At 38.9% G+C, this 72,089-nt stretch overlaps 2 protein-coding genes and 2 pseudogenes across 2 annotated transcripts in view; all 4 read left to right on the top strand.

The window, feature by feature from the left end:
• LOC148720975 (melanocyte-stimulating hormone receptor-like) overlaps nt 1-650 on the top strand; it is a 945-nt gene extending 295 nt beyond the window's left edge. Inside the window, exon 1 of the mRNA XM_088737714.1 lies at nt 1-650. This exon is cut by the window's left edge and continues 295 nt beyond it. Coding sequence (XP_088593840.1) covers nt 1-650 — 650 coding nt within the window.
• Nucleotides 651-12,642: 11,992 nt separating this feature from the next.
• Nucleotides 12,643-14,609, top strand: LOC148720974 (melanocyte-stimulating hormone receptor-like; annotated as a pseudogene).
• Nucleotides 14,610-24,046: 9,437 nt separating this feature from the next.
• Nucleotides 24,047-34,554, top strand: LOC148720972 (melanocyte-stimulating hormone receptor-like; annotated as a pseudogene).
• LOC148720973 (adenosine receptor A3-like) lies at nt 28,039-29,124 on the top strand. Its single transcript, XM_088739102.1, has one exon. The coding sequence runs from the start codon at nt 28,174-28,176 to the stop codon at nt 29,122-29,124; it is 951 nt and encodes a 316-aa protein (XP_088595228.1). The 5' UTR covers nt 28,039-28,173.
• Nucleotides 34,555-72,089: the final 37,535 nt, after the last annotated feature.

The following is a 72,089-nucleotide window of genomic DNA, read 5'->3' as shown; positions in this document are numbered from 1 at the left end:
ACAAACACTGGTCTCCTTGTACATACGCAAGGGACGCAACCTTCATATCAGGCTATGCATTATCTGGAGTGTCTTTGTTGACAATGGCGGCCATAAGCGTGGACAGACTTCTCGCCCTGTTGCTGGGGCTGAGATACAGACAAACTGTAACTTTGAAGCGAGCATATATCATTGTAGCTACCTTTTGGGTTTTATCTCTTGTCGCCGGTTTAAGCGCCAGTTTTGATCTCCGTTTAACCTTGTTGTACGGGTACATAAGTATACCACTTTGCCTTTTTATTTCACTGGCCTCGAACTCAAAAATATTTCTCACTCTCAAGCATCATCAGACACAAGTACAGGATCATGTTCAACAACAGACGAGCCAACCAAATACACTGAACATGGCGCGATACCAAAAGGCAGTTTACAGTGCAGTGTGGGTGCAGTTGGCATTTTTTGTTTGTTATTTGCCACATGTTTTGGTGGAAATTGTGATCAGCCAAAGAAAAACATATTCAACACACTTACTCATCATAAGAGGTTTAGCATCTCTCTTAGTTTTGTTTAACTCAACCTTAAATCCTTTCCTTTACTGCTGGAAAATAAATGAAGTGAGACAAGCAGTGAAGCAAACTATCAGAGAAGTATTTAGCTTTCCCTCGAGTTAGTGCCTCCCCAAACATTGCCCTTATTAATACCTTCTAAGCAGAATTATAAAGTCTCGATGATTATTTTAGAACTCTAGCCAGAGATGTGAACGGATGGGAAGACATAGGAAGCTCAATAAAATTGAACATGGTCTGTTTTTGTTTTTGTTTTTGTTTTTTTTTGCACGAAGACAATTGAAGGGAAGGAAACGGAAACACCATCCATATCTTTTTAAAGGAGTATTTTGTGCCACCACGCTTCATCATGAATAGAACAAGTCATCATCGAAGGAAATAGATACATGCATTATACTCTCATGTTTATTCTCCATGTTTATTTTTCACGTTTGTTGCTGGTGCATCTATGAATTAACTCCAAGTTGTTTTGATTCTATTTTTATCATTTCCAAGCGATTTACTGTCCCTAACTTTCATTTGATCTCTTTTAATTCGTTATAAGAAGTCTTTTTAGAGTTTAGAATTGACAACAATACAGAGAGAGTATTTCCGCATTATTCACAACCCTAGAAAATGAAACCAGATCTAAATATACTCCTTTATTAAATTCATTTCACTAAAGTGATAAAAAGGAGTTTTCTTAGGGCCTGATTAAATGAGCCGAGCTGGCCCGGTTAACCGGGCTGATTTCTTTTGTTTTCACGCTTTGGCGAACACCAAAACAAAAGAAATCAGCCCGGCTAACAGGGCCATCCCGGCTCATGTAATCAGGCCCTTACTATATTGTCAAACAATAGTATGGCCGATGTCGTCTTTGTTTGCCAAGGGAAACTTGAATTTCTTCGGCTTAATTGGAAAAATTACCGGCCTTTACTTTGCTTTTAACTCACAAATTGTCTCCGTTTATTTGATAATGTAAATACAAGGCACATCAATGAACGCTGAAAATAATTGGCATGTTTCCCATTTAAAAGGTTTTCGCACCGGAATTTTTAAAGAGTAAACACTAGTAACAAGGGTGATGACCAAAGCAGGGTTCCATCACGTACATCTCAGAAGAAAAACAGACATTTCTTTTGACAGGGTAAGCAGTTCATATAAGGAGTCTTTAAGAAAAGGGAACTCTAATGCGGAAGATTTGTAGGTAAAAGTTTTCTCACTATATTGTCAAACAATAGAATGGCCGATGTCGTTTTTGTTTGCCAGGGAAAAAACTTTCATTGAAGTTAGATTAAATTTTATCTACTGGAATCAATACCTGACTGCGACCAATATGCTATTGTTCAGTTCCAAAGCTGCAGTCTTTTGTTCTGAGAAATTATAAAGTCAATTTCCGGGAGAGAACCCTAATTCAAGAATCATGAAGGGATTTAAGCAGTTTTGTCTGTCAGTCATCCCGGTGTCTGTAACAAAAGCAATGGAGTAAAAATAAAAAAATAAAGTGGCATGCTATGAAAATGATATGAATAATTTAGTTTTTGATGACACTTCAGACTAAAAGCGAAGCCGATAGAGTCTAGCCGAGCTGAATTGTCTTAATTTTTGACAATCTAGATTCTATGATAGGTTCCTGCCTCGGCGTGCGGTTGTAAAGATAGGAAGTACGCGAAAGGTTTGGGGAGCAGAAAGGAAGTGTTGTACAAGCTCAACGCCTAGCCGAGAGTAACTATGGGTTCCCCAGGAGTGTGAGATAGAAAAAAATAAATTGTCAATCAAGTGTTAATAGCCTTTTTCTGACTAGCCTTCATCTCCGATCTCGATTGATGGACTATTTTGCGCCTGCTTGTACTGTTCCCACCTAGCAATATTATTTTTGCCGGCAGCTTTCTTTTTTAAAATAATTTCGTTTGTGGATTTTACGCATCAGCACTTGTGAAATCCATTGGGAGCGTCTTTAAAGGATCCCTTCCAACCACAATACCCTGCGCGCCCAAACAGAAAAAATAATTAAGAAATAACTAGTCAAATAGAAAGAACAATAAATTTGGAACGCGATTGAGGAAATTCAAGACCTCAGTGAGGCAAATGTACTCGGATGAACGAGGATTTCTTTCCACTTCACGACTTGTCCAATACCGGATGGCAGAGAAAATGGCGGATTTCACATATCGCGCTCGCAATGTATTGTGGTTGGAAGGGATCCTTTAAGGTCTTCCATGCGTCCCACATCTGACCCTAAGCCAATTAAATACCATGGTTTTCGTACAAGGTCATGTAGAAACTGGTCGATATTAAGATTCTTGAAAGTGCGAGTTTCAATAGAGCAGTGCGAATCAGCACGTTCATAGCGTATCTTTATCGTCATAAACACAAGTGAATGATCGCTAATGCAACGATGAACGACACAGAATTAAATATTTTTTGGGATTATTACTTATAGAAAGATAAATCAATGTTCGTCATATCGGTGTAATCCTAGTTGGTTCAGAAATCATTTGACTCAATCCGTGAACATCATATATGTTCATTAAATATTATTAAATATTATTATTAAATATTTTTTGGGATTATTACTTATAGAAAGATAAATCAATGTTCGTCATATCGGTGTAATCCTAGTTGGTTCAAAAATCATTTGACTCAATCCGTGAACATCAAATATGTTCATTAAATGCGGCGACGTGTGGTTGTTTGACCGCTCGTGCAACATGTCACAATTCAGGCCACCGAGTAGGTAGAAATCGCTGCGTTCTGAAACAGTTATATCTAAAAGGTTTTCAAATTGATTAATAATTTCTTGTTGGGAACTTGGCGGTCTGTACCATGTACCTATTGAAAAAGGTCTGGAATGCGGTCTGGTGATTTCGATAACAAGACATTCAAGTTGGTCAGCACCAAACTCCTCCAAGACAAAGTAATTTACGTTGTTTCGTAAATAAAAACATACACCGCCACCGCATCTCCCGTTGACGGTACGGTCCCTTCTGACGACGTTAAATCCCGGTAGATATATTTCTGAATCACCGATGGAACTATCAAGCTTGGTCTCATTGATCGCTAATATAGCGAGTTTTTAACTACCTATAAATATCTTAAGCTGGTCAATATGGCCGAGTAAAGTATTTATATTGAGCGATGCCATAACAAAACCACGGCCAAATACATTTTCCGGCTAAAATAAACACTGAGTAGCTTTTTGGTGTCACTGAAAAAAGGCCAAAAGAAACGCCAACCTTCTGGGGGTCTTCGTCTTCAGTTATTTACTTCTTTTTGCGCATTGTTGACAGAAAGGGAAGAGTAGTACGGAATTGCTAGTTTTTAAAAGAATCGTTACCCTCTTTTGGTTCAAAATAAGAAACGATACCCCAGCTAAAACCGCTAAGAGCATTTTTTGACACTTTTACGACACGATTTACAGCTGTATATTCTTGGAGTAGTCAGTGTTGCTGGGAATTCATCATTACAATTTTCCTATAAAGTTTTCATTAGATATAGACATATATATATATATATATATATATAGGAAGTCTGCAAGTCGATTTTCGCGTGGAACAGTGCTCAATACGTTGAAGCAGAGCAGAATAAATATTATGAGAGGAAAATACGTCCTTTTTTTCCTCTCATAATATTTATATATATATATATATATATGAATTTTTATTGTTATGAAATTTTCTTGGTATTTTGATCTTAAGCTTATGGCTTTATATAAGCTTAAATACAGTTCAGTTTAGGTGCTGATCACCACTTAAATATATATATCTTTTATTTTGTAGTCATTTACTCCACCAGGATTTCTCCTCATAATATTAAGTAACACCCGACAACTTTATTTAAGCATATATTTGTACACAGAAGTTAGGATATCCCAGATTTTACGTACGTTTCTTATCATGAAGGTAGCCAGGTTCAGCGAAAAACTTGTAGGCTTTCCTGGTATGCTCGCATCCCGACGCCTTCTGAGCAAAACTTTCAACTTCTGCGAAAGAAATATCAGGGAACTTCCTTAAATCTCTCGACTCCACACCTGTGAATATAAGAAAAATGATTCGAGTTCACCCTGAACAACGAGAATGCAATCAAATATGCTGGCATTTTTGTTGTGAGCAAGAAGCCTCCCTCCAACAGAAACTCACCTTCGCGTTCGGTCGAAAGAGCTTGGCTACCAGCAGTCGCCATATGATGCAAGGCTATTCTCCCTGAAATTCAAACCAAACTATCACTCAATATTTTCATTCTAAAGGCTTAAATATCCATGTAAGACAGCAATAAAGTCGAATGAATTACGGCGATTTTTCGGTAACGTTGCTGCCATCGCTATCGCTCCAAAGAGACTGACCATGCGAAAACTTCACGAGTCTGAAACTCGGCCTTTAGAGACTGATTTCAGTCCGAGACTAGTTCAGTTGTATGTAAAAATTTCAAGGAGAAATTGTCCTGTTGTTTTCTTGTGACATCATAACAAACAAACGCCTTAAAAAACCTTTAACCTTACCTTTGTATCCCCTCCGCGAACTCGCCCTTTGTTGGTTGTCAAGGAAAGACTAAATGGCTTGCCCTCCAGTATGGCGTTGCCAAGGGAAAATCGGTCACGTGACAGTTTGTTGCAAAAGGCCTATTGCTGTCTTTGTGATGCACATTTTCTTCTCAGTCGCCGCATTTCTTGGCAACGGCCTTATCCTTGTTACCCTTCACAAGGAATCTTCCCTTCATCTACCGTCCAAACTCTTGTATCGTATTCTGGCCATAACTGACCTGTTGATTTGTCTTGTTAGTCTGTTTGCAACTTATTGGATATCCTTGGTTCACGAACACTGGAGTCTTTGTCGATACGCAAGGGACGCAGCCTACATAACAAGCTCTGCATTATCTGGAGCGTCTATAATGACGATGATGGCCATCGGGGTGGACAGACTTCTCGCCCTGTTGTTGGGGCTAAGATGCAGACAAATTGCAACTTTGAAGAGCACATATATCATTGTAGCTTCCATTTGGGTTTTATCTCTATTCGTCTCTTTTTCCCCCAGTATTGATATTCGTATAGCCTTTGTGACTGCTACATGGTTATACCATTTTTCCTGGTCATTTTGCTTGACTCCTACACAAAAATTATTCGCACTCTCAGAAATCATTATAACGGGGCGGACGCTGACTTCAATCGATTCTTTCGGTCTGTGAATTTCTTAACAGCGCCGCATCGGAGAATGTTTTTTAAGTGACGGAACCTTCAAGCATCTATCTTTTTCAATGGATTTATTGGACTTGAAAGCTTGTAAGAACTGAAACACAACGAGCCGAATAGAGCTATTACTATTAATCTACGCTAATCGAAATGTTTTAACTCGAGCACGTGGAGCGCACATATATATAATTCTAAACAACACAAGTATTCTTAAACGTAACAAATCTGCTTTCGGTTAAATGGTGTACATTTCGGGGTCTAGATAAAGGGAACGAACAATATAACATACCTTTCTCCGTTCTATTACAATGATATATTCGACGATCCTTCAATCAATTTCCACTACATGCGCTTGTCACTTACACGTGTGTCGAATCAAAGGTAATGCCGATAGCTAAATCGATATGTCACATTAAACAAGGGGGTATTGACGGTCACGCAATCACAACAATGAACGGTATTCGTTACAATCATCAAGCTGAAGTGCAAGATCAGCTTCAACAACAGCCGATCAAAATAAACGCTTTCAACATGGCGCGATACCAAAAGGCGGTGTACAGTGACTGTAGGTACAGTTGGCGTTAGTTTTTTGCTATGCACCAATATTTATAATGGCAGTTGTGATCGCTTAAAGTAAAATGTAATCATCATACGTATTCGTCGTTCGGGAAGTAGAAGTTGTCCTCAAGGTCTTTAACTCGACATTAAACCCGTTTCTTTACTGCTGGAGGATTAGCGAGGAAAGGCAAGTAGTAAAGTAGTCTTTCATACCAGCCATAGTTAGTAGAGGGGACAAAGCTCAAACAATTTTTAAGAGAATAGAACATAATTTTAGGATTCTGATCTCAGGAAGTCTCCAGCTGAAGATTGACAATGCTAAGATAGAATCCAAATCAGCTTGTGATGTTCATTTGGTCTCAGCATATAATACCATGTTGTTGGACTCAGACATAGTGGTAGATAACAGCATTGCAAAAGATGTATTGGACAGCATTATTCATTTCTATGTTACTGTACGGTGTTTTTCACTGGCCAAAGATGTTATACAGCAACACAAAATTCAATGTAAACAAATGAAGACAAAAACAATACGAATGGAAAGAGCCAGCAAAGAACAAGAAAGGCAGATATAGTTAGAATTAAGAGCCTGCAACAATTTGTCAATAAGTAATTTATTACAAAAGATTAATTTGGTAGCTACAACCTGCAACATATTAAATATTGCTCATTAATGATTTTAAAGACAAAAATGAGTATAAAGGCTATATGGTTAAAGTATCTAACATAGAGTAACTTATTTATTTTCAGCCAGTCTTCTCGCCACTTCTTGTATTCTGCGTTTCGCGGCGCCGGTAGCTTCCAGATTCCAATTCCTTTACTTCTCCTACACGTTCCACAGCCAAATACTCAACAATTTTCACCTGGACTTATGTCCACTGACTTGATTAATGTTTTTAGCTATATTTTGAAGGTAAGGTTTCGCTCGATCGCGGAGAAAATGCACAAACTTAAACGCTACGTGACTGTCGAAACAAGCCCGCGGCGCCATTTTGGAATTATGTGTGCAGGATCATTGTCACGTGACCTCGATTAAATCGAAATATAACTTATCCGACTGAAGTTTGCCGCGTTTCCTAACCAGTCCCCTCTACTAACTATGGACAAGCACTTTTCTGTCCATGGAGTTAGATCCTCTCCTAGCTATACTTATATCAATATGCTTCGAGGCTGAGTCACGATTATTATTTGAGAACGCTCGTTGGATACGGTTATTGTTGCTCGAGGTTTACCGATAGTAAATACGACAAGTCCTTAAACGGGTTTACAATTTGAGCTGCACTTCATTGTTACTACTGGTTCTGTGTTAGGTAAAGCGATAACATCTTAAAGTTAATTTCCGGGGCGAGATTCTGTAATAAAAACTTCCATTAAGGGTAATTATCGCGGAACCTTTTAATAGTTCATGGTGTACGGTATTAAGGAATTAAATGAACATCTTTGTAGCTATTTTCGGGCCTTTTGGAGCAGAAAGCAAATAATAAATTTCCCAAAGAATCGCATAGCTTAAAGTAAACACGCGCTCTGATTGGTCAATACGTCAACCGGAAGAGAGGGTATTTAGCGTGGAATCGCCCTAACGCATAAAGCGATATAGCTGACGTGAGTCGCGAGCAAAAATTATTGTTACGAACGTAAATACAACTAGTGCTACGAAAATATGAACAAATATGAAGAAATTTATAGAAAACGAATGTCTCCCAAATTTTGAATTGAAATTGAAATTTTTAGAAAATTGGAGGAAACCACTCACGCTCAAAAGTACGAGAAAACGCATAGCAAAAAATCAAACTGCCAGAGACGAGGGAAGAAAGCCAAACGACAGTTCTCGCCGAGGAAAACCAAACAAGCGTTACGAAAGAAAACCAAAACAGGTATCAATGCCGAAAAGGGTCAAGCATCTTTTCCCGAAATCCGAACCATTGTAGCCTATACAGACGACGAACTGGCCTCTTTTAGATACAACGTGGTTTCAAAAAACACTAGACGGCAAATTCACGAATTCGAGTGGTCGCAAAACTGTCATCCAAGCGCTCAGTGATGATTTCGATCCAGTGGAGATATCAGAGCTCACTGGCCACTCCAATCCGGAATCCATATCCAGATACAGCGATAATCCTCTGGAAAAACAGCGGCGAATGTCGAATAAGTTGGCCGGTTTCAACCCACGCCAAGCACGACAACTACCAACGGCTATTCAAGTCATGCTTTACGGGAGATTGTTCTCAATAGCTCAGCCACGCCAAGCAACACAGCAGCTACTAGTGACCTTGACAGCAATGCCAGTCGTTCTAGTTACCTGATGGCAGGAGCAGTTGGCGGAATGTTTACTGGAGTAACTTTTAATAATTCTCCAGTAAATATTTCCATAAACTTTCAGTACAGCATTGACACCAACGAGCGACTCCCTGCGATGAAAGAAAAACAGTTAAAGTTGTGACTTTTAACTGAACTGTTTTTCGCCAGAGTTTACCGAGAAATTCCAGTCTTAATCATTATATTTTGAATACACTTTTTTTACAACTGTAAAGCACTTACCGGTTTTTGTAGATCTTGCTTTGATACCGGAACGCTTGAAATTTTCATTTCGCTTGAGGATTTGACCATTCAGTTGTTGATTGTCGGCGCCACATTCTGCCAAGGGGAGTGGTAGCAGGCAAATCTCTGTCTTAAATAACTCCGTATTGTGTACTTTAAGTTTTTTTACTGAAGATTGTAAAATGTGAGGCACCGCTTTCTCCACGAGTTTGAAATAAAAGTGGTTTTCATTCTAAAAATATCTTGTTCCCTCTATTCGCTAGATATTGACACCTGACTTTGAAAGGGTTTCCATTGTTTGCGCACTGGCGTGGCGCACAAAAATACAAAACATCTGGTTTCGCCAAGTGATTTGGTGGCTTTAGCTATGTGATGCAAGAAAAATTCTCGAGGTACAATTAAAATTGTCGACGGTTCAAACGTGAGCGACTTACCTTGCTTTCCATTCCCTTAACAATGACAGCTCTGACAGTTGACTTTAAAATGGCTTTCTTAAGGGCGCGCGTACGGAATAAAAACAAACAATAACATTGCCGTTTTAATTTCTTGTTTTCTTATTTTTATTCTGTTATGCGATTCAAGAAAAATTCACTACCTGACTCGTGAATTCCACGTTAAATTTCACTTGAAAAATCGATATCGCACTCATCGCTTCGCGATTCGTGCGATATCGGTTTTTCGCGTGAAATTTAACGTGGAATTCACTCGTCAGGCAGTGAATTTTTCTATAGAATCGTTCGTAATAGCGAAAAAAAAAGATGTACTAACTGACTCCAATGAGAAAAAAATTTTGACATCTTTTAGACAAACAGATGACAGTTACATTGTTAGATGAGTTAATCCAGTTTGGAGATTTTTAAGGAAATTTTGCAAAGAAAAAGTCATTTCAAGTACTGATGGTGCTGCAAGTTCAGGTGAGACAACATATGTCTTGCCTGAATCAAAGCCGAAAAACTGGAGATGGCTCTTCATTGGACTGGATTGTCAGAAGAACGTGACCAAAATCTAACACGAGGTGGAACGCAGCATATATTTTATGACCAGTCACGTTCCCCTTCGCTAATTGATGGATTACAACAGTAATCAATTAGTTTTGTTTGTCTGCAGTCAACATTCACCTCTCCCTCATAGCTTTTCTTGGCAGCTCTCTTATCCTAAGTGCCGTTCGCAAGGAATCTTCCTTTTATTGTTTGCACGTTAGGGGGGAAGATAGTTTGCACAAACTCACAAAGCGAAGCGTACCTGGAGGATCATAATAGGTTTTTCTTAGTGTACCACTGCCTTACTGATGAACTGATAAATTATGGTGACCAGTAATATAACAGAAGGTGAGAGTGAATTTGGTTAAAGTTATTTATTGAGGACGTTGTTCCTTATATCTTTTAAAGAAAGCGAACGGAAACACTAGAACCACGTCTTAAAATGTTTTTCAAGCGACGGCACTCGCCATAAATACAACAGTACATAAAAGAAACGAAGCTATGCATTCATGCATGGTAAAGGAAAGCTAACCATACTTTTAGTTGGGTTTTGCCCTCTTGTCTAACTTTCTTGTTAACGTTAATAAAGTCTGGTCTTAAGGTTGTGGTGAAGGAGATCTTATTGAATAATTTGTTTCTTGACGGTAAAACAATTTTGATTCCTTCTTTCTAAAATAAAGCACTTGACGTTACCGTCATATTGCGATACGAGCCTGTCAAAACTAATGAGGAAGTAAGAAAGTAAGAAACTTGAGCTTGTTCAGCTTAATTGGAAAAATTACCGGCCTTTACTTTGCTTTTAACTCACAAATTGTCTCCGTTTATTTGATAATGTAAATACAAGGCACATCAATGAACGCTGAAAATAATTGGCATGTTTCCCATTTAAAAGGTTTTCGCGCCGGAATTTTTAAAGACTAAACGCTAGTGACAAGGGTGATGACCAAAACAGGGTTCCATCACGTACATCTCAGAAGAAAAACAGACATTTCTTTTGACAGGGTAAGCAGTTCATATAAGGAGTCTTTAAGAAAAGGGAACTCTACTGAGGAAGATTTTTAGGTAAAATAGTAGCCAATTTATTTGTCTACTGTCAACATTCGCCACTCCCTCACAGCTTTTACCGACGTTAGGTCTCCTAAATATGGATGGCTTTTCCATTATTTTGTAAAATGATAATGAAAGCAAAATTTAATAATCCTATCTCCTTGTGCAAATTCATTTCGAGATTGAACAAATTAACAATTGGTTCATGCTTTAGCGTGCACTATCGAGTTGTGGAGCACGCGGGAAGTTTGGAGAGCACTCAAGAAGCGTAAGAGTTGCCTGAGGCGATAGCCGAGGGAAACTCTAGCTTCTTGAGTGCTCTCCAAACTTCCCAGATGCTCCATAACTCGATAGTGCACAGCTGAAAGCATGAACCAATTGTTTTAGAACATAGCCGGTGGAATGGTGCATCAAATCCGACGCGAAAAACGGACAACAATAGCAATTGAAGCGAATCGTGACGGCGCTAATGCCGAGTCTCCTTTTCCTTTGATTTGCTCTCTTTCTGCCTCATTTAAGAACTCTAGCCCAAGGGGAAAGGTCGAAACATTGTCTTCGTTCTCGGACTAGTAGGCCGAGTTTCTGTTTGTATCCATTATCGTCGCGAAATATATTATTTTTCCCCGCGCTTACAAAGGCCGTTTGCACGAAAAAAAAAATTCTGGCGAAGTCGGATTTTCTGACGCTATCAGCTTGCACTATCGGGATTTTGAGCACGCTCACGTATGATGAATTTGATTGCGCGACTCTGCTAGCTATGTTCTAACACTTAGTAGTGACGCACAACAATTTTAGTTAATAAACATCCCCGCTTCACTTGATTTTTTAAATATAAGTTGCAGGAATACGAAGTAGGAAACTCTTGCGAAAGAATGAGCTTTACTTAATACTTGAGTGAACGTTATTAAGGAAGTTTCTGTGTAAATGTTTTTAACAAAGTGAAGTTTACGAGATTTTGGCTTGGCAGGTCAAGACATATTATCTTTTGCTACATACAACGTCAAACAAACTTTAAGAAATAAGGAACAACTGTTTATTAAGACACGAAATGCGATAGATTAATTTCTAGCATAAATAATATCTCTCGCTTTCGAGAAGTGAAATTTTCCCAGAAAAAAGGTTCAATGACAATCTACAATGTTGCAAAATATGTCTTTTTTTCAATTTTCGGGGCGTTGCAACGGTCTCTATGGACTGAAGAAATAATTCTGGCCCCCAATGTAGTCAGAAAATTATTTCGAGTCAAACCAAATCTAATTTAGTTCTTTCCTAAGTAAAGTTTTTCAGTTGACAGTGTCTCAGGTAAAAATTACTCTTGACGCGATATTGACCCGGTGGAAATAAGAGAGACGGCCGCTTATGACCTATATTAAACACATCTGTTTCAAATTAGAACTTCCTGTTTTTTTGTTCCTTTTTGATTAACTTGAAATAAGGCAAGTTACTGAAAAGATTTTCCGGTGTGTGATGTGTTCGTAATCTTTCAAACAGACGAAAAAAAAAAAAAGAAGGTTTAGGTCGCACGATTTAAGGCTTAAAATTACTCAGTTGATACACTCACGGTTTTGTTGATTTTTTTTTTTTCCATTTCTATTGTTTTTTTTTTTAGGGAAACTTGTTTGCCCTTCGCAAGAAATCTTCCCTTCACCCGCCGACGAAACTCTTGTATTGTTGTCTGGCAACTCCACAAAAATGATATGATATGACTAGCGCTAGCATCCAGTCAGTGAAGGTTTCATGACAGATGTCTCCACATTTGCATTATATCGTTATTTCTTAACTGACGTACCGCGCAGGTGCTGGTAATTTTTTGATACAACAGAGAGTTTTCTGACGAATTTTAAATGCTTAAACGCAGGTGAAGGATTCTGATTGTGGAAATTCTCTAGAAAATAGGGTTTCATTGATCGTTGGTGGGCGTGTCCCGTCCGAGCCTCATTTCTCGTTACAATCACAGAAAACCTCCTAGAAAAAGGAAGCGAAGATAGAACAATGTCCACAGCAAATTTCACGAAAGGTGGCACACAGGCGAAAGCATTTGAATAACTGCTATGCTCCCCTCCTATAGCGGGTGGACTTCAACAAGAATCAGTTTCTTTCGCAGTACTTCACATTCTCCTCTCCATCACAGCATCTCTTGGAAATTCTCTCATCCTTGTTGCTCTTCACAAAGAATCTTCCCTTCATCCACCATCCAAACTCTTGTATCGTTGTCTGGCTACAACTGATCTGTTGGTTGGTCTTGTCTCCCATCCTTGCCGTGCAACGTTTTGGATGTCCATGGTCCACGAACACTGGAATCTTTGTCGATACGCATTTGAGTCCTCCAACACCACACCCTATGTATTATGTGGAGCGTCTTTGATGACCATAACGGCCATAAGCGTGGACAGACTTCTCGCCCTGTTGTTGGGGCTGAGATACAAACAAATTGTAACTTTGAAGCGCACATACATCATTGTAGCTACCTTTTGGATTGTATCTATTGTTGCTGCTTTATGCTATACATTAGATTTCCGTATACTTATTTGGTCTGTCCCTATAATTATACCATCTTGTTTTGTTATTTCAGTCGCCTCCCATATAAAAATTTTTCGGGGTCTCAGTTATCATCAGGCTCAGGTACAAGATCATGTCCAACAACAGCCGAGCCAACCAAATGCACTGAATATGGCGCGATACAAAAAGGCAGTGTACAGTGCACTGTGGGTGCAGTTAGCATTGGTAGTTTGCTATTCCCCATATTTCATAGTGGCAGCTGTAATCACTAACCTGAGCACTGAAACGTTTCCGTCAAACTTAGCAGTCATAAGGGAAGTAGCAGGTGTCTTAATTTGCTTTAATTCGACGTTAAATCCATCTCTTTACTGCTGGAAGATTAGTGAAGTAAGAAAAACTGTGAAGCAGACAATCCGACAAGCACTTTGCTGTCCATGGAGTTAGATTCCTCATGAGTTATACTTGTATTGAAGACTTTCAAAGGTGACCATAAAGTCGCGTTTATTGTCAGACAATACTTATCTTTGTTATAAGATGGGACGAGACAGCTCAAAGAAATTTTTGCTCGAAGTTCGCAGGTAAACTGCGGAGAGAAAAGCAATGGAAACAGGAGCTATATTTCTTATAACTGTTTTTCGTGCTACTAATTCAAACTTTATCATAATTATATCTAATCATAATCGAAGAAATATATGCATGCATTTTACTGTCATATTTATTCTTCTTCAAAGACATTTTGAGGTATTTGTTTGTGACGATTAAAACATATCAATTTTTTTATTTCTCGCTAATCAGTGAAAAGCGCTTAATGTTGGCGCCATATATCCAACCGAGCTGGTCTAGTTTTAGTCCTCAATTTTTTTTGGCTAGTAGAAAAATATTCGTGATATTTATAAATATGTGAAGATGATTTTTCACCCGCACATGTCAACTGGGTTTGGCAAAGGATTTGAAATAAAATTTACCATCATCAGTTGCAACAGAGTTCTCTTTCAGATCGATCGAGACTAAGTGCGTAGCCTGTAGTATTTGGTAAAAGCGACTGGTACTGGCGTCCAGATTCGAACTAAGATCTAGAATTCGCCGTCAAACCAAAATTTGTCATACTTTGGCTAAAAACGAATTTTCTCTCTATTTTTTCCAAGTACAATTAACAAATGGTAAACACCACGGCGTGCACTATTGAGTTATGGATGCACGCGGGAGGTTGCTAAGCACGAAAGAAGCGTAAGAGTCGCTCAAGGCGATAGCCGAGAGGGAATCTAACTTCTTGAGTGCTCAGCAAACCTCCCGCGTGCATCGATAACTCAGTAGTGTATGCTGTGGTGTTTACCATTTGTTTTATATAGATAGATAGATACTTTATTGGTAAATACTTCGCACCATGAACTGAATTGCGTAGTCACAGATATAAGATAGAAACTACTATTTACATGTATTCATCTCATTATTAAAAAATACGTAGTTCGTCGTAAGGGGGAACTTGTACATTGTTTGAGGCTGTTGACTATTCTGGCCGAAGCAATAAAAAAACTGTTTTTAAGTCTGTCTTGAAAAGTGGCAAAGCAAAGGTACGCTAGTGCCTTAACCTATGAGAGCTTACATAGCGGGGTGGTAAAAGTTTGCTTAATTTGTGCTGGGGATCGTTCATTATGTTGCGAAATGTTGCTGTACACATATTTTCATGATGGTCTTTCACAGTTGGAAGATTCATAATAGCTAAGGCCTGTTCGTATTGCATACCAGGACAAATGATTCTCATGGATCTTTCCTGAATACGTTCTAGTTCCTGGTGGAGTTATTCTGGGAGAGAGTAATGAAAAACTTGTGCTGCATAATTGATTAGGGATCGTAGACATGCCGTGTAAAATAGGCAAGGTCTTTTGGTGGAACGTGAGCTCTTTTTAGCTGAACAAGGAAATAGGTTCTCTTTGCTGCTTTCTTGGTAATCTCAGGTATGTATAACATAACATTGATACATTGTAGCTAAAAAGTTCCCTTTTATTCAACAAATCTTACGTGACCAGAAAAAACAAGCGCTTGCGGAAAAATAGTCTTTACATTTGCTCACGTCAGCAGCGTACACCCATGGGCAAATGGGGGACGCTAAATCGACCAATCAGAGCGCGCGCTTTACTTTGGTCTTGTTATATAAAAACATTTACAATCACCTCGAATCATAATTTTGGAAGCTGTCTTTCGATTCGTTGTCTTACTTCTCAGCACATTATCCGGTTTTGTCCATTTTTACCGCGAATTTTTTTAGTTTGCCCATTATTGTGTTAATCTCCTCAACGCTTCAATGAGCGATCGAGATACAACTTAAACGTGTCTGCAATGCGTTACTTTTCCTGGGAAAGCAAATAAAAGTAATTAAATTACATCACGAAAAGGAAACACGAGGTTCATCCTATAACATTTCCAAGAAAGAATTAATAAGTAAAACATAAAAAAAAAGTTTATACATTGATTATTGCCTATCGCTATTTACATATTCACATATTTAAAAATACTTTAACCTCGCTTTAAACAGATTAAAAGATTTGGCTTCAACCAAACACTGCGGTAAATTATTCTATTCTTTCACTGTGCGAAAAAAAAAGTGAATGTTTATTTTTCACACCTAATTTAAAAAAAGTGGTTAGCTCGTGTCCTTTTTTTCTCGAGTGAGTTCGAAAAGATCCCCGAACTTTGGGTAATTTAGGCCAAAAATAATTTTTCAACATTCTATAAAAGAAATGAAGAGTCTCCGCTTCTCTAAAGTGGGCCAGTTCAAAAATTTGATGCGTTCCTCATATTCCATTTGTCCATGCATTTCATGGTCCAAGCGCAAGACAAGATGCCCTCCTTTGGACCTTTTCAAGTGTTAGTATATGTTTTGCTAAGTATGGACGCCACATTGGGGCTGCGTATTCAAGAATAGGTCTTACTAAAGTAATATACTTACTTACTTTACTTACTGCCCATCATGCCTTTGTGGCACATGGGGCAGCAACGAAATCCTTCCATCCCTGCCTATCTTTAGCCAGTTTTTCAATGGTGCTCCAGCTTTAATGGAGCTCCCGTAGTCCCTTCTCTACAGTCCTGCGCCAAGTTGTTTTCGGGCGCCCTCTGCTTTGTTTGCCTTCAGGTGTCCAGTACATTGCAATTCTGGCTATTTCGTGACTGGGCTTCCGCATCACACGTCCAATCCACCTCCATCTTTCCCCGGCGACAAGTGTACGAATATCCTCCTGCTTGGTTTTTCTCAGTAGCTGGTCGTTTGATATTTTAGAAGGTCAGAAGATTCTCAGAATCTTCCTGAGGCTAGCTGTGTGGAAGGATGCTAGTCTTGAGAGGTCTTGTTCTGTCATTCTCCAGCATTCCGAGCCGTAAAGCCACAGCACGAAACCGCAAATTTACGTCTTAAACGCGACTTAAATGCAGCGTAAACTGATTTCAACTCCCATAATATACGAAGGAGACGAGCTGTCGCGGTTACGGGTAATGCTCGGTCAGCTGGCTACGCGCCGGTGATTACTAACCTTTGTCTTGCGAATAATAGAAACCCTTTCCTTCGAACAATAGATAAGGACATATAAGGAGCGAAAGCTTGACTTATTCTCGGGCCAAAATCCTAACCAAAAGTTTGATACGCACTAGTTGGGTTTGTCTCTCCGCTATTTCCGCGTTGGTGAATAAAAGAATAGATTAGTATAGGTAGTCGCATGGGGCCTCGTAAAATTAAGGATTAATATCACTTGTGTTTTCGGAAGTTGCTGAAATTGCCCGAGTCGCTGCACGACTCGGGCAATTTCTGCAACTTCCGAAAACACAAGTGATATTAATCCTTAATTTTACGAGGAACCATGTCATTACTTGGATATAATACAAGGGGCAAAATGTTTTCTTACTGATCTCGCGCAAAACGGGACGCCATTGTTACAAAACAAACAGAAATTTCTCTACCTTGGCAGCCGTTGCTAAGCGATTTTCAGCCAATCATTTTCAAGTAATTTTGCCCGGGGCAATTACAAAAATTATGAAAAAATCCCCTCTGTCTTGACCAATCACAATTCAGTAATTTTGCCCCTTATATGATAAAAAGTTGAAATGAATGTAGAGTCGAAAGAAAAGTAGTTTGTATGTAACAAATATGAAATTAATTATTTGGTACTTGATAAAAACCTCGTACTCAAAACAAAACCGAGTGTATCGTGGCTAGGTCAGTATGTGCTCATTAAAATATGAAGCACGCAGGAAGTCTGGAGAAAGAGAAAGGTGCACAAGAGTTGCCAAAGACGTAACCAAGAGCCATCATAGTTTTATAAATGATAAACTTATCCCCTCCTTCATTTTCATTCTCGATCGATAGAATATCATGTTCCCTTCAGCACTGTCATAAAGTTTTCATCATCGGAGGACAATTGCTAATCGCTCGAGGGAATTAGAACATAAAGAATTAAGTCACCTGCCGGAAAAATAAAAGCTTGTCTGATAACGTAACATTTACTTAGAATTTGTTGGTGAAAGGAGGAGAACAAATTAAGAATGTAAAAGAAGCGACAGTAAACTGCTTTTTCTCCTAATATTTTGCTCTTCTCTTATTTTGTTCTACTCTCGGAGAAGAAACGGAGGTAAAAGAGCCCCAAAATGTTGCTAATCACGCGGTTGAATTCGAATATTTTAAAATAAGGTTGCATCAGTGGCCAGACATCAATTTTAATCTATATATTTATTCGAATTCTTTGATTGATTGACATAGGTTTGACATCCCTAGCTTAGACCCTCTATATTTTAATGTTACTGAGGTTGATAATGAGCCAAAAATTAACTTTACATAAATGATATGGACATTTGATTGACACTCTATCGATGGAGCAAGGTCAGCTTGCGAGCTGGGTCCTCGTTAACAGCACTGCGGGAAGCTGCTCCTTCGCTCACCAGTTGTGTTGCTCGAGGCCTCAAACTTATTCACCAGCAAGGTACAAAAAAACTCATACTGAAGCGTTTATAATGAGTGCCTTCCCGTCGGCTAAGTAAGGAGGGATTGTTTATCTCACAGAGAAAACAATATTAATGTTACAGGTGTTTTTATATATTTGACAAATTAAAGTGATGATTTCTCTGAAGTTTTCCAAACGATTAAACAATGATGAGGAAGTCTCTATATGATCGTTAAGTGGGAAGTAAGGTTTTAATGATCGTCATCGTTGTGAAGCTGTTTAGATGAGATATTTCTCGTTGCAATCACAGATAACTTCAATCTAAGAAAAAAGGAAACTAATACAGAATAATGTCGACAACAAATTTCACTGGAGGTGGAACACAGACCAAGATATTTCAAGATCTGTACTGTTCCCCCCCCCCCCCCCCCCCCTCTGGTTGGTGGGCTTCCGCAAAAAATTAAAATTTCTTTTCTACCAATCTACATTCTCCTCTCCATCACAGCATTTCTTGGCAATTCTCTTATCCTCGTTGCCCTTCACATAGAATCTTCCCTGCATCCTCCGTCCAAACTCTTGTATCGCTGTTTGGCAACAACTGATCTGTTGGTTGGTCTTGTTTGCCGGCCTCTCAGTGCTACTTATTGGATGTCCGTGGCTGACGAGCAATGGAATCTTTGTCGATACGTATTTGTCGCCGCTTTCCTTACAGACGTTGCATTATGTGGAGTATCATTGCTGACGATGACGGCCATAAGCGTGGACAGACTTCTCGCCCTGTTTTTGGGGTTAAGATACAGACAAATTGTAACTTTGAAGCGTACATACATCACTGTAGCCACCTTTTGGATTGTATCTAGTGTCGCTGCTTTACGCTACATATTAATTTACCGTATACTCATTTTATATGAAAGTATAATTAGACCACCTCGCTTTGTTATTTCAGTCGCCTCGTATATGAAAATTTTTCGGTTTCTCAGTCATCATCAGGCTCAAGTACAAGATCATCTCCAACAACAGCCGGGCCAACCAAATGCGCCGGACATGGCGCGGTACATAAAGGCAGTGAACAGTGCACTGTGGGTGCAGTTAGCGTTAGTAGTTTGTTATGCACCATCCTTCATAGTAACAATTGTAATCGCTGACAGTAAAACATATTCATCACACTTAGTAGTATTAAGGAAAGTAGTAGCTGTCTTAGTTTACTTTAACTCGACGTTAAACCCGTTTTCTTTACTGCTGGAAGATTGCTGAAGTAAGACAAGCAGTAAAGCAAACCATCAGAAAAGCACTTTGCTGTCCATGGAGCTAGATCCTCATCAGATTGATACTTATATTATTTTTAATAATATACATGAAAAAATTTCTCAGTTCTGATTGGTTAAGATGAATGCATATTTCAGTTAATTCAGTGCAGAAGAGAGTTAATTCAGTGCAAAGAAAGAAACAAACCAGACATTCTGATTGGTCAGAATGATTGGTCAATGTCAATGTCAAGGTCAACGTCAAGGTCGATGTCACTTGCAGGGTTTGAATAAATTATTTTTGCACGTGATGCGCGCGCTCTTCTTCTGCGTAGTTATGAGAAGCTACCTCGTATTTTCTCATGTATATTATTAATACATAATCACATGATTTTCTCGTGCAATTTGGAATAAAAAAGCACTTGTAAATGTTTTCAAAGACCACAAATTGCACTCGCCCTACGGGCTCATGCAATTTTGTTAGTCTTTGAAAAAATTTACTCGTGCTTATTTATTCCAAATTGCACTCGAAATCATGTCATTACCTATACAAATTTCAAAGCTGAGTCATTAAGTCACGATTTTTATTTGAGAACGTTCGTAAGATCTGTCATTGGATTAGCAAGAAATAAGAACTTCAGCAAAGTGTAAGGGAAAACTGGACTGTCTGATTTATGAAATGTTATTCATAACAAAGAAAAGGCCATGCTTGAACACACAATCAGACTCCATACGCGCAAAACTATTTATTTAATTTTATTGAAATTTGTCACTTTTTACATGCATATTTTACGTTTTATCGCCTTGCACGGTCTATATTAAGTTGTCAAATTTTATTCTCTTCTCACTTGAAAATGATGACATGGTGTCATCGAAACGTAGTGTAAAACTTCTTTCACTTATTTTTATCATTAGATCATGTTCGATTAAATCTAATCCTATTCGAATTCTAGCTTTGTCATGAAAACAGAGTTATATATATATGAATTTTACTCTCATGTTTAATTTCTTTAACAAAATGTGACGGCATTGGGTTAAACTTTAAAGAGTAATTACAGCGGAGAATTCTCGACATATTTTTATCTTAAGTTAAACAATTTCCACCTTTGTTTGCTTCCCTAGGGAAATTGCTTGATTTTGACGCTTTATTGCTCAACGCACTGGTTAATATTTACTCTCGTCGTCTTCAGGTAAATGAAATTCAATCATCGTGTGGCGCTTTAACAATTCGTAATTCAAACCGTCGTGATCAAAGGAGAATTTAGAGAAATGCACCATTAAAATATTATAAACGACGTTCATTTTGAATATTCTAACCAAGATTGTAATTGCAAAAAGTATATGGTTTGGGAGGTTAACATCCTGTCACGGTTTTGTTTGAGATTTTAGTCAGGGGATACAAAAAGGAGAAAAATAGGCTCCAAAACTTTGTTCATTGCAAATTTAATTCAAAGTTGACATCTGTGACAAAAATTTGAATTTCAGTTATTTGATGCACTCGGAGATTGTCACGAAATTAATGTTTCCTCAGACGATCTCTTCCTTTGACCAAGTAAAGTACCCAGCTTGAACTTTTTATTTTCAGTTCGCTGAGGCTGATTATGTGTCACGTCTGAACTTCACACAGATCTTTAGTTTAGTATTGAATGCAATAAAGGAAGAACATCTCCACTTAATAATCGGCCCTTAAATGACAATTTATCCTAATGTACCACTTAATTCATCTCTTATAAAGGGTGACAAGAAAGAGTTTCCTTATGGTATTGTCAAACAGAAATATAGCCGATGTCTTTGTTTTTGCCAACGATAATTATTTTTAGCTAAACTCTACTAATTGAGAAGAAAAAACTGGTCTCGGTCCACTCGAGACTGTTTAGAAGTTCAGCTGCAGTTGCTATTCGGTATAATCAAAGAGAATTTAAAAGAAGTAAAAATTTCCTGGATAAACTCCTAAACCGTATTGAAGAATTGCATGATATACTGCATCTTTTAAGCAACAGATTCACGCACTCGTTTGGTTTGTCCATCAGCTAGTTCCCCGTCGATTAATATAATAACAGATTTAAAGTAAAAAAAAAATTATAGGCTTGAAAGAAAAGTAACTATAGAACGATTACAAAATGAATAATTTGGTATTCGATAAAGCCTAGACTCAAAACGAGGTCGGGTCTGTCATGACTAACTGATGTCTCCTAAATTTTGAGTTTTAACAATTATTCATTGGTCTGTGTGCGATATGAAGCATGCGGTAATTTTAGAGTCGAGCTTGAAAGACTGGTAAGAGTTGGTAATAGGCGGAGCAGTGCGCAACTTAATATTCACAAGTGATGATAAAATTAAAAAAACTAGAATGAAAAGAATTGTTCATCGAGTCTTGATAGGTTATCACCACCCATCCCTTCATTTCCATCTCTATAAATAAGTTATCATGTTTAATTCAATATTGGATAACAACTTTCACGGCGAAAAGAGAATTGCCAATCGCTCAAGAGAATCGCAACAAGACTTCAATCTCTTGCCACAAAAAAGAAAGCTTGCTTCATACCAAAATATTCGCTTCAAATTATCCGGATGAAATGATCCAGGTAAAGAGGGACTCTGGGGAGAATACTTTCAAAAGTAATTGGTGTCATCCTCTTAAAATAAAGGTTATTATTATTATTATTATTATTATTATTATTATTATTTTTATCTGTTCAGTGCACTGTAAAAACTGAAGCAGGTGTCTATAATCTCCTTTTATTGCTATTTCATACGTGAGGCACTTCATGGGTTCCGGAAAAAATTAATCCGTTTTTGAAAGAACAGAAAATTTCCGAACACATTTTGAATAAATAAAGGCTGGTGAGGTGGTCTTTATGTGGCTAAATTTAAAGAAGTGAGGTTTAAGCGATCGCGGCTTGGTGTCTGCAGTTTACACAAATATTTCTCCTTACAATCACAAATACACGACAAGAAAAAGAAAACAGATAATGTTGACAACGAATTTCACTAGGGGTGGAAAGTAGACGAAAACAACACAAGAACTCCTATGCTGCCCCCACCCACCCCACCCACCTTTAGAAGCTGGACTTAAACAAGAATCAGTTTTTATCACAGCAGTTAACATTCTCCTCTTCCCAACAGCATTTCTTGGAAATTCTTTTATCATTGTTGCCATTCACAAGGTATCTTCCCTCCATGAGCCGTCCAAACTCTTAGCGACGAGACAGTAGTTAGAACGTACCGGTTCTAGGACAATAGCGTATCCACACTTGAAAATTAGAAGGAAATGTATGGGAAAATGTGCAAAACTGTGTTCACTAGAAATTGAAATGAAGTATTTTAGATATAAGCTGGCATCTCTGATTACAATTTCAATTTCAATAGTTCGATGCTTTCGAGTTTCCAGTTTTTTTCTTAGACCAAGTGAAATCTTCAGCTTTTATTTTTCTTTATTTCTAGTTTACCGAGGTTGACAATGAACAGTCAAGTTTAAAGTTCATGCAGATGATATGGACATTTCAAAAGCACCCTATCAAATTAAGAGAGATGGTTTGTGGCTCTTCTAAAAATGATACGATAGATGTCTCTATATCTGGCTTGCCTTTTATTGCTAATTCTTACCATTTAGGGTATGAAAAAAGTAACTTTTTTAACACGGTAGACAGTTTCCGGAGACATTTTAAATCCCAATTTTACAATTGAGCTCGAAAGAAAAAAAAAATGATGATAAACTAGTAGAAAATAAATTGTTCATCGAGTCAGCGATACGATTGGAAAACGCATCCCTTTATTTTCCATCTCTATCAATTAATTGTCATGTTTACCTCCATATTGGGAAATAACTGTCAGCATTACCCAGTGAGAATCACTGATCGCTGAAGGCAATCACAGGAAGAAAAGTTCAGTAAATTTCCTTTTGCACGGAGGTTCACCTGATACGAAAGTATTTTCTTGGTCTTACATATTGTGTTCAAGACATTGGAACTGAGAAAACAAATTTGATCTAGGGTCTAGTTGGCTACCTTAGGCTTGTCATTATCAGGGATACTCACTATGAGTTCGCTGGCAAAAGGAGGAGAATAAACAAAGAATGACAAAATAATTGTAGAAAATGGTTTGCTGGCGTAATACTTTGCTTTTGTGGCAATTTCGTCTAAGGTACTGGTCGGATACGTAAAGATAACTGAAAAGCTGCAAAGCACAATTAACTACACGGGTAAATTCGAATATTTTGAATAAATTCGCAGCTGCGACCAAAATTTGAATTAAAACATTTTGATCCGTTTGTCAAACTCAGTTTATTCTAATGAATAAAGGCTGATAGTTTCGAAAGAAACTTTTTGGGGCTGCGTCGGTGGGAGTAACGAAATAATTTGGATATATCAACAAAGTTGAAATGGTAAATTGGCCACCGTAATGACTACAAAAGCTGACGTTTCGAGCGTTAGCCCTTCGTCGGAGCGAATAGAGGAATTGTGGGTTGTGTGTGCTTTTAAAGGCAGAAAATGGAGCTACGTTATTGGTGGGTGCATGGCAACGAGAAAAACATGAATAAATTAGTGGAATGAAAAGCGTTCATTGATCCCTGTGGGATTTAGACTGCCGGTTTGAAAGATGAGCTTTTGTTCAAGATTTTTACGGCTTTCCGTGCCACCTAAGTGCAAGGAAAGACCGCAGATTGCCATATGTTGCTTAGAATGATTAGGTAAATTAAAATGTCTAGCGACTGGTTTCGATGTGTCCTTGTCATTCCTTTCCACGTCTCGAAGGTGTTCTCGGAATCGGTCACCTAGTCTTCTGCCTGTTTCGCCGATGTATATCTTTTTGCAATAAGTGCAAGTTATGCAATAGATTACATTAGCGGAGGTGCACGTGAAGTGATCGGTGATCTTAATGGATCGTTTAGGTCCCGATATTTTATCAGTGTTGTGAATGAAAGGACACGTTTTGCATCGTGCACAAGCGCATTTAAAAGTGCCTGGTCGCTCATTAGTCTGAAAAGAACTTCTGACCAAAAAATTGCCTAGGTTTTTGTCGCGTTTGAATGAAATGAGCGGAGGCTGCGAAAAGATAGTGCCTGTCTCTGGATCGTTTTGAAGTAATTTAAAGTTTTTAAGAATGATGGATTTAACTGAGTGGTTGTGAGGGTGAAACGTGAGAGTGAATGGAATGCGGTCGGAATCTTCCTTATGCGACGTTTGTAGTGCTGAATGTCGATCAATAAGTTGAGCGCGGTGGTAACCCGCTTGAACGACGGAAACAGGGTAACCACGTTTATCGAAGAACTGGCACATTGACTTTGATTTGTGGTGAAAATCAGAGTCATTACTACATAAACGACGAAGTCTTAGAAACTGAGAAAAAGGAATGGAATTCTTAACGTGAGATGGATGAGAAGACGAATATAACAAGTAATTATGCGAGTCTGTAGGTTTGTAATACACACTAGTGCATAAACCGTTACCTTCAATTGAAACTTTGACGTCTAAGAAGGATAAAGAATTGTCAGAAATTTCCCAAGTATATTTCAGAGCCGGGTGAAAAGAATTGACTGCAGTTATGAATTGAGTGAGCTCCTCTCTGGTAGAGGAGGTAGAGTAGCAGCTGTCTTGCTTTACTTTAACTCGACGTTAAACCCGTTCCTTTACTGCTGGAAGATAAGTGAAGTAAGACAAGCAGTGAAAAAGACAATCAGACAAGCGCTTTGCTGTCCATGGTTTTAGAGTTAGATCCCCGGTTTCTTAGGGTACACTCCAATGGACAGTTTTCATAGCTTAGTAAAAACGTCATGATTAGTACCAGCCAGAGAGAACGCTCGTCAGATATGTTGTATGTTGGAGAGGAAGAAATAAGAAACTTACGAAAAAATTGTTGGTGGAAGTCTGTGCATAGTCCATAACGCTTATGAATTTTAGAGATGTATAATATTGCTTGACTAATGTTAGCAATTTGTAAGTGAGCATATGGAATAAAATGGAAACTCCAAAAAACAAAAGGAATTGTCAAGTATGTTACTTAAAAGAAATTTCGTAGACGCATTCTTAAAGAGTAAACGCATCTGAGGAAGTCCTGAGATAAATGCTGCTGACGAAGTTAGAATCAGATAAGCCTTCGGCTTTTTTTGGAATTTCGAACGCAGTTGATAAATTTTTGTTCACAAAAGCATTAGGATGTAACTGCTCAAGAGAGAATGGGTAATCACACCAGAGAATCCAACAATTCCCTGGCTAAAGGAGGAGAATAAACAAAGAATAAAAAAAAATGTAGAAAACGGTTTGCTGGCGTAATTTTTAACGATGAGAGAAAAACTGCAAAGCGCAATTAACTACTAAGGTAAACTTAAATATTTTCAAATATGTTCGCAGCTGTAATCAAAATTTGAATTTGAATAGTTTGATGAGTTCGGAGATTGTCAAAAATTTCTTTATTTATCTAAGACCGAGTAAAATCTCCAGTTTACATTATTTATTGAGCTTGCTGAGGCTGATAATGACATGAACTCTTGATTAGCATCCTGGAGGTGAAAGTTTAATGGCAGATGTCTCCATATTTGCCTTTTAGTGTCTTTTTCTTAACTGAGGTACCTCGCAGGTTGCGGGCATTTTTTGACACAACATAGAGTTTTCTGATGCATTTGAAATGCTTAAACGCTGGTGAGGAATTCTGATTGTGGACTTTCTTTAGGAAGTATTTTTCGTGCTACTAACTCTAACTTTATCATAATTATATCTAGTCATAATCGAAGAGAGATATGCATACATTTTACTCTCATGTTAATTCTTCTTTAAACCATATTAAGGCAACGATTAAAAAAACTCAGCCATACTACACAACGAAACGTCTAATAAGAGATTTATTATCCAACGCGCCAAATTGTTATTTCAGTACGGGCGAATTTCGTGGATATTTTCTAACCGGTTCTCTGGAGTACAAATACCGAGAGATATTTGTACTCGTTTTGGGCGTTATTTGTACTCTACGAAGCACAGTTGGATAATAATACTAGTCACAATTTGTAAGTGTGTATATGATAAAATTTACAATCCCCGCTTTTTGTACAGTTATTTCAAAATCTCTCCATTTTCCGAAATTAAATGCAGTACTTTATCCTCTTCGCTCAGCTATGAATGATTTTCTGCCTGTGGAGACGGAGTTCAAATAAGATGTAAAACAACAATACAATCATAGATGTCTGTAAGTTTGACTGTAGATGCTAATTTATTCCTAATTAACAATTGGTTCATGCTTTAGCGTGCACTATCGAGTTATGGAGCACGCGGGAAGTTTGGAGAGCACGAACGAAGCGCAAGAGTTGCCCGAGGCGATAGCCGAGGGCGACTCTAGCTTCTTGAGTGCTCTCCAAACTTCCCACGTGCTCCATAACTCGATAGTGCACAGCTGAAAGCATGAACCAATTGTTTTAGAACATAGCCGGTGGAATTGTGCATCAAAATCCGACGCGAAAAACGGACAACAATATCAGTTGAAGCGAATCGTGACGGCCCTGATGCAGAGTCTCCTTTTCCTTTGTTTTTCTCTGTTTCTGCCTCATTTAAGAGCTCTAGCCCGAGGGAAAAGGTCGAAACATTGTCTTCGTTTTCGGACTCGTAGGCCGAGTTTCTGTTTGTATCCATTATTGTCGCGAAATGTATTATTTTTCCCCGCGCTAGCAATGGCCGCTCGCGCGAAAAAAAAATTTTCTGGCGAGGTCGGATTTGCTGACGCTATCAACGTACACTATCGGGATTTTGAGCACGCTTACGTACAATGAATTTGATTGCGCGACTCTGCTAGCTATGTTCTAAATTAAACTTAACCGATTAGACAAACACGTAATTGTGGCGCAAAATAGACTGCCGCCTTTATTATGAGACATTTAAAAAATAAACCAGAATAAGGTGTTACAAAATTATTTTTAGTCACGAGTTGTCTTCTCTTATCATAAATGAGGAACGTAAGGTAAATTATGAACTGTAAAACAGAAAAGGGATCGCCATCATTGTCATTTGAAAGCCATGTCGTGGGCGCATTTTTAAAGAGTCAACGCATTAGAGAAAGTCTTGAGGTGAATGTTGTTGATGAAATGTAGAACCAGCTAATCCATCCTTTGATTTCTTCCTGGGAATGATAAATTGTATTTCACTTCAGTAGTAGTATGTCGTAATATAAGGAAAATTTATTAATGGTCCAGATAATGACAACGACAAGATTGAATAGCGTGCAGCTTGCTTTATAATAGACCATTTTATGTTAGCTGCAAAACTGTGTTCATTAGAAATTTAAAAGAAATATTTTAATGTAAGCTGGCATCTCTGATTAAAATTTCAATTTCAATAGTTTAATGCTTTCGGAGACTGTACGAGTCCAGATTTTTCATAGATCAAGTAAAATCGTCAGCTTTTCTTTTTTTTTTTTTTTTTTTCTAGTTTACCGAGTTTGATAATATTCAAGTTTGAACTTCAAGCAGATGACATGGAAATTTGAAAAGCACCCTATCAAATAGAGAGGGATTGTTTGCCCTCTAACAAGAAAAATTCAATAACTTTCCTTTTACATGAAAGTTACCTGATATAAAAGTATATTTCTCTTCTTATTGTGAACAAGACATTGGAAGAAAACAAATTGGATCAGATTAGGGTCTAGTACGCTACTTTTACCTTGTCATTGTCAGGAAACAAGCACAGAACAATGTCCACAACAAATTACAGAGGTAGCACACAGGCAAAAACAATTCGAGAACTGCTATGCTCCCCTTCTATGGCGGGTGAACCTCGACAAGAATCAGTTTCTTTTGCAGCAGTTAACATTCTCCTCTCCATCACAGCGTTTCTTGGCAATTTTCTTATCCTTGTTGCTCTCTACAAAGAATCTTCCCTTCATCCGCCGTCCAAACTCTTGTATCGATGTCTGGCAACAACTGATCTGTTGGTTGGTCTTGTTACCCAGCCTCTGGCTGCTACGACCTGGATTTTCGTGGTCCACGAACAATGGAATCTTTGTCGATACGCATGTGACGCCGCCTTCCTCACATCCGTAGCATTATGTGCAGTGTCGTTAATGACGATAACGGCCATAAGCGTGGATAGACTATTCGCCTTATTGTTGGGGCTGAGATACAGACAAATTGTAACTTTGAAGCGCACATACATCATCTTAGCTACCTTTTGGATTGTATCTAGCGTCGCTGCTTTATGTGTCATATTAGATTACCGTATAACCATTTGGTTTACCTATATAACTATACCATCTTGCCATGTTATTTCATTCCTCTCGTATATAAACATTTTTCGGGGTCTCAGTCATTATCAGGCTCAAGTACAAGATCATGGCCCACAACAGCCGAGCCAACCAAATGCACTGAACATGGCGCGATACAAAAAGGCAGTGTACAATGCTCTGTGGGTGCAGTTAGCACTAGTAGTTTGCTACGCACCATACTTAATCACGAAGGCAGTAGTAATCGGTGACGATAAAACATACTCGTTAGACTCAGTAGTCATAAAGGGAGTAGTAGGTGTCTTAGTTCACTTTAACTCGACGTTAAACCCGTTCCTTTACTGCTGGAAGATAAGTGAAGTAAGACAAGCAGTGAAAAAGACAATCAGACAAGCGCTTTGCTGTCCATGTTTTCAGAGTTAGATCCCCGGTTTCTTAGGGTACACTCCAATGGACAGTTTTCATAGCTTAGTAAAAACGTCACGATTAGTACCAGCCAGAGAGAACGCTCGTCAGATATGTTGTATGTTGGATATATAGGAAGAAATTATAAACTTATCAAAAAATTTGAAGTCTGTACATAGTGTATAATGCTTATGAATTTTAGAGATGTATAATATTGCTTGACTAATGCTAGCAATGTGTAAATTAGCATATGGAATAAAATGGAAGTTACTGGTTCTTAAAGAGTTCTTTTCACCGGATTTTTCTTTTTTTTCCCCACACTGATGATATTCATTAATCCTCCTTACTCAGCTCTGAATGAATTTCTACATAAGAAGACTGAGCTTTTAATAAGTTGTGGAATAACAATACTATCACATTTGTCCATGTGTTTGACTTTTGATACTAATTCATTCCTAGATTAAGGTGGCTGAACATAGTTTTTGATACCTATGTTTCTTTTACCATTTTCTCTAAAACCCTTGATCTCTCGGTCACCAAAATTGGCAGTAAGCAAGTTAACAACACAAACTTTGTTTTTTCGATCAAATTTATCCCAATTCGTTCATTTTACTTCTCGATCAATGGATTATCATGTTAACTTTAGCATTATGATAAAAACTTCATTATCAGAGGACAATTGCTAATATAATCGCTTGAGAGAATTACGACATGAAGAATTCAGTGACCTTATACGTCAAAGCTTGTTTGATACCAAAATAATTTAGTTGTCTTTTCGCGAACAAGACGTTGGAAGCGAAGAAATTGTATAACTACGATATAATAGACAAACTTTGGCTTATTAATATCCAGGAAAATCACTAAGAATGTTAATTTGTTGGCGAAAGGAGGAAAACAAAGAGAGAATGCAAACGAAAGCGGCAGAAAATTGTATGTTCGGGGCTTTTTTTTAGCTCATCTTTTGCTTTGTTCTAGTTTTGTTGGAGACGAAACGGAGGTAAAAGAGCCACAAAATGTTACTAATTACACTGTTGAATTCGAATATGTTAAAGTAAATTTGCATGTGTGGCTATACATCAATTTCAATTCGTTAGAGGAATATGAATTTCCTTGACTGATTGATATGGGTTGGAAATCCTTAACTTGAATCTTCTTTTTTTTTAGCCTGCTTAGGCTGATAATGATTTAAGCCTCAACTTTACACAAATGATATGGACATTTGATTGACACCCCTTCAATGAAACTAGGTCAGCTTGCGAGTAGGTCCTTGTTATTAGTTTTGCGTCGCTCTTTTGTCCACGAGTCGTGTTGCTCAAGGCCTCAAACTTATCATTCACGAGCGAAATAACTCGTACTGAAGCGTCGATAATAGGCCCGTAGGCTAATTTAAGAGGGATTTTAGGTCGTACAGAGAAAACAGTAATTATGTTACAGGTGTTTTTATGTATTTGCTTCCTTTTCCAATTTTATACGGGGTGTACCTGACAAGTTAAAGCGACAATGTCTCTGACATTTCTCAAACGAATAAGCAATGATGGGGAAGTTATATGACTCAGTACGTAGGGAGCTCTACTTTTAGTGATCGTCGTCGTTGTGTAGCTGTTTAGATCGAATATTTCTCAAAAAAGGAAAAAAAGAGAGGAATACAGAATAATGTCGACGACAAATTTTACTGGGGTGGAACACAGACCAAGACATTTCAAGAAGTGTATTGTTCCCCCTCTCTGGTTGGTGGGCTTCAACAAGAGTTTTTTTAAATTCTTTCTTGACAGTCAACATTCTCCTCTCCATCACAGCATTTCTTGGCGATTCTCTTATTCTTGTTGCCCTTCACAAAGAATCTCCCTTTCATCCGCCGTCCAAACTCTTGTATCGTTATCTAGCAACAACTGATCTGTTGGTTGGTCTTGTTACCCAGCCTAGTTGTCGTTGCTAGTTTTTGGCTTTCTGTGACTCACGAACAATGGAATCTTTGTCGATATGCATCTGAAGCCTCCTTCCTCACAGGCTATACATTATTGTAACTTTGAAACGCACATACATCATTGCAGCTGGCGTTTGGATTTTATCTAGTGTCGCTGCTTTATGCTACACGTTGGATTATCGTATACCCATTCTGTATTTTTCTATATTAACACCATCTTGCCTTGTTATTTCAGTCACCTACTATATAAAAAATTTTCGGGGTCTCAGTCGTCATCAGGCCTAAGTACAAGATCATGTCCAACAACAGCCGAGCCAACCAAATGCATTTAACACGGCGCGATACAAAAAGGCAGTGTACAGTGCACTGTGGGTACAGTTAGCATTAGTAGTTTGTTGGGCACCATACTTTAAAGTGACAATTGTAGTCGCTTGTAGTAAAACGTATTCATCACACTTTGTAGTCCTAAGGGGAATAGCAAGTGTCTTACTTTACTTTAACTCGACGTTAAACCTCCTTCCTTTACGAGGGGGGCACTGGGGCCTCTGGGAAACCGCAAAACCGGAGAAAGAACCTCCAAAACCGAAAAACCGACGAAAAAAGGCAGCAAAACCGAAAACCGCATGCAAACCTGACAAAACCGCTACATTTTCACCTTTAAAGGAGTCAAAAAGGAAAAACCGAAAACCGCATCAGAGTTTTCGTGGAAACCGGAAACCGAATGCAAAAACACGTAAACTCCGCAAACCGCTCTGAACATCAAAACCGAAAACCCGAACCTTTTTGGCCCAAAAACCGAAAAACCGATCCAGAAAACAGTCAAAACCGCAAAACCGAAAACCCCAAGGCCCCCCTCCTTTACTGCTAGAAGACAACTGAAGTAAGACGAGCAGTGAAGCAAACAATCAGACAAGCACTTTGCTGTCCATGGAGTTAGGTCCTCCTCGAGTTATATATAGTACTTTTAAAGCTGAAAATGATTACACAATTATTGTATAAAAACGCCCGTCAAATATGTTATTAGATAGGAAGAAATCAAAAGCTCAAATAATATTTTTGTTCGAGGTCTGTACGCAGTCTGTTGTGGATAGCGTATCTGTTGATCTATGTTCTTTTATGTTGTGAATATTTTCCCCCCTAATTTATGTTTTTTATGTTGATTAATGTCAATCATTGAACAATACTATTGATTTCTGTAACGCAAGGCCCTGTAGGGCTCCCACTTTTAATCGAGTATTCATTAAAACAAAATGGCTTGTTGTGTGCACTAAATAGCTTTTTTTTTACAGAAATAGCTGAAAGAAATGCAATGAAACACCAACCATATCTCTTCAAGAGTATTTTTAGTGCTAGCTAGCTACCAATGTTCATGAATACGGCAAGGTATAATCGAAAAAAGATATGCGTGCATTTTACTTTCACGTTTAATCTTTTTTTTTTTTTAGCAATAGAAAATTGTTGGATAAAACTTCAAAGAGAAGTTTAAAAGAGTTTTTTAAATTCAACGTTTTTTCTGAACTCAAAGAAAGAGGCTTGTTATCGACGCCATATTGCCAACCGAGTTGCATTTGTCGATGTTTAGTCTCGAATTTGTTTAGTCGTCCCAGAAAAATTTCCTTAATGCTTATGAATATGTAAAGATGGTTACGTTGCTTGTGTATGTTAACAAACTTTAATAATGCGTGTGAAATAAAATTCACCATAACCGGTTGTTTCAGTTTCTTTATTTCTAGGTTGCTGATGCTGATAACGATTCAAGCCTCAACTTTACGCAAATGATATGGACATTTGATTGACACCCTGTCAATAAAGAAGGTAAGCTTACGAGCTAGTCCTCGTTATTAGCATAGCGGCACGTCACTCCTTTACCCACGAGTCGTGTTGCTCAAGGGTTAAACTCATTCACGAGCAAAGTAACTCGTACTGAACCGTTGATAATGAGTGACTTCCCGTGGGCGAAGTAAGGAGGAATTTTTTGTCGCACAGAGAAAACAATGATAATGTTCCATGTGTTTTAATACATTTTCCTCTTATTCCAATTTCATACGGGGTGTACCTGACAAGTTAAAGCGACAAAAATAAGCTTTTTGCCATAATAGACAATTTTCTGAGTCTTTGTCGATTCGCAGAGTGACGCAGCCACCATCACAGCCTATATATTAAGTGGAGTGTCTTTGATGACGATAACAGCCATAAGCGTGGACAGACTTCTCGCCCTGCTGGTTGGGGCTGAGATAGAGACAAATCGTAACTTTGAAGCGCACATACATCATCGTAGCTACCTTTTGGATTGTATCTAATGTCATTCTTTTATGCTACACATTAGATAACCATATAGCCAGTTGGTATGGCCATATAGTTCAAAGTTCAAGGAAAAAAAAACATTCTCTTTACGTTGACAAAATAGACAATATCCCGATGCATTGTAAGTAAATAAACGCTGGTAGAGAAGTCTTATTTGATAATTATCAAGGACGTCATTAAGGTCTCAGTGATCGTCGCTCAGCATGTGCTGTTCAAAAAAAATATATTAGTGCAATCACAGACAACCTATAAAAAGAAGGTAATAAATACCGAATAATGTCCAAAAAAATTTCAGTGGGGGTGGAACGCAGACGAAAACACTGGAAGAACTGACGTGCTCCCCCTCTTTGGTGAGTGGGCTTCATAAACAGTCAATTTCCCTCTCAACAGTTAACATTCTCCTCTCCATCACGGCAATTGTTGGAAATTCTCTCATCCTTGTTGCCCTTCACAAGGAGTCTTCCCTTCATCCGCCGTCCAAACTCTTGTATCGTTGTCCGGCAACAACTGATCTGTTGGTTGGACTTGTAGCCCAGCCTCTCATGGCTTCTTGTTGGATGTTTATAGCTCACAAACACTGGTCTCCTTGTACATACGCAAGGGACGCAACCTTCATATCAGGCTATGCATTATCTGGAGTGTCTTTGTTGACAATGGCGGCCATAAGCGTGGACAGACTTCTCGCCCTGTTGCTGGGGCTGAGATACAGACAAACTGTAACTTTGAAGCGAGCATATATCATTGTAGCTACCTTTTGGGTTTTACCTCTTGTCGCCGGTTTAAGCGCCAGTTTTGATCTCCGTTTAACCTTGTTGTACGGGTACATAAGTATACCACTTTGCCTTTTTATTTCACTGGCCTCGAACTCAAAAATATTTCTCAATCTCAAGCATCATCAGACACAAGTACAGGATCATGTTCAACAACAGACGAGCCAACCAAATGCACTGAACATGGCGCGATACCAAAAGGCAGTTTACAGTGCACTGTGGGTGCAGTTGGCATTTTTTGTTTGTTATTTGCCACATGTTTTGGTGGAAATTGTGATCAGCCAAAGAAAACCATATTCAACACACTTACTCATCATAAGAGGTTTAGCATCTCTCTTAGTTTTTTTTAACTCAACGTTAAATCCTTTCCTTTACTGCTGGAAAATAAATGAAGTGAGACAAGCAGTGAAGTAAACTATCAGAGAAGTATTTAGCTTTCCATCGAGTTAGTGCCTCCCCAAACATTGCCCTTATTAATACCTTCTAAGCAGAATTATAAAGTCTCGATGATTATTTCAGAACTCTAGCCAGATATGTGAACGGATGGGAAGACATAGAAAGCTCAATAAAATTGAACATGGTCTGTTTTTTTTTTTTTTTTTTGCACGAAGACAATTGAAGGGAAGGAAACGGAATACACCATCCATATCTTTTTAAAGGAGTATTTTGTGCCACCACACTTCATCATGAATAGAACAAGTCATTATCGAAGGAAATATATACACGCATTATACTCTCATGTTTTTTCTCCATGTTTATTTTTCACGTTTGTTGCTGGTGCATCTATGAATTAACTCCAAGTTGTTTTGATTATATTTTCATCATTTCCAAGCGATTCACTGACCCTAACTTTCATTTGCTCTCTTTTAATTCGTTATAAGAAGTATTTTAGAGTTTAGAATTGACCGCAACAATACAGAGAGAGTATTTCCGCATTATTCACAACCCTAGAAAATGAAAACAGATCTAAATATACTCCTTTTTTAAATTCATTTCAATAAAGTGATAAAAAGGAGTTTTCTTACTGTATTGTCAAACAATAGTTTGGCCGATGTCGTCTTTGTTTGCCGAGGAAAAAACTTCCATTGAAGTCAGATTAAATTTTATCTAATGGAATCAATACCTGACTGCGACCAATATGCTATTGTTTAGTTCCAAAGCTGCAGTCTTTGTTCTTAGCAATTAAAAAGTCAATTTCCGGGAGTAAACCCTAATTCAATAATTGAAGGGATTTAAGCAGTTTTGTCTGTCAGTCATCCCGGTGTCTGTAAGAAAAGCAATGGAGTAAAAATAAAAAAATAAAGTGGCATGCTATGAAAACGATATGAATAATTTAGTTTTTGATGACACTCCAGTCTAGCAGCGGAGCCGATAGTGTCTAGCCGAGCTGTTTTGTCTTCATTTTTGACAATCTAGATTCTATGATAGGTTCCTGCCTCGGCGTGTGGTTGTAAAGATAGGAAGTACACGAAAGGTTTGGGGAGCAGAAAGGAAGTGTTGTACAAGCTCAACGCCTAGCCGAGAGTAACTATGGGTTCCCCAGGAGTATGAGATAGAATAAAATAAATTGTCAATCAAGTGTTAATAGCCCTTTTCTGACTACCCTTCATCTCCGATCTCGATTGATGGACTATTTTGCGCCTGCTTGTACTGTTCCCACCAAGCAATATTATTTTTGCCGGCAGCTTTCTTTTTTAAAATAATTTCGTTTGTGGATTTTACGCATCAGCACTTGTGAAATCCATTGGGAGCGTCTTTAAGGTCTTCCATGCGTCCCACATCTGACCCTAAGCCAATTAAATCCCATGGTTTTCGTACAAGGTCATGTAGAAACTGGTCGATATTAAGATTCTTAAAACTGCGAGTTTCAATAGAGCAGTGCGAATCAGCACGTTCATAGCGTATCTTTATCGTCATAAACACAAGTGAATGATCGCTACTGCAACGATGAACGACACAGAATTAAATATTTTTTGGGATTATTACTTATATAAAGATAAATCAATGTTCGTCATATCGGTGTAATCCTAGTTGGTTCAGAAATCATTTGACTCAATCCGTGAACATCAAATATGTTCATTAAATGCCGCAACGTGTGGTTGTTTGACCGCTCGTGCAACATGTCACAATTCAGGCCACCGAGTAGGTAGAAATCGCTGCGTTCTGAAACAGTTATATCTAAAAGGTTTTCAAATTGATTAATAATTTCTTGTTGGGAACTTGGCGGTCTGTACCATGTACCTATTGAAAAAGGTCTGGAATGCGGTCTGGTTATTTCGATAACAAGACATTCAAGTTGGTCAGCACCGAACTCCTCCAAGACATGGTAATTTACGTTGTTTCGTAAATAAAAACATACACCGCCACCGCATCTCCCGTTGACGGTACGGTCCCTTCTGAAGACGTCAAATCCCGGTAGATATATTTCTGAATCACCGATGGAACTATCAAGCTTGGTCTCATTGATGGCTAATATAGCGAGTTTTTACCTACCTATAAATATCTTAAGCTCGTCAATATGACCGAGTAAAGTATTTATATTGAGCGATGCCATAACAAAACCACGGCCAAATACATTTTCCGGCTAAAATAAACACTGAGTAGCTTTTGGTGTCACTGAAAAAAGGCCAAAAGAAACGCCAGCCTTCTGGGGGTCTTCGTCTTCAGTTATTTACTTCTTTTTGCGCATTGTTGACAGAAAGGGAAGAGTAGTACGGAATTGCCAGTTTTTAAAAAAATCGTTACCCTCTTTTGGTTCAAAATAAGAAACGATACCACAGCTAAAACCGCTAAGAGCATTTTTTGACACTTTTACGACACGATTTACAGCTGTATATTGTTGGAGTAGTAAATGTTGCTGGGAGTTCATCATTACAATTTTCCTATAAAGTTGTCATTAGATATAGACATATATATATATATATATATGTATATAACTAACTGCAGACAGTACTGTTTCGGCCTTCTGGGCCTCATCAGTGCAGTTTTTTTTTGTTTTTCAGGCGCCCCCGGCCACGGACCCTTTAGTGCAATGGTCAGTGCTGCAACGGCCGGACGACATATATACTTAACGGAACCAGAGTGCAATGGCTCCGCCGAGTAACGCCTGAAGGAGGGTACACCAGTACGCCAAAATCGCCCAGGAATCGAACCTGGCCCCCCGGAAGCGCCCCCCGCCTAACGGGGCACCTGAACAGTCGGGGTGTGCAAGGACTGCAGTTGGGTAACGAGTCCCATAATGCAGAGAACTACATGCTATGAGACCCTAACCCGCGTCAGGTAAGTATCATCAGCGCAGCGCTAATGCTAGGATGGAGGAGAACCAATATGCTCACCCCAAACGATCCAACCTTTGTGGTATCGTCTAAGTCATGCCAGAGTGCTCAAACTAGAGTACACTAGCGAGCATGCGCAATTGCAAAGCAATGACTCATCCTAGTTAGAGTGCTCAATTTGGACATGAAAGCAAAGCTTTGTATGCCAAAGAGCTATATCTAACTGCAGACAGTACTTTTTTTTTTAAAAATATAAAAGCCTGGAGACCAGGCGGTTTTATTTCGTCAATGATATCTATTTACAATTCTAATTGATTAAAGTATTCGAATTAAATTATGAGTTACTTAAGTGTTTACAGGTCTCCATTAACTAATGACATTTTCTCTTACAGGCGGCACGAACAGCGCACGGGCTATAACAGCCCGGAGTAAGCGCCCACCTGTAAGAGCTAACAAAGTTCTATTTACAAGTTTTCTATTTATAAAGTTCTATTTACTATTTACAAAGAGTTTTGTCCCGACCATGTGGGGCGCAAACAGCGCGCGGGCCTGTAGCCCGGAGTAAGGACCCCTCATGGGCGAGGTTTAACAAGTTTTATTATATACAAAGGTTCATGGGGGAGCAAGAGAGGGAAAGAAGACAGGTTTACCAGCATCGGCCGAACAAAATGCGTTTTTAAAAGACCAAAAATTCCTTAAGGTATCAGTGTCGCTGCTAAGAATTCTGAGTTGGACATCTTTTTTAATTAAGTCGATAATCGCGTTGGAGCTCAAAAGAGAACCTTCGAAGGTAGCTTTATTTCTGGCAAGCCAACACCAATATATGATGGTTGCCTTGAGAAAGTTAGATAAGGATATACTGGTGGTAGATTGGTCTAGGGAAAAGGGGTAATAGATAGAGGTAGGGGAGATAGAGAAGGGGGAGTCGAGTAGAACACGAAAAAGGGGAGAGAAATAGTCCCAGACTTTCACAACTCTGGGACATCCCAAGAAACAGTGTTCAATAGTTTCTGTTTTACCGCAGATCGCGCATTTGTCATTATTGATGTATCCCCAAGACTTTAGGAGATATCTTACGCGGATCATTCTATGGATCAATAGCCAAATTAGATCGTTCTTCTTGTTCTCAATTAGCTTTAGGCGAGACTTGCGCCACACCCAGGCCCAACGATTGATGGGGCGGTCCATAGCAGACGCCCAAAAACCGGAGCACCGGGGTGCAACGCAGACGGGGTCAAGCAACAAAAGATATAAATTCTTACTGGTGAGTAAATCAGGTAAGGCACCAGTTTTCTGATGCAAGGTACGGAAAGTATCTAAACAAAGCCGGTAGTAATTGGAAGGAAGGAAGGAAGAGGGGCCAGAATTTGTGGGAAAAGAAAAACGGGGATCTAGAATAGTTAGCTTATGTCCTAAAAAATATCGAGCTAGGTAATGCCATTTGGATGTGCCAAAGTCATCTCTTAAACTGGAAAAAACAGAAAGGCGCAGGCTAGCGCACTTAGCTTTAAAATTAACGACGTTGAGGCCCCCAGAGGATGAGGGCGCACAACAGCGATCGCGACTTACATTTTCCATTTTTCCTTTCCAGATAAAAGGCCAAATGATCGACTTAAAGCTATCGTGCACCCAACGGGGTGGGGGGATGACTTTAGCAACGTGCCATAAACGGCTTGCGCCTAAAGTGTTTACAATTAAGGTTCTACCGATAAAAGACAGGTCTCTTTGTTTCCAAAGATTTAGAACCGAACTTAGTTTGTCTAATTTGGCCCGCCAATTGTCGTCGTCGACATTGACGAGGCCGTTTGAGAAGTAAACACCAAGCACTCTCATTTTAGTGACCCATTTAAGGCCATAGGGAGATTCAATTCTAGTTCGCCATTTTCCTAACCACATTGCTTCAGATTTGGACGTGTTCAGTTTAGCGCCAGATCCTTGTTCAAATTTTGATACGACTCGGAGAGGTGAAGAAAGAGATCTTTCGGATTTTAAGATGCAAGTAGCATCGTCAGCGTACTGGGATATTTTGTATTGAAGGCCCCCTGCTCCGGGGAGCAGGAAACCTTCAATATCTTTACAATTACGGATTTGCGTTGATAATACTTCTGAAACTAGCACATAAAGGAGAGGAGATAATGGGCATCCTTGTCTCACCCCTCTTCTTAAGTGGACAGGGGGGGACAGGGAGCCATTAACAATGATTCTAGAGAAGGCTTTAGAATAAAATAGTTCGACCCACCCACAAAAGGAAGGGCCGAAACCAAATTTACGCAATACTCTCATCATGAATTCGTGGTCAACTCGGTCAAAAGCTTTGTCTTGATCTAAGGAAATGAGAATACCTGGTTCATTAGTTTTGTCAATCATGTCAAGGGCATCACGAAGTAAGGCCAAATTTGAGAAGATAGTGCGGCCGACCACGCCGCAGGTTTGGTCTGAATGCACGATGGAGTTCATGACTTTTTTCAATCGTTCAGTGATGATTTTAGATGCTAACTTGTAGTCAGTGTTTAACAAGGAAATTGGGCGCCAATTTTTTGCGAGGCGTCGATCATCTTTTTTGTGGATGAGTCGTAGGAGGCCCTCGTACTGGCTATCCGCGAGGGAGCCAGCAAGAAAGGCCTCGTTCAAAACAGAAAGGAGAGATTCGCTCAAATCGTTCCAAAAACACGAATAAAATTCTGTTGGGAGACCATCAGAACCGGGTGACTTGCCGGTCTGAAGGCCTTCCAATGCAGTACGTAATTCTTTATTAGAAAAAGGGCCTTCACATAGATTGCGCTCATAATCAGTCAGTGAAAATTCGAGGTCGTCAATTATTTCAGTTTGAATTCGCATATCAAGAGGATCTTTGGTGAATAAATTCTTGTAGAAATTGGTTAAAATTCTTTCAAGATCATTTTGAGAATTTCTGAGAACACCGTTCTCGTCAAAAAAAGATTCAAAACTATTCATGTCAGCTCGTTTTTTCTCCAGACGGAAGAAATAGCGTGTTGGTTTCTCGCCTTCTTCGAACCATTGTGCTCGGGAGCGGACTTTAGCTCCTTCGGCTTCTTTCGAGATTAGAGAGGACAATTGGCTTTCCAAATCGCTAATTACACCTGGGTTATTTAAGCGATTAGAATGTAAAGCGTTTTTAGCATGGGTTAATTGCTTAGTAATTAGGATTCTTTTGACATTTGCTATTCTCTGTTTACGGATACAGTGTGAAATACTTGTTTTGCGGATTTCAATTTTTAGAGCATCCCACCATTCGCGAAGGGAGGCGAATTCGGGAATTTTAAGCTTAAAGTTATTAATCGATTTTGACATAATGTTTTTAAATTCTACATCTGAGAGTAAAGAGCTGTTGAACTTCCAAATTCCAGGACCGTGATTAGAAGGGTTAGTCGTTAGTTCAATTTTTACAAAGTCATGATCGCATAGGTCGTATACGCATGGAAGAATATTACATTTCGTTACTAGGGTTAAGCCTTTAGCGACGAGAAAGCGGTCAATTCTAGATGCCTGGGTATGGTCTTTGTTAGACCAGGTGAAAGTTACTTTGCGCGGGTTGTTTTTGCGCCAAATGTCTGTAAGTGAGAAGTCAGCACAAAGGGATCGGAGAAGTTTTTGATCAGACAATAGGATGGCGGAACAATTTAATTTATCTAGGACATTGTCTACACAATTAAAGTCTCCCCCGATCACTAGATCCCCTTGGGGGAGAAAGTAATTGTGCAGACAAGAGAAAAAACTTTTACGATCCGAAATAGTATTGGGAGAGTAAATGTTTACTAAATTTAGTTTAGAATTATAGTAGTCAATGAGTAAGCTCAATATTCTTCCTTCGGAATCGGTCAAAAAACGGATAATTTTGCCTGGGAAGTTTAGAGAAAAGAGGATGGCAACACCGGCAGACCTGCCAGTCCCGAAGGACCACAGACATTTGCCGCGCCAGAGTATTTCGAATTCCTCCGCTTGTTTTTTGCATGAGACATGTGTTTCTTGTAAAAGGATTATGTCACAGTTTGAATAATTTAATTCTTGAATAATTTTTCGACTTTTACTGGAGGACCCGAGTCCTCGCACATTTAGAGAAATTATTTTAAGCTTACTCATTGAATATAAATAAAAAATTAATGTCTGTACCGCCTTCTCCTAGGTTTAACTCTCTCCCATCCATCATCATCAGTTTCGGAGCCAGAGTAGTCACGGCGGGAAGATCTATCGCGGTCATCGCGGCCGCGATAATAATCTCGATCGTTTCTATCTCTCTCTCTTCTGTCGTCTCTCCGGTCATCTCTTCGTTCTTCTCGATCGTCCCTCCCTCGCTCGTCTCTTCGTTCTCTTGGTCGTTCTCTTCTACCTTCGTCGCGTTGTTGTTCTCGTTGTTTCTCTTGATCTTGTTGTTTCTGTTGTTCTTGCTGTTTCTGCTTTTCTAGTAATTTCTGTTGCTCTTCTTGTTGTCGCTGTTGTTCTCTCTGTTGTTGTAGTTTTTTCTGCCTTTCTTCTCTTTCCTTGGCGCGCTGGGCTCGCTCTTGTTTCTTTTCCTCTTCAGTTTTAGGTGGCGTTGGCTCACTGTCGACGTTCGCGCTGAAGAGCAGGAAGGGGCATTGAGGCATGGAATGGTTGTCCGCTAAACAAACGGAACATCTTGGCGAGTCTTTACATTCTTGAGCTCGATGCCCAGGGCATTCACAATTAAAACAACGGACTGTAGAGCAGTCTTTGGCCATGTGGTCAGTAGCTCCACAATTCCGGCAAGCTTTTGGCTGATTTGGGTACCATATTTTAATAGGTTCACCAGCTATGTTGATGTTGGCAGGGATGGTTCGATGTAGCGCCATTCGAGCCGTTCTTACTCCATTCTCGATATGTTGTGCAATTTTGTCGCGCCGAAATGAAAGGACACGACCGTAGTGGCTGAGTCGGCCAATCACGGCAGTGTCGGGTAGTTCAGCGGGGGCTTCATGGATCTTGACGAGGACCAAACGATTTTCGCAGTCGCCCAAGAACACTTTGAGACCGGCAATCACGACAAAAGGTGTTTCAAGAGCGGCTTCTTTAGCTGCACGGCTCTTAAAAGTTACGATCCAAGATCTATTGGACGCCTTTCTCTGGATTCCGGTGATAGCGTCAATATCGATTTCTGCCGCGTCAAAAGCTTCGAGAATTATTTGCGATGTGACGATTGTATCAACGCTAAAATAGATAGAGCGATCCTTCGTGATTTTACTTTGACTAGGAGCATTCAAAAAAGACACGGCCTTAAATTTCACACCCTTATTTTCCAGATTTTTCAGTACCTCAGGGATTTCGATTTCCACGTCTGCGTCCCAGGACTGTGAACCTTCTACCACGCTTGCGTCTACGACGTCTCCTGGATTCGCTGTCGAGTTATCGGTAGTAAACTGGCTGATATTTTCACTTTCCTGGCTGTCCATGTTGACCAATTGCTGCAAAAGCAAGAAAAATAAACTTTTCATAAGCCTTTTAACTCAAGAGGCCGAGAAGCTTTTTACTGTTTCGGCCTTCTGGGCCTCATCAGTGCAGTGCTAATGCTAGGATGGAGGAGAACCAATATGGTCACCCCAAACGATCCAACCTTTGTGGTATCGTCTAAGTCATGCCAGAGTGCTCAAATTTTAAATGTTATGAAATTTTCTTGGTATTTTGATCTTAAGCCTATGGCTTTATATAAGCTTAAATACAGTTCAGTTTAGGTGCTGATCACCACTTAAATATATATATTTTTTATTTTGTAGTCATTTACTCCACCAGGATTGTAGCATTTACGGCGACCAAAATCTAAATTCTCAAGTTCAAGGGCGTGTCGCTCCAAAACGCGGTTAACGAGGTGTTTGGGACTATTTTACTGATCGAAATGACAATATAAAGTTGACTGTTTGCACGAATCTTTGTTCTTGAAAGGCAATCGACCACGAACTACAATCAATGACGAGAATAACGATTATTCTGACAGTCAATGAATCTATCGAACGATCGATCGTAAACTGAAACAACAATACAACGAAGTTCTATCAATCTAACGAAAAGCCGCGGAATACATGATCAACGAATCGCATGTTAAATACTGGGCTCTAAAGTCTATAACGAGATTAACAATACAAGTGAAACAGAACAAAAGTTTGGAAACAAATTAAAAGAGTTTTGATGACTGATAAACAGCCCATTGTTCTATCTAAATGATGGGCGTTCACTGACTCGCGAATTGGCACGAATTTGGCCTTTAAATCTTAAATCTATACAGATCATTGCAATATTTGTTTGTATATTGTCCCCCAACACTGAAAAGACTGGAGAGGGAAAAACAAAGTTACAAAGGTACTCACACATATCGGTCCCGCTTGTGCCAGAGGTTGAGAAAACGAAAGGGCGAAAGTTTACCAAGGCTATTCAAAACTTACGAAGAACTGATTAAAGGGACGCCATTTTTCCTGGTCATTTTGCTTGTCTCCTACACAAAAATTTTTCGCACTCTCAGAAATCATTATAACGGGGCGGACGCTGACTTCAATCGATTCTTTCGGTCTGTGAATTTCTTAACAGCGCCGCATCGGAGAATGTTTTTTAAGTGACGGAACCTTCAAGCATCTATCTTTCTCAATGGATTTATTGGACTTGAAAGCTCGTAAAAACTGAAATACAACGAGCCGAATAGAGCTATTACTATAAATCTACGCTAATCGAAATGTTTTAACTCGAGCACGCGGAGCGCGCATATATATAATTCTAAACGGCACAAGTATTCTTAAACGTAACAAATCTGCTTTCGATTAAATGGTGTACATTTCGGGGTCTAGATAAAGGGAACGAACGATATAACATACCCCTTTCTCCGTTCTATCACTATGATATATTCGACGATCCTTCAATCAATTTCCACTACATGCGCTTGTCACTTACACGTGTGTCGAATGAAAGGTAATGCCGATAGCTAATCGATATGTCACATAAAACTAGACGGTCACGCAATCGCAACAATGAACGGTATTCGTTACAATCATCAAGCTGAAGTGCAAGATCAGCTTCAACAACAGCCGATCAAAATAAATGCTTCAACATTGCGCGATACCAAAAGGCGGTGTACAGTGACTGTAGTACAGTTGGCGTTAGTTTTTTGCTATGCATCAATATTTATAATGGCAGTTGTGATCGTTTAAAGTAAAATGTATTCATCATACGTATTCGTCGTTCGGAAAGTAGAAGTTGTCCTCAAGTTCTTTAACTCGACATTAAACCCGTTTCTTTACTGCTGGAGGATTAGCGAGGTAAGGCAAGTAGTAAAGCAGTCTTTCAGACAAGCTATAGTTAGTAGAGGGGACTGGTTAGGAAACGCGGCAAACTTCAAAGGGCCGGCATATTGTCTGTCCCCTGAGCTTCGCTTGAACGTTACGTGACCAATGACCCTGCACAGAACCAAACAACATGGAGGACATTAACGACTTATTTTTCTTCGGCGACGATTTTGATGCTGTTACAAGGATCGGAATTGTCTAGAAAGTTCGCGAAAGTCAATGTCACTTCTTGTTTTCTGCGTTTCGCGGCGCCGGTAGCTTCCAGATTCCAATTCCTTTACTTCTCCTACACGTTCCACAGCCAAATACTCAACAATTTTCACCTAGACTTATGTCCACTGACTTGATTAATGTTTTTAGCTATATTTTGAAGGTAAGATTTCGCTCAATCACGGAGAAAATCCAAAAACTTAAACGCTACGTGACTATCTAAACAAGCCCGCGGCGCCATTTTGGATTTATGTGTACAGGGTCATTGTCACGTGACCTCGATAAAATCGAACAATAACCTATCCGACTGAAGTTTGCCGCGTTTCCTAACCAGTCCCCTCTACTAACTATGGACAAGCACTTTGCTGTCCATGGAGTTAGATCCTCTCCTAGCTATACTTATATCAATATGCTTCAAGGCTGAGTCACGATTATTATTTGAGAACGCTCGTTGGATACGGTTATTGTTGCTCGAGGTTTGCCGATAAATACGACAAGTCCTTAAACGGGTTTACAATTTGAGCTGCACTTCATTGTTACTACTGGTTCTGTGTTATGTAGAGCGATAACATCTTAAAATTAATTTCCGGGGCGAGATTCTGCAATAAAAACTTCCATTACCGGTAATTGTCGCGGAACTTTTTAATAGTTCATGGTGTACGGTATTAAGGAATTAAATGAACATCTTTGTAGCTATTTTCGGGCCTTTTGGAGCAGAAAGCAAATAATAAATTTCCCAAAGAATCGTTCGTAATAGCGAAATGAGAATGACTCTAATGAGAAAAAAATTTTGACATCTTTTAGACAAACAGATGACAGTTACGTTGTTAGATGAGTTAATCGAGTTTGGAGATTTTTAAGGAAATTTTGTAAAGAAAAAATCATTTCAAGTACTGATGGTGCTGCAAGTTCAGGTAAGACAAGATATGTCTTGCCTGAATCAAAGCCGAAAAACTGGAGATGGCTCTTCATTGAACTGGATTGTCAGAAGAACGTGACCAAAATCTGACACGAGGTGGAACGCAGCATATATTTTATGACCAGTCACGTTCCCCTTCGCGAAGGGGAACGTGACTGGCCGTTTCTTTCTTTTACATTTTCTATTTGTTCTTCTCCTTTCGCCAACAAACTGTAAGTGATTATCTTAGATATGAGATATAAATTTAGCCTATTGAACTTGTCAATTACACCAGGTATGAAATAACAATAAGGGGCAATTGTAGAGACGTCTTTTAATATTTCTCCTCCCATTGCACAGTGCGACAAACAAACCCTCTTTACTTGGATCAACTTAAGTTGATAGGAAGCTTATTAAGTGCCATATAGTTTGTGTGGTAAGTTGACACTAATAATTATCAGACTCGGCAAGCTGAAAATGGAAAAAGTTCTCAACTTAATGTTAAACCAACGTGGAATCGAAATTTGTTTAATTCTTTATTCCAAATAGTGACCTCAGCTAAACTACTAAACAATTATATGTGGACGGCTCTCAACTGTTTATATCAATCAATTACCAAAGCTGGATTTAAATACGAATTAGCACTTAAGTCAAATTCCTTGGTAAACACAAAACACATCAGCTATAATACTGCAGTAAATGGTTTGAACCCGGGGGTAACATGTGAAGGTGTAGTCTGATCGTCCGGGTGAGTGTAGTCCTGAGAAGGACTGTTGTCGGTGGTAGTGACTGACGTTTCGACAACCTGTGCGGAAGTCATCATCAGAGTCAAGTGAACTCACCGACAACAGTCCTTCTCAGGATTACACTCACCCGGACGATCAGACTACACCTTCACAGCTATAATACTGTTTGAAAATACAATATGAATAAGGCAACTTTCTTTGATATGCTGTTATTTTCTGCAAGTGCCGGTGATAAAGTAAAAATATTCTTTGTGTATTGTAGTCATTTCTGAACTACAAAAAAGCTTGAAAAGAGAGGGGAAAGATGGGAGTAGTTAACCTCTCGAAAGTGGTAGACCTATAATTAGTATAATTTGGTATTTTATTTCAAAGTATTTTGTATTTAAATGATTTAATAGATTTTTTATTATCAGTTGATTAAAGTATAACTAAAGGTAAAAATCAAGTAGCCTTGAGTTTCCTCCTCCTCCTCACATAAAGATAAGACCTACCAATGCTAACTGCACCCACAGTGCACCTGTACACTGCTTTTTTGGCTCGGCTGTTGTTCAACAAGATCTTGTAATTGCGGCCTGGTGATAACTGTGACCCCGAAAAATATTCATACACCAGGCGACTAAAATAACAAGGAAAGATGGCATAACTATATGGCCATAAGAAATGAGTATAGGCAATCTGATGTGTAGCATAAAGCAGTGAAAGTAGATACAATCCAAAAGGTAGCTACAATGATATATGTGCGTTTCAAAGTTACAATTTATCTGGCACCCGCCCTAACAGCAGGGCGTTAACGCTTATGGCCGTTATCATCATCAACGACACTCCACATAATGCAGGGCTTGTGAGGAAGGTGGCGTCAAATGCGCATCGACAGAGATTCCATTGTTCGTGAACCAGAGGCGCCCAAACAGTAGCATTGAGAGTGGGTGCCTCATGGATGAGATAGTAATAACAGGAAAAAATAGAGACATCAGTATTCAGTATTCAGTATTTATTACACGATTCGGGCAGTCTGAGGGCCAATAACTAAAATCAACCAATCAAAATGCTCTATTGCCGGTCAATATTCTCTCAGTATTGGACCGGGCACTGTCCCGAATGATCCCGAATGATACCGCACTTGTGTCCCTTTGAACTTCAGTCGTATAGTAAATCTCTTATTAACCAAGCTTGCTCGGGACCGTACTGGAAGAATATCGGCCCTCGGTCTTTTTTGTACGGACCTCGCTGCGCTCGGTCCTTACTGTCAAGACCTCGGGCCGATATTCTCCCAGTACGGCCCTCGCGCTTGGTTAATATGATATATATATCTTATTAGACGTTTTGTTGTGTAGTATCGCTGAGTATTTTTACGAGTTCTGCCGTAGTTTGACGAGCCCGTAGGGCGAGTCAAAATACAAATAACGAGTAAAAATACTCAGCGATACTACACAACAAAACGTCTAATAAGTTACTTATTATCCAACACGCCAAACTGTTATTTCAGTGCGGGCGAATTTCGCGGATATTTATTTACGAGGAGTGCTTGACAGAAGTATGCGAAGCGGAATGGAATTGGCGCGTTGTTGTGTTGCTGTTTCTATTTTCTTCATTAAATGAAGAAATTTTCTGGTCGTCAAGCTGTTTTTCTTCGTTCGATTCATCTAATGAACTTGGATCTATATTTGCCAGCCATTCTGACTCTTCGTCGTCGGAAATATGACCTAAATTGTCCGCTATTTGTGTTTTTTTTCGTAACTACAATCCAATTCTTCGCTTGCGCGATGCGAGAAAACCTGTTTAACCGGTACTCTACAATAGACGAGTACAAATATCGCGTGATATTTGTACTCGTCTATGGCGTTATTTGTACTCGTCTAGGTGTAGTTGGATAATAAATATCAGTATTTTAACAGTGCGATAGATACCCAACTCTTTTACGATATTCGAATTAATTTACCTCTAGATACCTTGATAAATTTGGATAAAGGCTGTTAGGGGCTGCGCCAAACCTGCATGTCTAGTATAAACATGATTTAAGATGTATCAAACACTGCTGTCATAATTTTACTATGGCATAAAAAAACCTTTCTCTTCTGAAGCGAAATGTCTCAAACAATGTAGATAGTACGCGTAAATGTAAAATATTTCTTCCTTTGTTTATATTTTGCTCCCAAAAATCGATTTCTAGCGAGCGATCGAGCATGAAAAGAGAAATAATAACATACCCTTTTCTGGAAAGGAGATTTTAAATGAAATTCTACCAAGCGCTACCACATTTCTTGAAGTTGAGAGGCGGTATTTAGGCAAGAAAATGTTCTTCAGCATTTCATGACGTCATAAACAGCTGTTTTGTTTTTTTGTCTTAATGTATTTTTGTAATCGCATCTGAAGAGAGATATTGTTTCCTTGACAGTACCTGCCAGGCCACGATCACGTAAACCTGACTTTGTTTAATTACACCTAACCAGAAACTTGAGTATTCGTCGTGAAACGTTATTAACTCGGAAACTATTTGACCGCAAACTTCGTAAATGACAGCCTATTGCCGGTTTTTTTTCTTTGCGCCTCACATCCGACTCAAATTGGAAACGGAGACAATCACTCGACAGGTAGGAAATACCACATAACCAAATTAATGCTTTGGGCCATTCCACTTATTTTCCTTCAAAATTCAACCATGCCTTCCAGTCAAGCTATTAAAATTATTTAGGATTATCCCTCTAACAAATCATTCAGTCACGTGTATGAGGGCGTGATGACACTTTTGTAATTATCTCCTCAATTTGACAGTACCTGGGATGAGGTAAAAGTTTGGTTGTTACATGTACGCAAGTTTTCATGTATGCGGCAGGTGCTTGTACCCTAACTTTCTTCGTGTGCGTAGAAACTTCACAAACATTCTGTTTTAATAACAAAATCATTTAGAGTCGAGGTCGGAAATCGATCGATTTAGTGCTACGACTGACAATAACAGTAATGATGTTAATAGTAGTATTTAATATGATAACATTATTGATAAAAATTGTGACAATAATAATGATGATAATAATAAATATAATAATAAGAAGAATGTAAATTATAAAGTAAAAGCCATGGTATCGTTCAACATGTTAAACTTCAATGTTACTTTGGACCTTTGTTTTAATATCAAGTACTATAATTTTACTTTGTCACTTATAATTGATTATGGCCATTGATTGATTGATTGATGTAAGCATGTTGGCATCAATAGAATACCGTATACAGAAATTACAGAGCAAGGATTATGACAAATCATACAACGCATAAGACTTTTACTGAGGAGTTTGACTATGTCAATTTGAAAAACTTTAAAATGAGATCAATTTTGAATAAATACGGTACATCATATCGTTTTGTATCCTGGTAGTAAACATCGGACTAAATTAATAAGCCACCCCCACCTCTACCACGCCCCCGCCTCTCATAAGCCAAGCCCCCAAAGTACCTGAAATACCCCCCGGGGCTTAATAGAGGATTTACGGTATATAGGACGTCTGCCTTTCGATTTTTCTGTTTTACAGTGCTCGATACATTAAAGTAGAGCGCGATGTATGTTGAGTTTAGAAACTACAAAGACAACGCTTTCACCCCTACAACCCTTTAACTCCATGGACAAAGTGATTGTCTCATTGTTTGCTTTGCTACCTGTCTTACTTCACTTATCTTCCAGCAGTAAAGCAAAGGGTTTAACGTCGAGTTAAAGAAAACTGACCAACTTGCTATTTGTCTAAAGAGCACTAAATGTGGTGGATATTGTTTGCTATGAGCGATCACAATTTCTACTAAATTAATCGGTAGGGAGTAAACAACTTTATAAAGTTTTTGGTACATAAATTGTTTAAAACATACGTTATGAAGGTTGTAAAACTCTTAACTTATTAGAAATACTAATTGTTTACAAAACATTCTACTCAATAAGCAACTGACGCATTGTACTACGTCACACAATTAACCAAGAATTAAGACTCTGTAACAATTGCATGTTGAGGCCCCTGAGGAAGGCAAATGCCGAAACGCGTCGGGTCTTGAATAAAGCGTTGAAAACGGAAGCCCATTCTCCTTTGTGTGAGTTATATACATATTTAGTATAATTTCACAGCTGAGCAAAAAGTTTCCAGCGATCTGATTGGTCGAGTGGTTCCTTATATGACGCTATATAAACCGCTCCACGCGGTTTATATTTAACAATTATTCGCCTCAGGTTCGGTGAATATCGTCGAATAATCCCCGAGACGAAGTCGAGGGGATTATTCGACAATATTCACCGATTGTGAGGCAAATAATTGTTTTAGTATAATTTCAGAGCTGAACAACAGAGAAATCTCTAAAATCGTAACATTTTAGTAACATTTATTAACATTTTAGTTGAACATCTTATATAAACCGCGCGGAGCGGTTTATATAGCGTCATATAAGGAACCGTTCGACCAATCAGATTGCTAGAAACTCTTTGTTCAGCTCTGAAATTATGCTAAAAAATGTTGAAATAAAATGTTAATAAATGTTACTAAAATATTATGATTTTCAATAGAAATTTCTCTGTTGTTCAGCTCTGAAATTATACTAAAACAATTATTCGCCTCAGGTTCGGTGAATATTGTCAAATAACTGTTAAATATAACTTGTGATAGGCAGAAAAAAATAATTCAACTACATTTCATCCCTACAGACCTATTTCGTGGTTGTCCACTCATCAGTCGCCTGATGATTGCTCCTGATGGAGCATGAAACTCTGAGTAGCAATTAAACGGACGACACCATTCCACCCCCAGTCGGACGGAGCGACTGAGCGAGTAATTAGAACGGTTAACGTGATGCTCTCCAAGATGGTGAGTGAGAATCAGAAAGACTGGGACGAGAAACTTCCTGGTGTCATGATGGCCTACAACTCGGCAATCCACGAGAGCACCGGTTTTACCCCATAGCAACACCAGTTCCGGAACCTGGATACTCGCAGACCGCCTTTGGAAAGAAGTTGAGAACAACATTGGAAAATGCATTTCAATCGGCTCGTGAGAGTTTGAATACTGCTCACCGAAGGCAGAACGTGGGCTTTGACCGATGGGCTAGAGGGAAAGAATACCGTGTTGGCGATCTGGTGTGGTGGTATGATCGCTCGACCAGAAAGGGGCGATGCCAAAAATTGAACTGCCCGTGGGTGGGGCCTTGGAAAATCGTGAAGCAAGTGGGAGATGTTGTGTACAGGATCCAGTACTGCGGAACGGAAGCTGTAAGAACCCGTAGAAGAATAGTACATCACAACCAAATTAAACTGTGCACAATTCCATTAGCCACAAGGGAGGCGCGATGAGAAGGATTCACAAGGAAATCAAGATCCGTGTCTGGCAATGCCAAATCCAGTAATTGTTGGTGAATCTCGTGCGGATAGTGGGGAGGTGGCTGTGGGAGATGATAGAGAGAGCCTGGACGCAGATACAACGGACCGTTGGCAGGTACAGTGGGGGAGCCGGAGTTAAAGGATCATGTTGGTCCAGAAGCAGAGAAAATCACATTGTCTTCGGGAAATCCAGGAGCAGAGGACGAGACAGAGGAGGCGGCGAGTTCGGGCTCGGTTGGACGACTCCCGGAGACTGCAGATGGAAATGGTACCAATGTCCAACGGACAACGTGGAGTGGTAGACAGTCGCGAGTGCGGCAGTGTCCCGACTTTAAATATTATTGATCAATTGGTTTTTTGTAAGAGAAAAAGCGAAGTCCAGCATTAGGGGGGGGGGGGGGGGAGAGTGTAACAGATGAACTGTAGGGGGACTGGACACGAACTGGTCGAGCTGAGTTTCGGCGACAGAACGTTTAAAATGCATGTTCGGTTGAACTTTTAAACAGTGTGATGTGTGATAACTTGCGGCGGTTATGCTACCCTTTTAAGCGGGATTGCTCCACAACTAAAGGTGGCTTTTCGCTGTTACACTGGTGGCAGCGGCGAAGTAGTATTTAAATCCTTCTAAATTAGTCCAGCTTGATATCTCTCATCAACTTTACAAGTTGTTTTCTCAAGAGACTCCAAAATCAGCTCATCTTCTTTCGATCGCCTTTCATCGCTGTCATACTTGCATCCAAACGACTCTGTCTTCCACCAAGTTTTCACAAGTTCATTAAGCTCTTCTTCAGGTGAAGCCACATGGATAAAACAAACGGATTCTGAATCGCGAGAATTTCTTGGGAGTGTTCCTGTCACAGTCCAGCCCAGCTTAGTTTTGATTCCAAACGGTGAACCTCTAGGTCCTTCTCGCACCTCTCTTGGGATAATGATTTCTGTGACGTCACTTCCAAGGATGACTTTGACCTCTGCTCAGTTCACATCTTGAAGCTCAATGTCACCTAAATGTTTCCACTGGGACCGAACATTTGCTATGTTGACTGATGCGGGAGGCACATTCAATTTTTCTGCAACCAAATCATTTTACACCAGATAACGAGTTTAAGCTTCATTAACAGGACCAACTTTAAATGAGACTCGCTTTGTTTTAAGATGAGAAGTGACTTGAATACCACGCAAGTCCAAGGAAGTAGTGGGACTATCTAAATTTAACTGGGCTGCTACATCTCCCCGAATAAGAGAACAAGTACTACCAGGATCAAAGAGTGCGTGTGCATTGAGTTGACCACATGGTCCATACAGAGTTACGGGAACCACTTGTAGTAAGACTCTAGACTTATTAGATGTAGCTTGCATCACATGTGAACCTTCCACCAACGGTTCAGGCTGACTAGGTTGAATAGGTGGTTCTACTGGAGAAGGGATACTTAAGGACTTATTTTCTTCCAAGGTTCTATGAAGCAATTCATTGTGTAGCCTGGTACAGCCATTGACACCGCACTGTTTTGTACATTTGCCCAGTGCCTTCCAAAGCAACGAAAACACAGTCCATGTTCCCTTACTTTGACTACTCTTTCCACAACAGACAACTCCTTAAATTTGGGACAACTGTGTAGTTTGTGACACTTTACATCGCCCATCACGCACGGAGGTGAGGTAAACTGACCACTTTGTTTGAAACGCGAAGAATTTCCAGACGGGGCTGTTACGGCACTGTAGACTGCTGAAGCTCCACGGTGATGTTTTAACTTATGCTCGGGTAGGGCTATTGGTGACTTGCTTGTCCAGATTCCAAAATCATCATGGACTTCTGCTTGCACTTTAACCCACTTCTCAAAGTCCAGAAGAGTTGCATGTTTCAGCTCTTTCTCTCTCTTGTACTCTTTCCACTTGACACAAAGAGAATGGGGAAGTTTATCAACAACCATATTCCAGCACAGCATTTCTTGGGAATACCCTTATCCTTACTGCTCTTCACAAGGAATCCTTCCTCCATCCGCCGTCCAAACCCTTGTATCGTTGTCTAGCAACAACTGATCTGTATGATGCACGATCCTCGCAGTAGATAGCGCTATTTATGCAATAGCGAAAATCAGACCTGAAAAAAATCAGGCCTGTACGGGATTCGAACCACTGACCTCTGCGATACTAGTGCAGCGCTCTACCAATTGAGCTAACAAGCCAACTGGGAGCAGGCCGTTAAGTTGATTCGTAATAAACCCGTGAAAGTGATAAATCAGATACAATGAATATATGAAGTTTATGTATTTTGAACTGCGGTATTAGATACGTATGATGCACGATCCTCGCAGTAGATAGCGCTATTTATGCAATAGCGAAAATCAGGCCGCAGAGGTCAGTGGTTCGAATCCCGTACAGGCCTGATTTTTTTTTTTTCTTTTTTTTTTTTTCAGGTCTGACATGTTTCTATCCGTTTGCAAGACGTTGTTTATCATAGGAATGCCAACCAGAGGCGTTCCTCTTCTGTAATACAGTAAGTAAAATGAGTTTTTTTTCTTCACTTTTCCTCAGCTGTTCTCAGTGGAACTTAAATTAGTACCTTGAACTTTTCAATGCGCTTTAACTGCTCATGCAATCACATATTATTATTTCTAACCTCAGCATAGTGCCTCTCAAATTGTCCGTTTCACCGCTTGTCTCACTTCACTAATCTTCCAGCAGTAAAGAAACGGGTTTAATGTCGAGTTAAAGTAAACTAAGACAGCTGTTGCTCCCATCAATCCCACTAAGTGTGATGAATATCTTTTACTGTCAGCGGTTACAATTTCCCCTATAAAGTATGGTGCATAACAAACAACTAATGATAACTGCACCCACAGTGCACTGTTCACTGCCTTTTTATGTCGCGCCATGTTCAGTGCATTTGGTTGGCTCGGCTATTGTTCAACACGATCTTGTACTTCTGCCTGATGACGATTGAGAGTGCGGAAAATCTTTGTGTACGAGCTCATGATTGTGATAACTAGACAAGATGGTATAACTATATATACATACCAATTCGTTACACGATGATCGAGCTTAAAGCATAAAGCAGCGACACTGCATATAACTTCCAGAAGGTAGCTATAATGATGTATGTGCGTTTCAACGTTACAATTTGTCTGTATCTCAGCCCCAATAACAGGCTAGGGCGAGAAGTCTGTCCACGCTTATGGCTGTCATCGTCATCAAAGAAACTCCGCATAATGCAAAGCTTGTTATCTGAAATGTGTCTCTTGCGTATTGACAAAGACTCCAGTTTTCCTGAACCAAGAATATCCAATAAGTAACATAGAGAGGCTCACTAACAAGACCACCCAACAGGTCAGTTATGGCCAGACTACGATACAACAGTTTGGACGGCGGATGAAGGGAAGATTCCTTTTGAAGGGCAACAAGGATAAGAGAATTGCCAAGAAAAGCGGTCACCGAGAGGAGAATGTGCACCGCCAAGAACGAAACTGATTCTTGTTGAAGCCCATCCACAAAAGAGGGAGTTTAACCACCTCCCGGTTATCTCAATGGACAGAGCACTGGACTCTTGTGCGGGAAGTCGAGGGTTCGAGCCCCGGCCGGACCAACACTCAGGGTCTTAAAATAATTGAGAAGAATATGCTACCTTTCTATAACATCAAGAAATGGTTTAGATATTCTAGTCTTCTCGGATAGGGACGAATAAATGGAGGTCCCTTCTCCTGCAGGGTTAGGGGCAGGAGGCGTAAATTTCCCACGCACGAGATTACTGTATGATGGATGTCCTCCCCTGGGGTGGGATGGGTGGGTAACAGGACCCCCGTTGATACCAATGTTTACTACACTGAATGGGCTATCCTGTATAAATATACATGTCTACATGTCTACTAGTAGTAATGCTCTTCTTGAAATGTTTAAGTATGTGATCCACCTCCTTTTAAATCTGTTGTCGTCATTAAAGCGTAGCTTAGTAAACTTTCGTTTCCATTTTCCTTGTAGTTACCTAAAAATTGCAACAAGCAATATTTCATTTAGAATCGCATAGCTTAAAGTAAACACGCGCTCTGATTGGTCAATACGTCAACCGGAAGAGAGGGTATTTAGCGTGGAATCGCACTAATGCATAAAGCGATATTGCTGACTTGAGTCGCCAGCAAAAATTATTGTTACCAACGTAAAAACGTAAATACAACTAGCGCCACGAAAATATGAACAAATATGAACAAATTTATAGAAAACGAATGTCTTCCAAATTTTGACTTGAAATTCAAATTTTTAGAAAATTGGAGGAAACCACTCATGCTTAAAAGTACGAGAAAACGCATAGAAAAAATCAAAATGCCAGAGACGAGGGAAGAAAGCCAAACGACAGTTCTTGCCGAGGAAAACCAAACAAGCGTTACGAAAGAAAACCAAAACAAGTATCAATGCCGAAAAAGGTCAAGCATCTTTTCCCGAAATCCAAACCAGTGTAGCCTATACAGACAACGAACTGGCCTCTTTTAGATAAAACATGGTTTCAAAAAACACTAGACGGCAAATTCACAAATTCGAGTGGTCGAAGAACTGTCATCCAAGCGCTCAGTGATGATTTCGACCCACCAGAGATATCAGAGCTCACTGGCCACTCCAATCCGGAATCCATAACATAAATAACATATCCAGCTACAGCCATAATCCTGTGGAAATAGCGGCGAATGTCGAATAAGTTGGCCGGTTTCAACCCACGCCAAGCGCGACAACTACCAACGGCTATTCAAGTCATGCTTTATGGGAGATTGTTCTCAATAGCTCAGCCACGCCAAGCAACACAGCAGCTACTAGTGACCTTGACAGCAATGCCAGTCGTTCTGATTACCTGATGGCAGGAGCAGTTGGCGGAATGTTTACTGGAGTAACTTTTAATAATTCTTCAGTAAATATTTCCATAAACTTTCAGTCCAGCATTGACACCAACGAGCGACTCCCTGCGATAAAAGAAAAACAGTTAAAATTGTGACTTTTAACTGAGCTGTTTTTCGCCAGAGTTTACCGAGAAATTCCAGTCTTAATCATCATATTTTGAATACACCTTTTTTTACAACTGAAAGCACTTACCGGTTATTTGTAGATCTTGCTTTGATACCGGAACGCTTGAAATTTTCATTTCGCTTGAGGATTTGACCATTCAGTTGTTGATTGTCGGCGCCACATTTTGCCAAGTTGAGTGGTAGCAGGCAAATCTCTGTCTTAAATAACTCCGTATTGTGTACTTTTTTAGTTTATTTGCTGAAGATTGTAAAATGTGAGGCACCGCTTTCTCCACGAGTTTGAAATAAAAGTGGTTTTCATTCTAAAAATATCTTGTTCCCTCTATTCGCTAGATATTGACACCTGACTTTGAAAGGGTTTCCATTGTTTGCGCACTGGCGTGGCGCACAAAAATACAAAACATCTTGTTTCGCCCAGTGATTTGGTGGCTTTAGCTATGTGATTCAAGAAAAATTCACGAGTTACAATTAAAATTGTCGACGGTTCAAACGTGAGCGACTTACCTTGCTTTCCATTCCCTTAACAATTAATGACAGTTCTGACAATTGACTTTAAAATGGCTCTCTTAAGGGCGCGCGTACGGAATAAAAACAAACAATAACATTGCCGCTTTAATTTCTTGTTTTCTTATTTTTATTCAGTTATGCGATTCAAGAAAAATTCACTACCTGACTCGTGAATTCCACGTTAAATTTCACTTAAAAAATCGATATCGCACTCATCGCTTCGCGATGAGTGCGATATCGGTTTTTGGCGTGAAATTTAACGTGGAATTCACTCGTCAGGCAGTGAATTTTTCTATAGAATACTCCTACGCACCAAAATCACTTATAACTTGCTTTGATTTTAAGATCCAGAATACTGACCTCAAAAACATAGTTACCACAGTTCAAATGTAGGTGAAAACTGTGTTTGACGAACATATATGTCACTTTTTATCCCATTGTATCGCTGTATTTTGCATTTATTGTCATCCGTGAGAGGAACCAGTTTCTGCGTAACCAACAGCTTATTAGATTCCTTATAATTTCTCTGTACTTTTTCGCCATAAGTTACGTTTTACTTAAAAACTTTTAAATAAAAGAACAGAACGTAACGATAAGTGCTATCAATAATTTTAAGTCTTGAATGGTGCGATACTTTCGGTTGTTTTTTTATTTTTCTATATGAAAGAGTGCGACCAAACTTCTACACCCGGAAAGCTTCTCAGCAAAGTGTCCTCACATGAAAAGAAAAAGGAAGTTTTATCATCAAATAACGGTGTTTGCCAAACCTGCATGTCTAGTATAGGCCTTACTTTGCACTGATTTAAGATATATCAAACACTGCTGTCATAATTTTACTAAAGCATAAAAAGCCTCTCTCTTCTGAAACGAAATGTCTCAAACAATGTAGATAGTACGCGTAAATATGAAATATCTCTTCCTTTGTTTATATTTTGCTTCCGAAAATCAATTTCGAGCGAGCGATCGAGCATGAAAAGAGAAATAATAACTTACCTTTTTCTGAAAAGGAGATTTTAAATGAAATTCTACCCAACACTACCACATTTCTTGAAGTTGAGAGACAGTATTTAGGCTAGAAAATATTCTTCAGCATTTCGTGACTTGATAAACAGTTGTTTTGTTTTTTTGTCTAATGTCTTTTTGTAACGAACTGCATCTGAAGAGAGATATTGTTGCTTTGACCATGGCCACGATCACGAAAACCTGACTTTGTTTAATCGCACTTACGCAGAAACTTGAATATTCGGCGTGAAACGTTAATAGGTCGGAAACTATTTGAACGCAAACTTCGTAAATGACAGCCTATTACCGGTTTTTTTTTCTTTGCGCCTCACATCCGACTAAAATTGGAAACGGAAACAATCACTCGACAGGTAGGAAATACCACAACCAAATTAATGCTTTGGGCCATTCCACTTATTTTCCTTCAAAATTCAACCATGCCCTCCCGTCAAGCTATTAAAATTATTTAGGATTATCCCTCTAACAAATCATTCAGTCACGTGTATGAGGGCGTGATGGCACTTTTGTAATTATTTCCTCAATTTGACAATACTTGGGATGAGGTAAAAGCTTGCTTGTTACATGTACACAAGCTTTCATGTATGCGGCAGGTGCTTGTGCCCTAACATTCTTCCTGTGCCGTAGATTCTTCACAAAAATTCTGTTTTAATAACAAAATCATTTAGAGTCGAGGTCGGAGATCGATCGATTTAGTGCCACGACTGACAATAACAGTAACGATGTTAATAATTGTATTTAATATGATAACATTATTGATAAAAATGATGACAATAATAATGATGATAATAATAAATATGATAAGAATAAGAATAAGAATGTTAATTAGATACTAAAAGCCATGGTATCGTTCAACATGTTAAACTTCAATTTTACTTTGGACCTTTATTTTAATATCAAGTACTATAATTTTACTTTGTCATTTATAATTGATTATGGCCATTGATTGATTGATTGATGTAAGCATGTTGGCATCAATAGAATACGGTATACAGAAATTACAGAGCGAGGATTATGACAAATCATACAACTCATGAGACTTTACTGAGGATTTTGACTCTGTCAATTTGAAAAACTTTAATTGAGATCAATTTTGAATGAATACGGTACATCATATCCTTTTTTATTCTATTATATGGCTGTGTCTCACAAGGACTGGGAACTATCGACTTCACAAATTTGATTGGCTGAAATCAATATTGAAAGCGGTCTACATTTTCCCATCTTGACCGGTCTAGAAAAAAAAGGTACAGAGAATATAAAAAATTGGCATATAAGACACAGCCACATAATAAACATCTTATCAACCGAGCTACTGGCGACCTCGGTCAAGATTCTCCCATAAAGACCTCCCGCTCGGTTAATAAGAACTAAGTAAAAATCGGACTAAATCAATAAGCCACCCCCCTCCCCTCTATCATACATAGATATATATATATATACGTCGCTAAAGCCGCGAAAGTATTGCGCAAAACTCGCCACCGTCTCTAGAACGAAGTGCATGAGAATCAAGCTTGATGCAAAAAAAATGGAGATATAAAACAGTCGTTTTAATAGCCCATTTCCGAATTACCCTTAACCTCTTTTTCATAGCGAGGCCTGGTGCTCAACCATTCTTGTGAAAATGAGTTTAATTTGCATGTGAATGAAAACTCTCTTATCCTCGTTGCCCTTCGCATAGAATCTTCCCTGCATCCTCCGTCCAAACTCTTGTATCGCTGTTTGGCAACAACTGATCTGTTGGTTGGTCTTGTTTGCCAGCCTCTCAGTGCTACTTATTGGATGTCCTTGGCTGACGAGCAATGGAATCTTTGTCGATACGTATTTGTCGCCGCTTTCCTTACAGACGTTCAATTATGTGGAGTGTCATTGCTGACGATGACGGCCATAAGCGTGGACAGACTTCTCGCCCTGTTGTTGGGGTTAAGATACAGACAAATTGTAACTTTGAAGCGCACATACATCACTGTAGCTACCTTTTGGATTGTATCTAGTGTTGCTGCTTTACGCTACATATTAGATTACCGTATACTCATTTTATATGATAGTATAATTACACCATCTTGCCTTGTTATTTCAGTCGCCTCGTATATGAAAATTTTTCGGGTTCTCAGTCATCATCGGGCTCAAGTACAAGATCATCTCCAACAACAGCCGGGCCAACCAAATGCACCGAACATGGCGCGGTACAAAAAGGCAGTGAACAGTGCACTGTGGGTGCAGTTAGCGTTAGTAGTTTGTTATGCACCATCCTTCATAGTAACAATTGTAATCGCTGACAGTAAAACATATTCATCACACTTAGTAGTATTAAGGGAAGTAGCAGCTGTCTTAGTTTACTTTAACTCGACGTTAAACCCGTTTTCATTACTGCTGGAAGATTGCTGAAGTAAGACAAGCAGTAAAGCAAACCATCAGAAAAGCACTTTGCTGTCCATGGAGCTAGATCCTCATCAAATTGATACATATATTATTTTACATTCCAAAGCTGAGTCATTAAGTCACGATTTTTATTTGAGAACGTTCGTAAGATCTGTCCTTGGATAAGCAAGAAATAAGAACTTCAGCAACTGAGTGTAAGGGAAAACTGGACTGTCTGATTTATGAAATGTTATTCATAACAAAGAAAAGGCCATGCTTGAACACACAATCAGACTCCATACGCGCAAAACTATTTATTAATTTTATTTGAATTTGTCACTTTTTACATGCATATTTTACGTTTTATCGCCTCGCACGGTATATATTAAGTTGTCAAATTTTATTCTCCTCTCACTTGAAAATGATGACATGGTGTCGTCGAAACGTAGTGTAACACTTCTTTCACTTATTTTTATCATTAGATCATGTTCGATTAAATCTAATCCTATTCGAATTCTAACTTTGTCATGAAACCAGAGTTATATGCATTTTACTCTCATGTTTAATTTCTTTAACAAAATGTGACGGCATTGGGTAAAACTTTAAAGAGTAGTTACAGCGGAGAGTTCTCGACATATTTTTATGTTAAGTTAAACAATTTCCACCTTTGTTTGCTTCCCTAGGGAAATTGCTTGATTTTGACGCTTTATTGCTCAACGCGCTGGTTAATATTTACTCTCGTCGTCTTGACGTAAATGAAATTCAATCATCGTGTGGCGCTTTAACAATTCGTAATTCAATCCGTCGTGATCAAAGGAGAATTTAGAGAAATGCACCATTAAAATATTATAAACGACGTTCATTTTGAATATTCTAACCAAGATTGTAAAATTGCAAAAAGTATATGGTTTGGTAGGTTAACATCCTGTCACGGTTTTGTTTAAGATTTTAGTCAGGGGATACAAAAAGGAGAAAAATAGGCTACAAAACTTTGTTCATTGCAAATTTAATTCAAAGTTGACATCTGTGACAAAAATTTAAATTTCCGTTATTTGATGCATTCGGAGATTGTCACGAAATTAATGTTTCCTCGGACGATCTCATGCTTTGACCAAGTAAAGTACCCAGCTTGAACTTTTTATTTTCAGTTCGCTGAGGCTGATCATGTGTCAAGTCTGAACTTCACACAGATCTTTAGTTTAGTATCGAATGCAATAAAGGAAGAACATCTCCACTTAATAATCGGCCCTTAAATGACAATTTATCCTAATGTACCACTTAATTCATCTCTTATAAAGGGTGAAAAGAAAGAGTTTCCTTATGGTATTGTCAAACAGAAATATAGCCGATGTCTTTGTTTTTGCCAACAATATTTCTTTTTAGCTAAACTCTACTAATTGAGAAGAAAAAGCTGGTCTCGGCCCACTCGTTACTGTTTAGAAGTTCAGCTGCAGTTGCTATTCGGAATAATCAAAGAGAATTTAAAAGGAGTAAAAATTTCCTGCATAAACTCCTAAACCGTAAGGAGAATTGCATGATATACTGCATCTTTTAAGCAACAGATTCACGCACTCGTTTGGTTTGTTCATCAGCTAGTTCCCCGTCGATTAATATAATAACAGATTTAAAGTAAAAAAAAATTATAGGCTTGAAAGAAAAGTAACTATAGAACGAGTACAAAATGAATAATTTGGTATTCGATAAAGCCTAGACTCAAAACGAGGTCGGATCTGTCATGACTAACTGATGTCTCCTAAATTTTGAGTTTTAACAATTATTCATTGGTCTGTGTGCGATATGAAGCATGCGGTAATTTTACAGTCGAGCTTGAAAGACTGGTAAGAGTTGGTAATAGGCGGAGCAGTACGCAACTTAATATTCACAAGTGATGATAAAATTAAAAAAACTAGAATGAAAAGAATTGTTCATCGAGTCTTGAAAGGTTATGACCACCCATCCCTTCATTTCTATCTCCATCAATAAACTATCATGTTTAATTCAATATTGAATAACAACTTTCACTGCGAAAAGAGAATTGTCAATCGCTCAAGAGAATCGCAACAAGACTTCAATCTCTCGCCACATAAAAGAAAACTTGCTTCATACCAAAACATTCGCTTCAAATTATCCGGATGAAATGATCCAGGTAAAGAGGGACTCTAGGGAGAATACTTTCAAAAGTAATTGGTGTCACCCTCTTAAAATAAAGGTTATTATTATTATTATTATTATTATTATTATTATTATTATTATTATTATCTGTTTAGTGCATTGTAAAAACTGAAGCAGGTGTCTATAATCTCCTTTTATTGCTATTTCATACGTAAGGCACCTGATGGATTGCGGAAAAAATTAAGCAGTTTTTGAAAGAACAGAAAATTTCCGAGCACATTTTGAATGAATAAAGGCTGCTGAGGTGGTCTTTATGTGGCTAAATTTAAAGAAGTGAGGTTTAAGCGATCGCGCCTTGGTGTCTGCAGTTTACACAAATATTTCTCCTTGCAATCACAAATACACGGCAAGAAAAAGAAAACAGATAATGTTGACAACAAATTTCACTAGGGGTGGAAAGTAGACGAAAACAACACAAGAACTCCTATGCTGCCCCCCACCACCTTTAGAAGCTGGACTTAAACAAGAATCAGTTTTTATCACAGCAGTTAACATTCTCCTCTTCCCAACAGCATTTCTTGGAAATTCTCTTATCATTGTTGCCGTTCACAAGGTATCTTCCTTCCATCAGCTGTCCAAACTCTTAGCGACGAGACAGTAGTTAGAACGTACCGGTTCTAGGACAATAGCGTATCCACACTTGAAAATTAGAAGGAAATGTATGGGAAAATGTGCAAAACTGTGTTCACTAGAAATTGAAATGAAGTATTTTAAATATAAGCTGGCATCTCTGATTACAATTTCAATAGTTTGATGCTTTCGAGTTTCAAGTTTTTTTCTTAGACCAAGTGAAATCGTTAGCTTTTATTTTTCTTTATTTCTAGTTTACCGAGGTTGATAATGATCAGTCAAGTTTAAAGTTCATGCAGATGATATGGACATTTCAAAAGCACCCTATCAAATTAAGAGAGATTGTTTTGTGGCTCTTCTAAAAATGATACGATAGATGTCTCTATATCTGGCTTGCCTTTTATTGCTAATTCTTACCATTTAGGGTATGAAAAAAGTAACTTTTTTAACACGGTACACAGTTTCCGGAGACATTTTAAATCCCAATTTTACAATTGAGCTCGAAAGACAAAAAAAAATGATAACTAGTAGAAAATAAATTGTTCATCGAGTCAGCGATACGATTGGAAAACGCATCCCTTTATTTTCCATCTCTATCAATTAATTGTCATGTTTACCTCCATATTGGGAAATAACTGTCAGCATTACCCAGCGAGAATCACTGATCGCTGAAGGCAATCACACGAAGAAAAGTTCCGTAAATTTCCTTTTGCACGGAGGTTCACCTGATACGAAAGTATTTTCTTGGTCTTATATATTGTGTTCAAGACATTGGAACTGAGAAAACAAATTTGATCTAGGGTCTAGTTGGCTACCTTAGGCTTGTCATTATCAGGGATACTCACTATGAGTTCGCTGGCAAAAGGAGGAGAATAAACAAAGAATGACAAAATAATTGTAGAAAATGGTTTGCTGGCGTAATACTTTGCTTTTGTGGCAATTTCGTCTAAGGTACTGGTCGGATACGTAAAGATGACTGAAAAGCTGCAAAGCACAATTAACTACACGGGTAAATTCGAATATTTTGAATAAATTCGCAGCTGCGACCACAATTTGAATTAAAACATTTTGATCCGTTTGTCAAACTCAGTTTATTCTAAGACCGAGAAAAATCGCCAGTTTAAATTATCTGTCAAACTCGCTGAGGCTGGTAATGACTAATTTTAGATTCCGAAAAAATAATATGAACATTTGATTGGCATCCTGTCAGTGGAGGTTAATAACAGATGTCTCCATATTTTAGTATTTTTTCTCAACTGAGGTACCTCGCATGTTCCGGCCATTTTTTAACACAACAGAGAATTTTCTGACGCATTTTAAATGCTAAAACGCTGGTGAGGATTTTTAATTGTGGACATTGTTTAGGAAGTAGGGTTTCAGTGAACGTTGGTAGGCGTGTGCTGTTTGGACCTCATTTCTCGTTGCAATCATAGATAACTTGCCAGAAAAAACGAAACGAACACAGAACAATGTCCCCAACAAATTTCACAAGAGGTGGAACACTGACCAAAACATTTGGAGAACTGCGATGCTCCCTTTTATTGTTGAGTGGGCCTAAGCAAGAATCAGTTTCTTTCGCAGCAGTTCACATTCTCCTCTCCATCACAGCATTTCTTGGCAATTTTCTTATCCTTGTTGCCCTTCACAGAGAATCCTCCCTTCATCCGCCGTCTAAACTCTTGTATCGTTGTCTGGCAACAACTGATCTGTTGGTTGGTCTTGTTACCGAGCCTCTCGCTGCTACGACCTGGATTTCCGTGGTCCACGAACAATGGAATCTTTGTCGATACGCACATGACGCCGCCTTCCTCACATCCGTACCATTATGTGGAGTGTCGTTGATGACGATAACGGCCATAAGCGTGGATAGACTATTCGCCTTATTGTTGGGGCTGAGATACAGACAAATTGTAACTTTGAAGCGCACATACATCACCTTTAGCTACCTTTTGGATTGTATCTAGCGTCGCTGCTTTATGCTACATATTAGATTACCGTATAACCATTTGGTGTAGCTATATAACTATACCATCTTGCCTTGTTATTTCATTCCTCTCGTATATAAACATTTTTCGGGGTCTCAGTCATCATCGGGCTCAAGTACAAGATCATGGCCCACAACAGCCGAGCCAACCAAATGCACTGAACATGGCGCGATACAAAAAGGCAGTATACAGTTCACTGTTGGTGCAGTTAGCACTAGTAGTTTGCTACGCACCATACTTAATCATAGTGGCAGTAGTAATCGGTGACGGTAAAACGTATTCATTAGGCTCAGTAGTCATAAGGGGAGTAGCAGGTGTCTTGCTTCGCTTCAACTCGACGTTAAACCCGTTTCTTTACTGCTGGAAGATAAGTGAAGTAAGACAAGCAGTGAAACAGACAATCAGACAAGCACTTTGCTGTCCATGGTTTTAGAGTTAGGTCCCCGGTTTCTTAAGGTACACTCCAATGGACAGTTTTCATAGCTTAGTAAAAACGTCACGATTAGTACCAGCCAGAGAGAACGCTCGTCAGATATGTTGTATGTTGGATATATAGGAAGAAATTAGAAACTTATGAAAAAGTCTGTACATAGTGCATAATGCTTATGAATTTTAGAGATGTATAATATTGCTTGACTAATGCTAGCAATGTGTAAATTAGCATATGGAATAAAACTGAAGTTACTGGTTCTTATAGAGTTCTTTTCACCGGACTTTTCTTTTTTTTCCCCGCACTGATGATATTTATTAATCCTACTTACTCAGCTCTGAATGAATTTCTACATCAGAAGACTGAGCTTTTAATAAGTTGTAGCATAACAATACTATCACATTTGTCCATGTGTTTGACTCTTGATACTAATTCATTCCTAGATTAAGTTGGCTGAACAGTTTTTGATACCTTTGTTTCTTTCACCATTTTCTCTAAAACCCTTGATCTCTCGGTCACCAAAATTGGCAGCAAGCAAGGTAGCAACACAAACTTTGTTTTTTCGATCAAATTTATCCCAATTCGTTCATTTTACTTCTCGATCAATGGATTATCATGTTAACTTTAGCATTATAATAAAAAATTCATTATCAGAGGACAATTGCTAATATAATCGCTTGAGAGAATTACGACATGAAGAATTCAGTGACCTGCCTTATACGTCAAAGCTTGTTTGATACCAAAATAATTTACTTGTCTTTTCGCGAACAAGACGTTGGAAGCGAAGAAATTGTATAACTACGATATAATAGGCAAACTTTGGCTTATTAATATCCAGGAAAATCACTAAGAATATTAATTTGTTGGCGAAAGGAGGAAAACAAATAGAGAATGTAAACGAAAGCGGCAGAAAATTGTATGTTCGCGTCATTTTTTAGCTCTTCTTTTGCTTTGTTCTAGTTTTGTCGGAGACGAAACGGAGGTAAAAGAGCCACAAAATGTTACTAATTACACTGTTGAATTCGAATATGTTAAAGTAAGTTTGCATGTGTGGCTATACATCAATTTCAATTCGTTATAGGAATTTGAATTTCCTTGACTGATTGATATGGGTTGGAAATCCTTAACTTGGATCTTCTTTATTTTTAGCCTGCTCAGGCTGATAATGATTCAAGCCTCAACTTTACACAAATGATATGGACATTTGATTGACACCCCATCAATGAAACTAGGTCAGCTTGCGAGTAGGTCCTTGTCATTAGTTTTGCGTCGCTCTTTTGTCCACGAGTCGTGTTGCTCAAGGCCTCAAACTTATCATTCACGAGCGAAGTAACTCGTACTGAAACGTCGATAATGGGCCCGTAGGCTAAGTTAAAAGGGATTGTAGGTCGTACAGAGAAAACAGTAATTATGTTACAGGTGTTTTTATGTATTTGCTTCCTTTTCCAATTTTATACGGGGTGTACCTGACAAGTTAAAGCAACAATTTCTCTAACATTTTTCAAACGAATAAGCAATGATGGGGAAGTTATATGACTGAGTACGTAGGGAGCTCTTTTTTTAGTGATCGTCGTCGTTGTGTAGCTGTTTAGATCGAATATTTCTCAAAAAAGGAAAAAAAGAGAGGAATACAGAATAATGTCGACGGCAAATTTTTCTGGGGTGGAACACAGACCAAGACATTTCAAGAACTGTATTGTTCCCCCTCTCTGGTTGGTGGGCTTCAACAAGAATTTCTTTGAATTCTTTCTTGACAGTCAACATTCTCCTCTCCATCACAGCATTTCTTGGCAATTCTCTTATTCTTGTTGCCCTTCACAAAGAATCTTCCCTTCATCCGTCGTCAAAACGCTTGTATCGTTATCTAGCAACACCTGATCTGTTGGTTGGTCTTGTTACCCAGCCTAGTTGTCGTTGCTAGTTTTTGGCTTTCTGTGGCTCACGAACAATGGAATCTTTGTCGATATGCATTTGAAGCCTCCTTCCTCACAGGCTATACATTATGTGGAGTGTCTTTGACGACGATGACGGCCATCAGCGTGGATAGACTTCACGCCCCGCTGTTGGGGCTGAGATACAGACAAATTGTAACTTTGGAACGCACATACATCATTGCAGCTGGCGTTTGGATTTTATCTAGTGTCGCTGCTTTATGTTACACGTTGGATTACCGTATACCCATTCTGTATTTTTCTATATTAATACCATCTTGCCTTATTATTTCAGTCACCTCCTATATAAAAATTTTTCGGGGTCTCAGTCGTCATCAGGCCCAAGTACAAGATCATTTCCAACAAAAGCCGAGCCAACCAAGTGCATTTAACACGGCGCGATGCAAGAAGGCAGTGTACAGTGCACTGTGGGTACAGTTAGCATTAGTAGTTTGTTAGGCACCATACTTTATAGAGACAATTGTAGTCGCTTGTAGTAAAACGTATTCATCACACTTTGTAGTCCTAATGGGAGTAGCAGGTGTCTTACTTTACTTTAACTCGACGTTAAACCCTTTCCTTTACGAGGGGGGCACCGGGGCCTCGGGGAAACCGCAAAACCGGAGAAAAAAACCTCCAAAACCGAAAAACCGACGAAAAAAGGCAGCAAAACCGAAAACCGCATGCAAACCTGACAAAACCGATACATTTTCACCTTTAAAGGGGTCAAAAAGCAAAAACCGAAAACCGCATCAGAGTTTTCGTGAAAACCGAAAACCGAATGCAAAAACACGTAAAATCCGCAAACCACTCCGAATGTTAAAACCGAAAAACCGAAAAACCGAACCTTTTAGGCCCAAAAACCGCAAAACCGAAATTCCCAAAGCCCCCCTCCTTTACTGCTGGAAGATAACTGAAGTAAGACGAGCAGTGAAGCAAACAATCAGACAAGCACTTTGCTGTCCATAGAGTTAGGTCCTCCTCGAGTTATATATAGTACTTTTAAAGCTGAAAGTGATTACACAATTATTGTATGAAAACACCCGTCAAATATGAGATACAATGAATATATGAAGTTCATATACTTTTGAACTGCGGTATTAGATACGTATGATGGACGATCCTCGCAGTAGATAGCGCTATTTAGGCAATAGCGAAAATCAGACCTGAAAAAAAATCAGGCCTGTACGGGATTCGAACCACTGACCTCTGCGATACTAGTGCAGCGCTCTACCAATTGAGCTAACAAGCCAACTGAGAGCAGGCCGTTAAGTTGATTCGTAATAAACCCGTGAAAGTAATAAATGAGATACAATGAATATATGAAGTTCATATATTTTTGAACTGCGGTATTAGATACATATGATGGACGATCCTCGCAGTAGATAGCGCTATTTAGGCAATAGCGAAAATCAGACCTGAAAAAAATCAGGCCTGTACGGGATACGTACAGGCCTGATTACAATGTGAAAGTAATAAATGAGATACAATGAATATATGAACTTCATATATTCATTGTATCTCATTCATTACTTTCACGGGTTTATTACGAATCAACTTAACGGCCTGCTCTCAGTTGGCTTGTTACCTCAATTGGTAGAGCGCTGCACTAGTATCGCAGAGGTCAGTGGTTCGAATCCCGTACAGGCCTGATTTTTTTTTAATCAGGTCTGATTTTCGCTATTGCCTAAATAGCGCTATCTACTGCGAGGATCGTCCATCGTACGTATCTAATACCACAGTTCAAAAATATATGAACTTCATATATTCATTGTATCTCATTTACTAATTTCACGGGTTTATTACGAATCAACTTAACGGCCTGCTCTTAGTTGGCTTGTTAGCTCAATTGGTAGAGCGCTGCACTAGTATCGCAGAGGTAAGTGGTTCGAATCCCGTACAGGCCTGATTTTTTTCAGGTCTGATTTTCGCTATTGCCTAAATAGCGCTATCTACTGCGAGGATCGTCCATCATACGTACCCGTCAAATATGTTATTAGATAGGAAGAAATCAAAAGCTCAAATAATATTTTTGTTCAAGGTCTGTACGCAGTCTGTTGGGAATAGTGTATCCGTTGATCTATGTTCTTTTGTGTTGTGAATATTTTTACCGCTAATTCATGTTTTTTATGTTGATTAATGTCAATCATTGAACAATACTATTGATTTCTGTAACGCAAGGCCCTGTGGGGCTCCCACTTTTAATCGAGTATTCATTAAAACAAAATGGCTTGTTGTGTGCACTAAATAGCTTTTTTTTACAGAAACAGCTGAAAGAAATGCATTGAAACACCAACCATATCTCTTCAAGAGTAGTTTTCGTGCTAGCTAGCTACCAATGTTCATGAATACGGCAAGGTATAATCGGAAAAAGATATGGGTGCATTTTACTTTCGTGTTTAATCTAATTTTTTAGCAATAGAAAATTGTTGGATAAAACTTCAAAGAGAAGTTTAAAAGAGTTTTTTGAATTCAACGTCTTTTCTTAACTCAAAGAAAGAGGCTTGTTATCGACGCCATATTGCCAAACGAGTTGCATTTGTCGATGTTTAGTCTCGAATTTGTTTTGTCGTCCCAGAAAAATTTCCGTTATGCTTATAAATATGTAAAGATGGTTCCGTTGCTTGTGTATGTTAACAAACTTTAATAATTCGTGTGAAATGAAATTGACCATAACTGGTTGTTTCGGTTTCTTTATTTCTAGCTTGCTGATGCTGATAACGATTCAAGCCTCAACTTTACTCAAATGATATGGACATTTGATTGACACCCTGTCAATAAATAAGGTCAGCTTACGAGCTAGTCCTCGTTATTAGCATAGCGGCACGTCACTCCTTTGCCCGCGAGTCGTGTTGCTCAAGGGTTAAACTTATTCACGAGCAAAGTAACTCGTACTGAACTGTTGATAATGAATGACTTCCTGTGGGCGAAGTAAAGAGGAATTGTTTGTCGCACAGAGAAAACAATGATAATGTTCCAGGTGTTTTAATATATTTTCCTCTTATTCCAATTTCATACGGGGTGTACCTGACAAGTTAAAGCGACAAAAATAAGCTTTTTGCCATAACAGACAATTTTCTGAGTCTTTGTCGATTCGCAGAGTGACGCAGCCACCATCACAGCCTATGCGTTATGTGGTGTATCTTTGATGGCGATGACAGCCATAAGCGTGGACAGACTTCTCGCCCTGTTATTGGGGCTGAGATAGCGACAAATCGTAACTTTGAAGCGCATATACATCATCGTAGCTACCTTTTGGATTATATCTAGTGTCATTCTTTCATGCTACACATTAGATTACCATAAAGCCAGTTGGTATGGCCATATAGTTATATCATCTTGCCTTGTTATTTCAGTCGCCTCGTATATAAAAATTTCTAGGGGTCTCAGTCATCACCAACAACAGCCGAGCCAATCAAATACACTAAACATGGCGCGATACAAAAGGGTACTGTTCAGTGCACTGTGGGTATAGTTAGCATTGGTACTTTGTTATGTACCATACTTTATTGCACATAACACGAGAGTTTTATTCCATAAAGCTCATTTGTGGAAATCTATACACTTTATTTTCACATGTGATAAAAGCCTATACAGCCAATCAGAATGGCGTACAGCTCTTTCACGTCTCGAAGTATAATCAATCGAATTGCTTGAAAGAATTACACGGGCGCTCGCTTGCTCGTGCTCGCAAAATTTTTGCGTCTACTCACATGCTCGTATTCTCAGTTTAAAAGTGCTCGTGAAATTTGGCCTTTGCTCGATTTGCTTTATTGATATCGTACCTAGATTTCAAAACAAAAAAAAAATTTGTAAGTGCAGTTTTTCGTTCAGCACTTTATTCCCTTGATGTACATGTACTGCAATATTTTCCATTGCATTGAAAATGTGCAAAACTGTGTTCACTAGAAATTGAAATGAAGTACTTTAAATATAAGCTGGCATCTCAGATTGCAATTTCAATTTCAATAGTTTGATGCTTTCGAGTTTCCAGTTTTTTTCTTAGACCAATTGAAATCGTCAGCTTTTATTTTTCTTTATTTCTAGTTTACCGAGGTTGATAATGATCAGTCAAGTTTAAAGTTCATGCAGATGATATGGACATTTCAAAAGCACCCTATCAAATTAAGAGAGATGGTTTATGGCTCTTCTAAAAACGATACGATAGATGTCTCTATATCTGGCTTGCCTTTTATTGCTAATTCATACCATTTAGGGTATGAAAAAAGTAAGTT

This window comes from Stylophora pistillata, chromosome 11 (genome assembly GCF_964205215.1).
Source record: "Stylophora pistillata chromosome 11, jaStyPist1.2, whole genome shotgun sequence".
Taxonomy (NCBI): Eukaryota; Metazoa; Cnidaria; class Anthozoa; order Scleractinia; family Pocilloporidae; genus Stylophora; species Stylophora pistillata.
Note: the sequence above shows the minus strand (reverse complement) of the source record. Positions and strands in the feature narration are given on the sequence as shown.

Excerpts from the sequence above, each read along its gene's own strand:
- LOC148720973 (XM_088739102.1), top strand. The coding sequence starts at position 28,174 with ATGTCCACAACAAATTACAGAGGTAGCACACAGGCAAAAACAATTCGA.